Source organism: Myxocyprinus asiaticus, chromosome 34 (assembly GCF_019703515.2).
Source record: "Myxocyprinus asiaticus isolate MX2 ecotype Aquarium Trade chromosome 34, UBuf_Myxa_2, whole genome shotgun sequence".
Classification (NCBI taxonomy): Eukaryota; Metazoa; Chordata; class Actinopteri; order Cypriniformes; family Catostomidae; genus Myxocyprinus; species Myxocyprinus asiaticus.
In genome coordinates, this window is record NC_059377.1 from 9,984,139 (window position 1) to 10,045,086 (window position 60,948).

The window sequence follows — 60,948 nt, forward strand, 5'->3', positions numbered from 1 at the left end:
GTAGCCATACAATCTCCATCTCGCTGGACGAATTGAGATTACTCTGTGTTCAACCGAACACTCTAACGGATCCAAAGGAGACCGCCGAGCAATTCGCATCTTCATCCGTTGGCCTACAGAAGTGAAGAGATTAAAGATTTCTCTTCCATCTTCAATCAAGTCGACATTTCTGAGTTCTCCGCCAGCCCGCCGAGAATCAACAGCCGTACCGGCCGCCGACAATCAACAGCCGTACCGCCCGCCGACAGCGCGAGGAAACGACCTCTCGTCATCACACGAGCCTCAAGGAACCGGGTCAAAGTTAAAGGACGGAGGAAAACACATTCTACCTGTGTCCTCATGCGATTCAAGTAAGAGGTTTACGTCTGGGCAGAGATAGAATATTATAGTGTGATATTCTTGTGTTTCAAGGTTTTTGCTTGTACAGTTTATGGACCGCCATGTCCGCTCATTATTAATACTCAGGGTATTAATTATCACGAATTTGTTTTGCTGTATTGTGGTCCAACCAAATTGGACTGTTGTGCATTTTCGCCATCGCGGGTGAGACAGCAACTGAGTTCATCCATTAAAGAGTCAAATAACAAGGGACTTTTACGAGCCCCGCTCGTAAAACCGCATCTCTGAGTGATGAACACGGCTGCTTTATCTCCAGCTATCGCGAAATCAGCTTTCGGGCTGTCACTTCTCTCTCTCTCTCTCTCTCTCTCTCTCTCTCACTAACCACACTGACACACACACACACACTGTCACACACACACCTTATGTGTAATAGGATTATTTTGATTTCCATATCTAATCATATCACTGTTTAGTTTGTAGTTGTAAGTCAGAAGTTTATTGACTGCATTGTATTAATTATTAATTGATATTACTGCATAAATAAACTGTTATATTTCAAAGAGAAGTGTTTTGGTTTGTTTTGCATACGCCTGTGTCATGCTGACGGGATGTCAGTGCTCGGATTCAAACCTTCATTGTTTAATTCCCGAAAATCGATATTCTTCGGATGTCGATTTTCCTAAGAAAACAATCTAATATTGAGACTGTTTTAATATTCGGTTATTAGTCCCTGATTTCAGGGTGGTGCCCCATCAATGTTAATCCTTATTAATATTCTATTGATTTTTGATAATTGATAATTATCTTTGATTGAATTTGAATGATCAATAAGCTAGTGTTAATTGTAATTAATGTTTCATCGATGTTAACAATTAACGATTATCTTTGATAAGTTGTTGATTTTAAAGGATTAAAAAAGCTAACATTGATTCTCATCAATGTTCTATTGATTTTAATAATTAATAATTATCTTTGATAATTATTAATTATTGCTAATAACCAAACTTGCTCCTAAACGTAGCACACTACATTTACTGGAGTCCCATATGAGGTTTTAATGAGTTAGATCCAATTAATTAATTTAAATATTGATTAATAACTACAGAAATAATTACCAATTATTTCTGAGAGTAACACTGATCTAAACAACCAGTAAAGCCCTACAAGTCATTTGTGATTAAAGCACTGAATCCAGCAGAAACTTCAGCATTATCTTCATATGTTGAAGTGCTTATGACAGACGTCACTGCTTCAGCTCATAGTGATTGGCTGCCACCTGTGCATTTCTCACCTTTTTTGAAGGCATCAACCACTTTTCACACTCGCTTCGCTTCCCTGTCGATCCCACAATCCACTCCATAGGACTGAAATGAAAACACTCACTCAGCTTCAATCATAACGCACTAGTGGAAACTTACTGTAAATGTGACCGTGCATTATTTCAGATATTTGCCTTTTTTCCATTTTAATCCTGTCATGTTTTAAATTAGGCCAATGTGCATGGACCAAGCCATCACACAGTCCAGAAAAGCTATTCTTAGTATTAGCATTAAGATTGCTCATCTGAAAATAGGCCCACAAACTGCATGGAAAGTATCTTTGACATCTAAAGTCTCCTCATTATTGAGCCTAGAGACTGCAATGACAAGATGTCAGTAAAAAAATATTTATATTTTGATCTGTTCCCACCCAATACCAATTGAATCGCTTCAGAAGATATGGATTAAACCACTGGAGTCTTTATGGATTACTTTTATGCACTTTATGTGCTTTTTGGAGCTTCAAAATTTTGGTCACCATTCACTTGCATTGTATGGATCTACAGAGCTGAAATATTTATCTAAAAATCTTTGTTTGTGTTCTGCAAGAAGAAAGAAAATCATACACATCTGTGATGTAAATTAGATAATTTTCATTTTTGGGTGAACTATTCCTTTAAATGAGGAAGACTCTTTATGATAAGATAAACCTCCACAGATCAAAATGCACATTCTGTGTGGTTACTTTGACAGAAGTAACATTCTGGTGAAGATAAAAAAAAAAGTCAGCGCTTATTGTGTGAAAAATTGTTGTGACATGCAAACTTATTCAGCACAGTACACAGTATTAAGGAAGCTTTTGATCTGTGACTTTTATTGCTGAATAATAATTCAAACTGAGGAAATTTGGAAGACGACACATCTTTCAATCCCACTCATTATAAATGACCATCAACAAAAACATCAGATGAATGCTAAACTCAGCTATATATCTGTGGGAATAATTTATTAAATTCTGGCCTGTTGCCTTGTGTTGCCTCTGACCATTTCCAATCATGCATACAAGGAGTTAACCTTATACAAATTCCAATAAATATGAACTGGTCTTACATCTGAAGGAACTCAGAAGAGAACTTGAACACTTTGGAATTATCACACAAATTCACCAGTTTATCTTGATAATTTACATTGAAGATCCAAACATTTGTATTCTTTCCTCTGACTCTGCAAGACAAGACTATATAAATTATAGTACACTTAAAGACAGTTGTGAAACTGTGGTTGATGACTCTGTTTCACACATACAGGGACTTTAGAATGCAGAATGAAAAAAAAAGTTGTAACATGCAGTTATTTAGCATGGAAAGATACAGTAGTAAAATCACAAGATTTAAAATATAACATCTCAAGACTTGATATTCTATAGTAGTTTGAACTTTATGTAGATAAGGACCTCATTCAGTACAAAAAGGCAGATAGTGTTCGTGTTTCAACATCAGCTGTTTAAAAGTGCCATTATTGATTCTAAATAACAGATTTAAAACATAAAGATTATAACATTTTATAAAAATAAAAAAAATCAAACAGTGACAGATGTGAAATTTATTACACAATAATTCTGGGTAATAATTTTTTTTTTTTTTTTTTGGGCTAAAAAAAAAAAAAAAATAATAGAAAGCAGAGTTACAAAAATATATTAAAAAAAACCGCTTAGTTTTTTTTCCTGAAGTGTGATACACATGATTTGGACTAATATGGCAACAGTGTAGTTTAGACCAGTAGTGTTAAATGCTACACTAGTGTTGTGAAACAGAAAAATACACAGGTCATATAAACTTTACAGAGCAATACACAGGTTAAAACTATCATGTTAAATGTACTTGTGTGAGAAACTCCAGCTGCAAATGAAAAGAAAGTGCACTCCAGTTCACTTCTTTGTATATAAAGTAGTTAATATAGGGACAACAGAGTGCACAGTCTGTTTCCAGAAGTAAAAATCCCATTCATTTTCTCCGTAGGGGAATTGATTTTTAACGATAATTTGTAGAGCTTTAAAGACCTACCTAGTGGATGTTAATCAATGGTATATGCTTCTGCTGAATCCAACAGTCAGTTATTTCGATTTTATTTTTAAAAAGTGTGTTTAATAGCAGAATTCCTGGTGAAGAACTACACTACTTAGCCTGGTCTCATGAAATTTACGTGACAATGGCAAAATTGGCTGAAGTTTCCCAGTGAAATGTCAAGCGGGGGGTGCCAAAAGCGAGTGAAATGATGTTGTAATCAGATGAGGTTTTTAAGATGAATATTTAAAATTAGCATTCTCACGACGACATTGCGCATGGTCGTAATGTGTAGTGCTGTGCTTTGCGCACTCATGAAAATAGAGCCCTATATATAATATAATGTAAAATATGATGTATAACTTAAACATAATGTAATTATTATTGATATATTATTATAATTAAATTGAATATTACATTTTACCATGCAGTAGAAATATATTTCTGTTGCAATTTCATTTTTACACATCTAGTTAATTGAGCTTTTATTTTGGTAGACAACTGAATGAAGCCCTTTCTGACAACAGCTTCACACCTCCATATAAGCAGTTAGCTATATGGCCTAATGTGACTATTAAACTGCAAAAGGCTGCAATTTAATTACATAAATATACAGTATAGTCTTGATATCCTGTGTGCTTCACAATAAATAAGTGCTCTGCTTTCTGTTATCTACCTCACACGGAGAACACGTGATGCTCTGTTTTCAGCGTTTGAGCAGCCGGCTTCACAAAATCACTTTGAAGTGTGCATCACATGCAGACTATATATTTATTTAATTAAATCTCAGCCCTTTGTGGTTTAATAATCACACTAGCACATACCACAACTTAAATTTCATGAATTGTGCATTTATACATTTATTTTATCACAAATATGACAAATTATGTGATATTCTGTGTTTTATAGTTAATTCTGTTTTCAAGACTGGATATCGTGATTCTGTGTTCATAGGATCATAGGATCCTAGTCGGTTGTTTGGTTGTTTGCTCTGGTTTGTTTTTTTGTCATTTTGTGGTAGTGTTCCAGCCTGCAATTGAGTCCTTTTCATCCCAAAACCATGGCCTTACAATTCGGCGAGTTTAGATTAAATTGGCATGGGAATATTTCTAAGGGAAGCTCCAGCTTGGAGGTCGACTTTCTTCGACTGTGGTCCTGGATGCTCATAGCTGTTCCCCCAGCTTTACTCATGTCACCAGAGGCCACAATGTTGACAGCTCTTCCCTTTAGAGTTCCCCGGTAAACATGCCTGATACACACTACAATCAGTTCCTGTTTGACACATCCTTGTACACATCAGCGAGGGCAGACTGTCTAGTGTTACATTCAAATCGGCCTTTATTTTCCACAGTAGTGAAGAATCAGCCAGCAAATAGTTCTGTGTATAGCATTTTAGGCATCTCCTCAAGTCATGCACAAATGACATATTAACTGCATTGTGATTATCTAGTTGCCTACCGTCCCACGGCTAGACTCCTGACAGGCTCTATAGCCCACATACTTTTCAAGAAAGTGATCAGATGATGCTTAAACATTTGGTGCCACTTACAGGCCTGCGTCCAATCTCTGTATTCCTCTGTACTAAAAACTCCCTCCTACATAGTGTCACTAAAATTACGACACATCTTACAGTACACAGCAGTGGGGTTTTTTCTTTCTGTACTCTAGTAAAGTAAACTGTTTTACTTTCTGAGCAAAAACAGGCACAGTGCAACAAATAAAACAGAACACAGATGTTTCAAGATATGTTTTTAAAGGTTGAATTTCCTTGTAAATTGAAACTGCGTCTAAAAAAATTCATCATTACTGCAGAATGTAACAATTTAACTATTACTACCAAACAATGTCAGCAGACACGGGGAGAGCGGTTGTCTACAGGTGCAAGCCCACACTAAAGCCCGGGAGATTTCACCTATAACTGTGCCTGTGAAAAGACACACACACACACACACACACACACACACACACACAAAACACACACACTCGCATACACACACACACACACAAACATGTTGGTGCAGCTATCATTATGAGGTCTCTCCATAGACATAATGCTTTTGTATACTGTACGAACTATAGATTCTTTCCCCTAATCCTACCCCTAAACCTAACCCTCACAAAAAACTTTCAATAAAACATTGTTTAGTATGTTTTTTAAGTGATTTGAATTATGGGGACACTAGAAATGTCCTCATAAACCACATTTATAGCATAATACCCTTGTAATTACCAGTTTGTAACCTAAAAAGAAGTCCTCATAAACCACTTAAACCTGCCCACACACACAGACACACACACAGAAAGAAAATACTAAATACTGTATTTATCCAATCAGCAAGCAGTGGGAGGGATTTCACCATATTAAAGTTATTAAGCAATTAAATATATTGAGGTTACCAAGCAATAAAATATATAAACATACTTTACATTTAAAATTCAAAACTCGGGAGACAAAGAAGAATTAATCATTCAGCCAAAATCAAAAATATAGAGCAACACATTACTCCCAAAGACACTCAAATTGAAACGTTCTGGCAGGCTGGCTGAAGACCGGTTGAGACGAAGATGTATGAGAACCCAAGTGCAGTTTCTTGACAAAGTGTATCCAAAAAACGTGAAAGAAACAAAACAGAACCTAAACATGAACCAAACAGGAATAGACTATGACTTGACTTGACTGAACTTGACTAATGAAAACAATGACTGTGACACAACATTACAGGATAATACAATCACAATACTTGACAAAGGCCAAAGGCAAACATGAGGGCTTAAATACATAGACTAGGGTTACCAAGTTAACAAAACCACCACCAATGACAAGACTGAACTAATAACATAGGGACCAATGACAGAACTGAACTGATAAACAAGATAACAAGACTAATAAACATGAACCAATGAAAAGACAATACTAATAAACCAAGAACCAATAAGAACAAGACACATAAAACATGAGGGAAACAGGAAACCACATGACTGAGACACATGACCAGACAAGTAAACTAATTTCAAAATAAAAGACATGAAGTCAAAAACATTCAAAACATGAACAAAACACACATAAACGTGACACAAATATTTAACCCCAAAAAATAAGAAAAAACAAAGAGAATTACAAATGTCATAATTAACCCTTTCGCACATACGATCAAACCAGTGTGATTACAATACATAGGTTGGGCTCAGATGGGTACAATCAAACTGGTGTGATCTGCATTCGTACTACTGTTAACCAGTAAAAGAGGGACTGAAGCGGTTATCATCATGAGCCAGCTGCTCAAATAGTCTTTTCAACATCACAATATCTTTATGTTTATATGTTACAAACATTCAAACAATCACTAAATAAAATTTTGAAGCCATTACTGTCGGAGCAAACTGTTTTGATGCAGCGATGCGCCATGTATTCTGATGACAAACAAAGAATATACCAATCCACTTGAGCATGCTTCTATGCTTCTATCACGAACTCCAAATCCCATGTTGCATTGCATGTAAACAATATGGTGGCATGCATAGCTGGCAAGCACATTCGTGATCACATTTTATTTATCATAATCAATCATTATAAAAATCTAAAAGCCATATTATATGTTTGATAATATATAATTTGATCTTCAGTGCACCTGCTGTGATATAATATGTACTTCAGTGCATCTGCTGTGAAGTGTAAGGTAAGATGTTTTTTTTAATTACAGCATGCATTAAAGAACTCACGCTGGGCATCCGTCAGTACAGGAGAAACTAGACGCTAGATACAGACTTCCTTCAACCACTCATAATATGCCTTATAAAGTATATGGATCATCTGAAAACGTACCCTCATTCACTGGATCACTACAACATTCCTTCATTTGTTAATACAGAGATTAATTTCCTCATACTCTTAAAGGGGAAATATCCTCACTACAATCCACCCCCCACATTGTATCACTGCCCTGATGATAAATAAAAGGCAAAAGAACTAATGGATATCTAATCTCAGGGCCTAAAGTTGGTCAAAGTCATACTACTAGAGCCAGGGACTCAGGAGACAACAGGCTCATTTTCCCTTCTCCTCACCCCAACAGGTAAATGATGGATGTTCAAATGTCCTCCTGCCATCTCCCTGGTACTCTTTCAGGGCATGACCAGGCTGGGACCAGGTCTGTCACCACCGAGATCGCTCTGAGGGCTTCCATTGTGGACAGCAGCTCTGACAGCTACTGGTTCCACTATTGGTGGTGACAGAAAAGAGTTGTCAGCAGATCTAGGGTCTGATTCAGGTGCAGATCTAAGATAAGTACAGTGGACATGTTTAACATTACCTGGATCAGTTCCATCTTCCTTGGGGGCCTTAACCACATTATAAACAGTTGATCATCACACCTCTTGAATCTTTGCCATCCCTCAAATGTCATTAGTTCTAAGATATACTAGCTCTCCTTCTCTAAAGGGCTCGCTTGTCGAACATGACACTCTTTCCAGAGAAGGGCAGAAGCCTGTAGCCATTCTTTGGCTCCATCAAATACTGTTTGCAAATGCTGGCAATGCTCCTGCACCCAATCACTAAAAGACCCAGCTACTGGTTCCTTAAGTCTTCCAAGGAGGATATCAAAAGGCAGGTGGGGCTCCTGACCAAACATTAAGAAATAAGGCAACTCCCCTGTGGACTAATGAATGGTGGTATTATAAGAGAAGCCACTCTCTAACTAATGTCCCAGCCACTATATGGGCCTGTTGATCTCTAGTAGGAACAGTCTGGGTGAAATTCAAGATAACATCAGTCATAATAAGCACCTGCTCCCTGACATCTCTGGAGCAGTCAAGAAGAGTGAAGTCTATGGCCAAAATCTGGTCTGGTTTAGAAGCCAGTAGATGCCCCATTGGAGGATGACTTACAGGCTGCATAGGTTTTGACAACATGCATCGCTGACAGTGCTGACACCACTGCTTTATATACTCATACATCCCTGGCCAATAGCACCTCTGCTGCACCAACTCTGTTGTCTCTCGGTGCCTTAATGCCCGTGACCATCATGCAAGTGTTGCAATACTTCTACCCTCAGGACTTCAGGCAGGAGTAACTGATGTTCCTGCTCTCCACATCTGGCCAGAGGATACAGCGATGCAGAAGTCCCTCAACTCAACCAAATGGTCCCACTGGCATGCCAAGTATATAGCCGATCAGGACCCCTTTTTTGATGCCAAAACTGGAAAAAGGTGCCAATCACAGGGTTCTGCTGCTGAAGAATGGCAAGATAATTAGCAGAATATGCAGGTAATACCTAAGTACCTATCTGAGTTACCTGGACAGGCCTTTGTGGGGATGGGGGCATGGTCGTGTGTCTGTCTGCAGGAGAGGGAGAGCGGTAAGCCTCGTCACCTGGGTTGTAATTATCTCTAACACCTGTCTCGTTATAGTGATGGTGGAGGGAGACTTAAAGGCCTTGCCTGTGCTGCTTCATTGCCTCCTGTCTCCTCCATTCCCCAAAGAACTTGTTACAGTCTTAAACCAGGATGTTGTTGCAAACTTTCAGGAAAGGGGGGTCCCAGAAAAAACAGCTTCTAGCCCTGGAGACTCATCAAGAGTATGATGTTGCCTGGAAAGTGAGTTAGCATTAAAAAAAATTAGTCCAGAACAGTAACGAATACTGAAATCAAAAGCAGCCAGTTGGGCTGCCCATCTTTGCTTGGTGGCCCCAAATTTTGAAGTCTACAAATAACTGAGTGGGTTGTTATCAGTCCAAAAACATCAATTCCACAACAGATACTAACATAACTGTTCTGTCATTGCCCTTTTTAAGGCCAAAACTCACGCTTCATAGAGCTATAGTTGGACACACAGTATTTCTTTCTGAGTATGAAATAAAGCTGCTGGCATAAGTGACTGGTTTTACTCTCCCTCCTTGCTCTTGTGAGACTACTGCTCCCAAATCACTATGACTGACATCAATCTCCAAAGTAAATGGGAGAGAAAAGTTTGCATATGCCAGCACTGGCTCTGTGGTCAGACAAACTTTAAAGCTGTTAAAACTCTCTTCACATTCTTCAGTCCAGGATGCTCCTGTCAGTTGTTGGGCTTCATGTATTCAGATAGAAGACAAAGGCAGGCCTAACACAGTCGTAAAAACCTAACTCAGGCCCCCACATACCAGGTCATAAATTATACTGATAAAAATTGCGCCAAAATCAAACAAAGGGAATCCAAAACAGACTACAAATCCCATGAAGCCTTGCTCACTAAAGGATCGAACTCTCGACTCCTATTGGATGAGGCACACAACAGAATGTTCCTCAAACCATGACATCATCAGGAGTAGAAATACCTCTGAAATGCGTCCGGGATTTGCTTCCAGCAACTTTGTTTGCAGTGTGTAGACGCAGCTCATCGCTGCTCTCAGGTGCAACCTCATGGCACAAGGTAGTAACGTCCGACTTGAAACTGTGGCCATACAATCTCCATCTCGCTGGATGAGTTGAGATTACTCTGTGTTCAACCGAACACTCTAACAGATCCGAAGGAGACCGCTCAGCAATCCGCATCTTCATCCGTTTGCCTGCAGAAGTGAAGAGATTAAAGATTTCTCTTCCATCTTCAATCAAATCGACATTTCCGATTTCTCCGCCAGCCCGCCGAGAAGCAGTCAGCCGTACGCCCACCGACAGAGGGAGGAAACGGCCTCCCGTCATAACCCGAGCCTCAAGGAACTGGGTCGGAGTTAAAGGATGGATGAACACACAGGCTACGCCCTCATACGATTCAAGTAATAGGTTTACGTCTGGGCAGAGATAGAATATTATAGTGTGTTATTCTTGTGTTTCAAGGTTTTTTTGCTTGTAGTTTACGGACTGCCATGTCCGCTCATTATTAATACTCAGGGTATTAATTATCACGAATGAGATTTGTTGTATTGTGGTCCAACCACACTGGTCTGTTGTGCATTTTCGCCATCACGGGTGAGACCGGCAAACTGAGTTTATCCATTAAAGAGTCAAAGAACGCGGGACTGTTTACGAGCCGTCCACCGCGTTTCTGAATGATAAACTAACAGCTGCTTTCTCTCCCACGATCGCGAAATCGGCTTTAGGGCCGTCACTTTATTCTCTCTCTCTCTCGTACTAACCACACACACACACACACGTGCGACCCCTCACAAACACACACACCCTCATGTGTTATAGGATTATTTTGATTTCCATTTCTAATCATATCACTGTTTAGTTTGTAGTTGTAAGTCGGAAGTTTATTGACTGCATTGTACTAATTATTAATTGATATTACTGCATACATAAACTTTGTTTATATTACAAAGAGAAGTGTTTTGGTTTGTTTTGCATACGCCTGTGTCATGCTGACAGGATGTCAGTGCTCGGATTCAAGCCTTCATTCATATTCTTTGGATGTCAATTTTCCTAAGAAAACATTCTAATATTGAGACTGTTATACTATCTGGTTATTAGTCCCTGATTCCAGGGTGGTGCCCCGTCAATGTTAATCCTTATTAATATTCTATTGATTTTTGATAATTGATAATTATCTTTGATGATTGTTGAATTTGAATGATCAATAAGCTAGTGTTCATTTTAATTAATGTTTCATCGATGTTAACAATTAACGATTATCTTTGATAATTGTTGATTTAAAGGATTAGAAAAGCTAACATTGATTCTCATCAATGTTCTATTGATTTTAATAATAATTGTCTTTGATAATTATTAATTATTGCTAATAACCAAACCCACTCCTAAACGTAGCACACTACATTTACTGGAGCCCCATATGTGGTTTTAATGAGTTAGATTCAATTAATTAATTTAAAAATTAATTAATAACTAAAGAAATAATTATTAATTATTTCTGATAGTAACACTGATCTAAACAACCAGTTAAGCCCTACACAGTTTTTCAGATGCCTTCCAGAAATGAATATCACTCTGGTCTGCAATGCAACATGATGATGCAAAGAGGCTGACAGTTTGGAGAATCCTTCCACAAAGTGTCTATATTAGATTGCGGACCCCAAAAAAGATCTCAGCTCAGATGCGGTTGTCAGATGGGCCCAAGTGGATACAGAGGCAATTTTCTCTGGCTAGTTGGAAACACATCCTTGGAAATAGCATGACCCATTTCACTTATATTTCACTTTGGAAGAAGCAACACTTTCATGCCTTCCTTTTGCAGACAAAAAAGCACAGACTCCAAGAGGTCAAGATGCTGACCGACAGTGGATGAGAGACTATGACATCGTCAGTGTACAATAACATAGATTGGTGAGCACCAGATACTCACTCAATCAGTCTCTGGAATGTATTTGGCACATTGCAGAGGCCAAAAGGCACGCAATTAAATTAAAATAGGCCACATGGGGTGCAGAAAGCAGTCTTACTCCTATCCTTGTTGGCTACTGGAACCTGATTATACCCATGGGCCAAGTCTAGGGTGGAAAACCACTGAGCTCTAGACCGAGCATTCAGCGATTCTTCAATGTGTGATAAAGGGAAGGTATTGCAGTGTGTTCTGCTGTTTAACTGCTGGTAGTCCATGCACATAAGTAGGCTGCCATCCTTTTTCTTGACAAGTACTAAGGAAGAGGCATAGGGTCTGCAACTCTCTTGAATCACCTTGACTTCTAACAATGGATTTATTGGGCCTTAACAGTGTCATAGTCAGAGGGGGGAGTACGTCTGTATCTTTGTTAGATTGGCGCTCGTCATCAACTAATGGGATTTCATGAGCTATAAGGTTGATACACCCTTAATCCCCCTTATGATATTACAAATGCGTATTTGTATAACAAATCCTTCAACTTTAGCTGTTTCGACTCAGACAGGACCTGCAAATCCATTAACTGGATAAGTTCCTGCATTCAGTCTAACTGGTGTGTTAATGTTCACTAATGGGATCCTAAAAACTTTCACCACATCTGGGTAAAGGATCACACCTGTGGGCAAAAAAACCTGCACTCTGTAGAGGGCCAAAAAATGCAGTGTTCAATGAAGAAAATACCTGCTTCCTTATAAACTTAACAGATTCAAAGGGTACAGGGTCTGAATATCTACCCCTAACCTTAACTAGCCCACTGATACAGAAGACCGTATCTGGGCTTGATGGTACAACTGAAGAGCTTGCAGTAAAACAACAGGGGCTTGTGTTACCTAAAGGGAAGACTGAAAAAACAAGGGCCGTATTGCCCAAACAACTCAGTATAATATTCCATTATTATGTTCATGCCCAACACCACAGGCAACTGAGTTGCAGGCATAGACACTGGAGGGCCCTGTACTATTGTAAGATTCCTCACTTAGAGATGACTTTACCTACCACCTGAACATCAAGCTTAAAATAGCTAACATAGGGAATGTCCAGGCCATTTGGGGCCTTAACTGTAACCACTGACATCCATGAGAATACTCTGTAAAATTCTGAAAAAATGTATCAGCAGTTGTTGAAACCATTGACCGAGTATCTAGAAAACACTTCATTTGCACCCCTCCCATGTTAACAGTAAGTGAAGGACATGCACCTAATAAATGTGGGACTATTTGTCTAATTACAGAACTTTTAAACCTTGAGCCAGTAATATGCCCCTTTGCCCTGTGGCTCCACAAAACAGTGGGTGCTAATTTCCCGCCTGCTAATTAGAAGAAGAAGGATTCAGTCCAGAAAGGGCTGGGGATGCTGACCCTGAGGAACAACACGTTCATTCTCACAACTACTTCCAAAGTGACCTGGTTGCTGGCACCACCTACATATAATTAGACTGTTAAAAGACATTGGACAGTGCCTAGAGGTCCCTTGTAGAGACATGTGATGTTTAGAAAGTTGATTAAGCTTCTGCTGTTGTTTAACCATAATTTCTCTAAACTCAGCCAATTCAGAAACATGGGTGGATGGGCACAGTCCACACCCAGGAACTTTAGAGGTCTGCAGGGCAAAAATAGATGGGACTGAATAACTCCTAGCCCTATCATTTTTAGGCCTACCTTCCTGCTACCAACAAATAACTTCGGCCCTTTCACCCAATAAGGTAGAACTAGGTTTGGCTCGAACCTCCTGCTTTAAAGCTCTGCAAAGATTAGAATTATTAACATATTCAACAAATTGATCTCTAAGTAACACAGCAGAATTAGGCAACCCATTAGGCCACTTCTTGATAACTTTTTCCATTAAACTGAACAAAGCATGCGAATACTCCTGAGTAGACTCTTCCTCTTACTGCTTTCAAGAAAAGAGATCTTCCTGTAAAGCCACATAAGATTGGGAACAACCATATAGTGCTGGGAGCACAGTAGGAGTAGGCCTATCAGGAAGAACAGAATTATTAGAATCAAAAGTCACCACTGGGGGTCCTGCTACCTCTCTCCATTTATTATCCACCCTCAGTTGCACCACCAAGACTCCCAGTTCCTACAGTTCATTCTCCATCTCTGTGGAAATAAACACAATTGTCCTTTATACCAGTCACTACTTGCAGGAAGGATTCTGCACTTTCCTTCTGCGAAGTTCCGTCCAAAAATAATTCCGGTCAGCTGAATGCCAACTGCTGTTTCCCCCCTTCTTTGCCCTTGCAAACAAAGAGATTTATTTAACATAAAAACAAAAACAAAGAAAAAACAACAACAACCCAACTGCTCAAAAACACAGAGAACACATTTCTGTTTTACACCACTCTGCTGACTATGCCAGATTGTATCGGGAGGGGTGGGGGGACTGTAAGAGTCATTAGAGCTTCCTTAAGCTCAAAAACTAATAGCCTGACCACACCACCCTGGGAATCTCACCCAGGGAATATTATTAAATACTCTCAGTTAAGTTAAATACAGATTAGTTTACAATATATAAAGAGGGGCAGAGATGTACTTTTCAGGAACAAATACACATTCAATTTTTTATTCATGTTTATCAACACATACACGTATGATAAAAACTAACTTTAATGGAGAATGAATTATCAAATATACAGCTTTATTTATTTATTTTAAATACCACTGGTTGCCCACTGAAGCTAAGCATGGTTGAGCCTGGTCAGTACCTGGATGGGAGACCTCCTGGGGAAAACTAAGGTTGCTGCTGGAAGAGGTATTAGGGAGGCCAGCAGGGGGTGCTCACCCTGCGGTCTGTGTGGGTCCTAATGCCCCAGTATAGTGACGGGAACACTATACTGTAAAAAGGCACCATCCTTTGGTTGAGACATTAAACCGAGGTCCTGACTCTCTGTGGTCATTAAAAATCCTAGAACACTTCTCGTAAAGAGTAGGGGTGTAACCCTGTTGTCCTGGCTAAATTCCTCCCATTGGCCCTTCTCAATCATGGCCTCCTAATAATCCCCATCCACTAATTAGCTCTATAACTCTTCTCTCTCCTCTCCACCAATAGCTGGTGTGTGGTGAGCGTACTGGTGCACAATGGCTGCTGTCACATCATCCAGGTGGATGCTGCACACTGGTGGTGGTTGAGGAGAGTCCCCTGGTCACTGTGTAAAGCGCTTTGAGTGTAGTGTCAGAAATGCGCTAAATAAATGTAACGTTCATTCATTCATTCGATTAACATATTACTAGACAACAATTTCAGTGGACACACGCACACACTCCAAGAAAACACACGTGCAGCATACAGTAAGCTTGTTTATCCAAGCAGCATACAGTGCAAGAGGAGGGAATCCAAGATATCAAAGAGCCAACACTCGTAATCGAGTCTCACATTGAATAGTTACATTGTATTGCGTATAATGCAGCTAAGCAAACCAAGACAATGAGCCCTGTGATGCTTGGGTAAATAACTAACATGACGTCTGAGGAAGACTTTGGAAGATTTTGTTCCCTATCTGTCACTCACTCGACGTTGTGTCGATGTAGTGACACTAGGGGTCACTCTTGGGAGCCTGAGACACCTCTGGTCTTTGATAAAAGGCCAATGAAAATTGGCAAGTGGTATTTGCATACCACTCCCCCAGACATACTGGTATAAAAGGAGCTGGTATGCAACCACTCATTCAGATTTTCTCTTCGGAGCCGAACGGTCATGCTCACTGAGCTGAATTCCCACGACTGTTCATTCACCTCTGCTGGATCTGATGGCGTATTTCAGCGGCTTCTCCCCCCTCTGCACTGGTGCACTGCAGAGAATGCTCCTGGGCGCTTTGGCAGAAATAAAAGAGTATATTTCTCTAAAAGAGTATATTTCTCTAAAAGAGTATATATATCTCTAAAAAAGCGGCACACATGGAACGTCTTTTTAAAGATGCGTCTTTTTAAAGATGCCTTTCCATTTGTGTGTTATTCCTGGTTGCGCTCGTTATCTCTCGCCTTCTGACGGTCACGATCGCTGTCTTTCATGTCTGGGCACTGCTCATGCAGAGACAGCGTTCGTGGATGGGTCATGTACTTATTGCGAGAAAATGTCCATGGCAACGATGCGGTCGCGGCTTACCTTCGTAAGAAAGCAAGCTACCCCAGAGGCTCCCCGCCTCGGTCCTTCTACCCATGGGTATGAGGCCAGCGTGGCTAGCACTGGTGGCGATTTGGGGAACCCAATGGGACCACCTCCACCGGGTATCTCCCCGCAGACCTCCCATTCCTCAGCATGCTCGTCTGCCCTGATCGGGCTTCCGGATGAATCTGCCGGCTCATCTCACGGCAAGTTCGACCTCTTATTCGGAGCCCGCGAAGGTGATGAGTTCTGGAGCGCAGCATCGGAGAGCGGGCTCGTCCAGTCGGACGTGGAAGCCTCAGCTGGGCTCCTCCCTTCAGGTGCGGTTGCCCAGTCACAGGCTGATGCGGAGATGGCGACATGCTTTTCCAGGCAGCCACGAGCGTCGGGCTAGATTGGAACCCTCCGCTCTCTGCTGAACCCTCGCGGCTCGATGATTGGTTCCTGGGCTCGTGGCGCCACTCACAGCTACGCCCCGCAACGTTCCTTTCTTCCCGGAAGTGCATGAAGAGCTGACAAGGTCGTGGGAGGCACTTTTTACTGCCCGGTCCCGATCTTTCAGCTTTCCTGCCCTCACTACCCTCGATGGTGGGGCGGCCAAGGGCTATTCGGCAATTCCCCCAGTGGATAAGGCGCTCGCGGTGCACCTATGCTCACAGAGCGCCGCCACCTGGCGCAGGCGCCCAAAGCTCCCATCCAAGACCTGTAGGTTTACGTCGTCTCTGATGGCCAATGCCTATGGTGCTGCTGGACAAGCTGCCTCCACCCTGCATGCCATAGCTCTCCTGCAAGTCCACTAAGCCAAGGCACTAAAGGAACTGCACAAGGGTAGTTCTGCCCCGGGATTGATGCAGGAGCTATGCACGGTGCGGTCTCTCGGGTGGGCGATGTCCACCTGGGTGGTCCAGGAGCACCACCTTTGGCTCAACCTGGTTGAGATGAGAGAGGCCGACAAGGCACGGTTCCTTGCTGCCCCCATTTCCCAAGCTGGCCAGTCTGGCAACACCGAGGACTTTGCCCAGCAGTTCTCAGCGGTGAAGCAGCAGACGTAGATTGTCCAGCTCATCCTGCCCCAGCGTGGCTCAAGATCCCGCACCCCGTCTGCTCGTCGCCAAGGGCGTCCCCCTGCGGTGACTGCACAGGCTCCACCGCAGCCCGCCCCTGCGGTCCGGCCCCGGCATGGAGCCCACCGCAGGATGCAGACGCCACCTGTCTCGCGGCCGCTAGGAACCCGCAAAAGGTTTCAAAGCACCCCTGAGACGGGCGACTCAGGGACGACGAAACCCACTGCTCTGGAGCTGGTAAGCAGACCACTCCATCCCCCGGTGGAGGGCCGGGAGGAGAATCTTTTGTTACCTTTTCATTTAATTGCGCTGCATGCCCAAGAGTCTACAGTACCCAAGAGTTCAGCAAGAGCAGTTTCCTTGTTCCCTGTGTCACATACCCGGTGTGCATGGCCGTCATCACGACCACTGTCCACCACTCCATTTTGGCAGGTTTGGCGCTCCAGCGGCGGTCTCCCCGACCCTGAGCGCCCAGCTGTGGTACAAATCTGCCCCCGATGTGACAGTCTCCACGGGTCACGAGGACAGGCCTCTTCCTCCCCCATCCCAGGCTGTTCCGGGGTGGTTACAAGGAGCCAGGTAAGTACTTCGATGTTCCTGAACTCAGCACGGCCATGACATGGTGTGGCACCTCAGGCTCTGCCCCACCGCGAGGCCCCACCCGCCGGTATGTCTGATGAGACTGTCCCTCCGTCCGAGATGAAGAAGGGGTTTTACAGCCCCTACTTCGTTGTACTGAAAAAAGATGGTGGGTTGCGGCCAATCTTGGATCTGCGAGTACTGAACCGGGCTTTACACAGACTCCCATTCAAGATGCTGACGCAAAGACGCACTCTAGAAAGCGTCCGGCATCAAGATTGGTTCGCAGCGGTAGACCTGAAGGACGCGTACTCCCACATCTCGATTCTACTTCAACACAGACCCTTCCTGCGGTTTGCGTCCGAGAGTCAGGCGTATCAGTACAAGGTCCTCCCTTTCGGTCTGTCCTTGTCCCCTCGTGTCTTCATGAAGGTCGCAGAGGCAGCCCTTGCCCCGCTAAGGGAAGTGGGCATTCACATCCTCATCTCGACGATTGGCTAATCCTAGCTCAGTCTTGGGATGTGTTGTGTGCACATAGGGACCTGGTGCTCTCACACCTCAGCCGACTAGGGCTCCAGGTCAGCTGGGAAAAGAGCAAGCTCCGCCCGGATCAGAGCATCTCTTTTCTCAGTTTGGAGTTGGACTCAGTCTTGTTGATGGCACGCCTTATGAACGAGCGCACACAGTCGGTGCTGACCTGTTTGAAGGCGTTCAAACAGAAAACAGCGGTTCCACTGAAACTCTTTCAGAGAATCCTGGGGCATACGGCATCCTCAGCAGTGGCCACTCCACTCGGGTTGATGCATATGAGACCACTTCAGCACTGGCTTCAGACTCGAGTCCCAAGATGCAAACTGCGTCTTGCTTGGGCAGAGGCCCCTCTGCCCCAGTCTACATGCTTGTAGTAACTCCTACCCCGTAGGGTAGGACTTACCATGGGACTTCTCCACATGGCATACTTCCGACATAGCTCGGCAAGACCATGTGACATATTTCCACTTAAATACCCCCCCCCTCTCTCTGGGCGAGGTGTGGTCTCCTTGGGAGGGACAAACCCTCCTCATAAAGCATAAAACCTGAATGAGCGGTTGCATATCAGCTCCTTTTATACCTGTATGTCCGGGGGAGTGGTATGCAAATATCACTCGCCAATTTTCATTGGCCTTTTATCAAAGACCAGAGGTGTCTCTGGCTCCCAAGAGTGACCCCTAGTGTCACTACATCGACACAACGTCTCGTTTCCTCCATCATTTTCCGGTTTACATTTTGCATCATAGTAGAGCGTCAAATAAGTCAGCTACAGCGAGACCCACTCAAAAACAACATGAAAAACTTTACAGTCACTTGCATTTCTTACTTTCTTTACGTGTTGATTTTGGTGCAGATCAGATGTACGATATAAGTTGCATTTATGGTGCCATCTGTCAGAAGGCAGAAGATGACGCAATTTGCTCCTGGATTGTTCTAACTATACAAGCTCTGCTGTGCTTCACTTTCACCCTTATAATTTCTGTGTAAAGCTTAAAAATAACATTCAGATATAGGCAGTACATAAAGTATAATTTGTAATGTATACATCATTCATGGAACTAATGCTAGCTTGCTAACCTTGGCCATAGTATGCATCTGTTACCCTTTTTTATTTTATTTTATGATGGAAAGGTCTATACCATTTGTTGAGCTGAAAATGTCAGCAAGAGGGTCAGCCATTGGAGAATGCTTGTATTCATTACTCTGAGGGCCCTCTAGACTGGGAGCATGTTTCACTTCATAGTAAAAAAAAAAGATGGTGCCATATTTAAAGATACAGGTGTCAGTCACAACTCTACTTATAAGGTCAAAAGAGCAAGTACCAAGGAGATCGTTATTCCAGTAGCTGTCTGCATCATACACTTTGAACTTTAGTTTATTGGCAATGGTGATCTTAATAGGACCAAATGCAAATGTTTCAGGCCAGCGTGGATTATCATTATAATCTTTAATCTCAGTGCGCTTGATTTGACTGCCAAATGTGACCATCTGTTTGAGGATATCTCCATATAAAGACCATTGGCCCTGATATTGTAGACTTTTAGGGTGGCAAGACCTTATAATTTGACTACAATCACAAGCACATCGGTCTCTTGCACTGCATTTTCTGCCAATCTTGTAAGAGAACTTTTATAAGGGCTTTTTCAATAATGTATTCTTCAACAGCTTTTTTAAATCCTTTCCTGGCATGGTTTGTATCACTGAGCAAAGAAATGGAGGGGTTTGCGAGAGTAGCGCACAATTTTTAAGTTAATTTGGGTGTAACGCACCAGAAAATAGAAGATCTTCTTCATTTATGTTCCCTCCGATAACCTCTGACCAACGTTAATTGAACAAGGTGCTAAACTACATCTGTGCCAATCTTTTATTCTTTTTCTTTTTTTTTGACAAAATTCTGCTTTTGCCTTTAAAGTAACCAAGGTGTAAGAACCAGATGCTTAATTAAACAGGCCATATAAACCCCTATTAAAAGATTTATTCAAAATGAAATGAAACTGCTTTTTCCCTGAGCCACTGAGCCAGTCCTGCCTATTTGTGAGTTCAGCCCATCATTATATAGAGAAGCTGGGCTGTCAGGCAGGACAAAAATACATTGATTGAAAGCCCAATATCCAATAGGCAAACACAGGTAGATCCAATGCAAATAGCACTCATGAAGCTCCCATAGACTCCCAGAGTATCACAGCGTCCATGTGATCCAATCAACATTGATCTTTTGCGCAATTGATTTGGATGGTACAGGTATCTGCCATAAACTACTGCTGAAGCGGAAAAACATGGATAATACGATACTGATATATGATATTTGACACTTTTATTCGTTAAAATATTGAAATGCACAAAGAGTTATGTAATTTAAATAGATTATACAGTATATTACATACAGTATATTAAAGTTGTCATTGCTGCATTTTTTATGACATTTTTGGGGAAGCCCTGCTTCCCTTGTAGTCTTAAAAAAATATTCCATGCTCAATACAAGTTAAGCTCAATCGACATCATTTGTGGCATAATGTTGATTACTAAAAACATTTATTTTGACTCGTCCCTCCTTTTCTTGAAAAGTACAAATCTAGGTTTCAGCGAGGCACTCACACAAGAAGTGAATGTGGCCAATCCGTGAACGTTAAAATACTCACTGTTTTAAAAGTATAGCCACAAAACGTAAACAAGTTTATAGTTATCCAATATCCAATTTTACAACTTTGTTGCCATGATGACGTAACACTCTAAATCTGAAAAACCTAAAATGACTGTAAAAATGACGATTTAAACAATTAATTAAGTGTTTTTATACAATTATAGCTTCACATTTCTGCTTTTAAACCCTCCAAACCTGGCCCCATTCACTTTCATTGTAAGTGCTTCATTGTAAAGGCGGGGTCACACATACCTTTATATGGCAAAATTCTGCTGGCAAAATACAGTCATCTCAATGGAAATGAGTGCAATGGACTTCCGGTGGCAAAGAATTTCATGTTTAGTAAAACTTTGAAGTTTGGAAAACTTTGACAGGCGAATTCACCTTGTTGTCCAATAGGAAGTTTCTTTGTTTGGCAGTGACAACTGTGTGCGCGGTGTTTCATACACAGCCACACAAAATATAAAAAATGGACAAGGATATCATTTTAGCAGAAAGTTTCTTTTAAACGTCACACTCAAGTATAAAGTGCAGCATTAAAAAGAGGCATTTTGGCACTGGCTGTGTTCGGAATTGTATACTACCTATACTACTCATACTACTTCTGCCATATCAGTCAATGGAAGAAATAGTAAGAATAGTATGGTAGTATGTAATTCTGAACACGGCCAATTAGTTTTTTGTTGGTTTGACACGTGTTTCGCCATGCAAAGGTAACCGTACAATTCCACTGGTATGGAAAAAATCTGCTCAGTGCCGCTCACCAAGCAAGAGAACTGCTGCTTTAGGGAGTGTTACAGGCTGTGTTCGCTATGGCATACTTCCCATTCAACTTTTACTGCTTCTGCTACATCAGTCTATGGTAGAAATAGTAAGAGCAGTATGTAGTATGCCATTTCAAACTCAGACTATGATTGTTTTCAGTTCACAGTCAACATAATCCTCATATATGCACGATTACAGTCAGAAAGATGGAAACTTTATTTCCGAATGCCCAAAGTATAAAGACCGTTGATTTGTTGTACTTGTCCATCCAGCCTCAGTATTGTCACAATGAATGCATGCAGTCTTCATTTGTCATGTCTGTTTGAAGTCACTTTTGATCACCCAGCCACAGTATTGTCACAATGAATGCATGCAATAATCATTTGAAGTCATTTGTGATTAAAGCACTGAATCCAGCAGAAACTTCAGCATTATCTTCATATGTTGAAGTGCTTATGACAGACGTCACTGCTTCAGCTCATAGTGATTGGCTGCCACCTGTGCATTTCTCACCTTTTTTGAAGGCATCAACCACTTTTCACACTCGCTTCGCTTCCCTGTCGATCCCACAATCCACTCCATAGGACTGAAATGAAAACACTCACTCAGCTTCAATCATAACGCACTAGTGGAAACTTACTGTAAATGTGACCGTGCATTATTTCAGATATTTGCCTTTTTTCCATTTTAATCCTGTCATGTTTTAAATTAGGCCAATGTGCATGGACCAAGTCATCACGCAGTCCAGAAAAGCTATTCTTAGTATTAGCATTAAGATTGCTCATCTGAAAATAGGCCCACAAACTGCATGGAAAGTATCTTTGACATCTAAAGTCTCCTCATTATTGAGCCTAGAGACTGCAATGTTTTGATCTGTTCCCACCCAATACCAATTGAATCGCTTCAGAAGATATGGATTAAACCACTGGAGTCTTTATGGATTACTTTTATGCACTTTATGTGCTTTTTGGAGCTTCAAAATTTTGGTCACCATTCACTTGCATTGTATGGATCTACAGAGCTGAAATATTTATCTAAAAACCTTTGTTTGTGTTCTGCAGAAGAAAGAAAATCATACACATCTGTGATGTAAATTAGATAATTTTCATTTTTGGGTGAACTATTCCTTTAAATGAGGAAGACTCTTTATGATAAGATAAACCTCCACAGATCAAAATGCACATTCTGTGTGGTTACTTTGACAGAAGTAACATTCTGGTGAAGATAAAAAAAAAAGTCAGCGCTTATTGTGTGAAAAATTGTTGTGACATGCAAACTTATTCAGCACAGTACACAGTATTAAGGAAGCTTTTGATCTGTGACTTTTATTGCTGAATAATAATTCAAACTGAGGAAATTTGGAAGACGACACATCTTTCAATCCCACTCATTATAAATGACCATCAACAAAAACATCAGATGAATGCTAAACTCAGCTATATATCTGTGGGAATAATTTATTAAATTCTGGCCTGTTGCCTTGTGTTGCCTCTGACCATTTCCAATCATGCATACAAGGAGTTAACCTTATACAAATTCCAATAAATATGAACTGGTCTTACATCTGAAGGAACTCAGAAGAGAACTTGAACACTTTGGAATTATCACACAAATTCACCAGTTTATCTTGATAATTTACATTGAAGATCCAAACATTTGTATTCTTTCCTCTGACTCTGCAAGACAAGACTATATAAATTATAGTACACTTAAAGACAGTTGTGAAACTGTGGTTGATGACTCTGTTTCACACATACAGGGACTTTAGAATGCAGAATGAAAAAATAAGTTGTAACATGCAGTTATTTAGCATGGAAAGATACAGTAGTAAAATCACAAGATTTAAAATATAACATCTCAAGACTTGATATTCTATAGTAGTTTGAACTTTATGTTGATAAGGACCTCATTCAGTACAAAAAGGCAGATAGTGTTCATGTTTCAACATCAGCTGTTTAAAAGTGCCATTATTGATTCTAAATAACAGATTTAAAACATAAAGATTATAACATTTTATAAAAATAAAAAAAAATCAAACAGTGACAGATGTGAAATTTATTACACAATAATTCTGGATAATAATTATTATTCTTATTTTATTTTTTTTGGCAAAAAAAAGAAAAAAAAAGAAAAGAGAGCAGAGTTACAAAAATATTTAAAAGAAAACGCTTAGTTTTTTTCTGAAGTGTGATACACATGCTTTAGACTAATATGGCAACAGTGTAGTTTAGACCAGTAGTGTTAAATGCTACACTAGTGTTGTGAAACAGAAAAATACACAGGTCATATAAACTTTACAGAGCAATACACAGGTTAAAACTATCATGTTAAATGTACTTGTGTGAGAAACTCCAGCTGCAAATGAAAAGAAAGTGCACTCCAATTCACTTCTTTGTATATAAAGTAGTTAATATAGGGACAACAGAGTGCACAGTCTGTTTCCAGAAGTAAAAATCCCATTCATTTTCTCCGTAGGGGAATTGATTTTTAACGATAATTTGTAGAGCTTTAAAGACCTACCTAGTGGATGTTAATCAATGGTCTATGCTTCTGCTGAATCCAACAGTCAGTTATTTCGATTTTATTTTTAGAAAGTGTGTTTAATAGCAGAATTCCTGGTGAAGAACTACACTACTTAGCCTGGTCTCATGAAATTACGTGACAATGGCAAAATTGGCTGAAGTTTCCCAGTGAAATTTCAAGCAGGGGGTGCCAAAAGCGAGTGAAATGATGTTGTAATCAGACGAGGTTTTTAAGATGAATATTAGGTAGATGTTTTAATGAGTAAAACGTACCCTCCAACCCAAAACCTTAGCCTAAACCTAAACAATAGTGCTCAAAAAGATAAATGAGAGGTGAACAAAACAGACATCCTTACCCTAAACCAACACCTAAACCTAACCGATAGTGTTTTAAAAGCAAATGCAACATTAAAAGCACATTTAATGAATCAAACACGTAATTTTGTGTCGCCTCTATAGCATTTTTGCTTCACTTTCATTTTGAGCAGGGTTTAAGGCTTGTTCTCCAAGTCCAAAGTCAGAGCTACCGCGGAAGTTAATCAAATTGGAATAAGTGTGTAAATGTAGGTGGGTCTGTAATACAAGTGTTAAAGTGTATCATTTTCAAATGATGCGTTAGAATAAAGTGGTTTGATATAATAACATAGCAGTGTTTATGTAACAGAGTGAAAAATAAGTGTTTATAAAGTCATAAAAAGCCATAGTACCCGTTGAAAGTGAATAAAACATGTGGTTGTTGTAGCGCCTCTAGTGTTCATTTCACCAGGAAACTGCAACAAAATGTAGAAAGCGGCAATTCAGGTCAGAGCTGGTTGGTTTTCATGGCTTAGAACTCTTTTATTAAGGATTTATGAAATCCCTATGGAAGAAATAAATGGGGAAAAAAAAACTTTCCAGAACCAAGAAGGCTGGAAAAATGGTCAGGCACTGCTGCGCTCAATAGGTTCATGACCAGATAACTTGTGTGTACATAAGATTTACTTGATATTTAAATGACACCGATGGAAGAGAGATGATTGCTGTAATGCTCAATACACTGTAAAAACAGCTAATTTACAGAAAAAATAATGGACAAGGTGTATTTATTTTGGCAACATTTTTTTATTGGAATTACCAGGGAAGTTTTTGTAAAAAGATGATGGATTGTGGTTTGGGGTAAATGCAGAGATGCAGAGAGACCAGGTCTTGTTGGCAGCTGTGGTTGAAGCCAACAGCTCATTGTAAAAGGCAGGTGCATTTGGACAACTTCTCATTGCTCAGCAGACCATGTTGGGCAGTGGCCAAATTCTGGATCAAGCTCCAGAAGTTTTTGAAGCTGATGCCTTCCCCTTCTTTCACCCCCATTTGCTTCAGCACTTCTCCAATACTATCAGTCTAGAGCACAAAAGAGTGGAACCATTTATATTTACATTTAGTCAATTTGTAGATATTTTTATCCAAAGCGAACATTTGCACTTTGTCGCCCTCATGTGGCACATTGTAGATATTTGTAAGTATTGTTCCATGAAAGGTTTCCCTTTCAAGTCAGTCATTTCAATGCAGAGTCATTGCTTACTCTAGGGGATATCTCTGCAGGTGTAATACATTTTTGAAACTTAAATCTAAAAATGAAAAGTTCTCTCATTGCTTTAAGAATGTCTCAGCAATTTCAAATAAAAGAAATGTTAACAACACATTCATACTTTTAATTTGAGAACAATTTGTATTGTGGATAATCATATACAAGAGCTATACAGTTATGAATTCTGTGCTAAAGTATTCCCTCTAAATGATAAAGTCTAGCAACTGATTTTAAGTCTAAAAAACGTCATGGTTACTTGTGTAACCTCTGTTCCCTGATGGAAGAAACGAGACGTTGTGTCGATGTAGTGACACTAGGGGTCACTCCTGGGAGCCCGAGACACCTCTGGTCTTTGATAAAAGGCCAATGAAAATTGGCGAGTGGTATTTGCTTGCCACTCCCCCGGACATACGGGTATAAAAGGAGCTGGTATGCAACCGCTCATTCAGGTTTTATGCTGAGGAGCCGATATAAGGTCCAGCCATTTCAGCGGGTAGTTCAGTGTTGTGGCAGGAGGGACACAACATCTCGTTCCCTCCATCAGGGAATGAAGGTTACACAAGTAACCATGACGTTCCCTATCTGTCACTCACTCGACGTTGTGTCGATGTAGTGACACTAAGCGTCCCTATACGAAACGCCACAACTGGCTGAACTGTGTTACGTGAACTGGCGGTGTGTGGTGGGCAGACTACTGTGTGCCTCATAGCCAGCACACCAGGTCGACACGTAACCTCCCCCAACATAGTTATGAGTGTCGAATGGACCTTTTTGGGGACAAGTCGACTACCCAAAAGATAGAGACAGGCTTAAGCCTCTTTTCCCCTTCTTTTTTTCCACTCCCTAAAAAAGAAGGGGGATTATCTGACTGGGCCGCCAGGTCTGGTCGGGGGGGTGTCCCTCCCAAGGGGAAGACACAGCGGAGACCACACCTCGCCCAAAGAGAGGGGGGGATATTTAAGTGGAAGAATAGGTCACATGGTCTTTCCAACCATGTGGAGAGTCTTCAAGGTAGATCCTGCCCAATGGGGGAGGGGTTACTACAAACATGGAGACTGGGGCAGAGGGGCTCTGCCCAAGGAAGACGCAGTTTTCCAACAGGGAAACGAATTAGCGGAAGATATATAATCGCATGGGGTTAGCCTTACAGGGAACCGCCACATGCGGAGCACCTACCCAAGAACAGGACTCTTAATTAGCATGTGTACTGGGCCGGCAGTGAGTCTCTCCGAAAACTCGACTGCCACAGGGCTCGGAGGAAGTCAACCAGGGAACAAAGTTTGTGAACACTACAGGAGGGAACACGTCTTCAGCTCCAAGGGAGGTGGAAGGCGCTATGTGCAAGCGATACACCTGGCCAGCTATCCCGGGCTTATTCGCTTGTGTTGTGTGCCACTACCTGGGACGAAACCGGTTCCACCCGGAGGTTGTAGAACCTTGCAAAGGTGTTGGGTGTTGCCCAGCCCACTGCTCTGCAAATGTCTGTAAGAGAGGCACCTCTGGCCAGGGCCCAGGAAGTCGCTACACCTCTGGTAGAATGGGCTCGTAGCCCTACCGGGGGCGGCATGTTCTGGGTGAGATATGCCATAGTTATGGTGTCAATGAGCCAGTGGGTGATCCTCTGCTTGGAGACAGTGCTACCTTTCCGCTGTGCACCAAGCAGACAAAGAGCTGCTCAGAGATTCTAAAGCTCTGCGTGCGATCCAAATATATTCATAAAGCGCGCACCGGACACAGCAACGACAGGGCTGGGTCTGCCTCCTCCTTGGGCAGCACTTGCAGGTTCACCACCTGGTCCCTAAAAGGGGTGGTGGGAACCTTGGGCACATAGCCCGGTCGGGTCTCAGGATCACGTGAGAGTAACCCGGACCGAACTCCAGGCACATTTCGCTGACAGAGAATGCTTGCAGGTCACCTACCCTCTTGATGGAAGTGAGCGCAGTCAGGAGGGCAGTCTTCAAGGAGAGTGCCTTAAGCTCGGCTGACTGCAAAGGCTCAAAGGGGGCTCTCTGTAGACCCTGAAGAACTACGGAGAGATCCCATGAGGGAACGAGTATTCAGCCTCCTGGTGCCTCTTAGGAACCTGATGATCAGGATCGTGCTTCCCTAAGGACTTACTGTCGACTGCATCATGGTGTGCTGCTATGGCGGCAACGTACACCTTCAAGGTGGAAGGGGACAGCCTCCCTTCCAACCTCTCCTGCAGGAAGGAAAGCACTGATCCGACTGCGCATCTCTGGGGGTCTTTGTGTCGGGAAGAACACCACTTAGTGAACAGATGGCACTTAAAGGCATACAGGCCTCGTAGAGGGGGCCGTAGCCTGAGTGATCGTGTCTACCACCGCGGGTGATAGACCACTTAGGTCTTCTACGTCCCGTCCAGGGGCCAGACATGGAGATTCCAGAGGTCTAGGCGCGGGTGCCAGAGGGTGCCCCGTCCCTGAGAAAGAAGGTCCTTCCTCAGGGGAATTCGCCAGGGGGGAGCTGTCACGAGGAGCGTGAGGTCTGAGAACCACGTCTGGGTGGGCCAGTAGGCTGCTACCAGGACGACCTGCTCCTCATCCTCCCTGACCTTGCACAGGGTCTGTGCAAGCAGGCTTACTGGGGAAAACGCATATTTGCGTAGACCAGGGGGCCAGCTGTGTGCCAGCGCGTCTATGCCGAGGGGAGCCTTGGTGAGGGCGTACCAGAGCGGGCAGTGGGAGGATTCTTGGGAGGTGAACAGGTCCACCTGTGCCCATCCGAATCGACTCCAAATCAGCTGGACCACCTGAGGGTGGAGTCTCCACTCTCCCCTGAGGGTAACCTGCCATGACAGTGTGTCCGCTGTAGTGTTGAGGTTCCCCGGGATGTGAGTGGCTTGCAGCAACTTGAAGTGCTGCTGACTCCAGAGGAGGAGATGGCAGGTGAGTTGTGACATACAACGAGAGTGCAGAGCGCCTTGGCGGTTGACATATGCTACCGTTGCCATGCTGTCTGTCCAAACTAACACATGCTTGCCCTGGACCAATGGCCGGAACCTCCACAGGGTGAGCAGAATTGCCAACAACTCGAGGCAGTTGATGTGCCAATGCAGTCGCAGTCCCGTCCAGAGGCTGGCGGCTGCGTGCCCATTGCAAACAGCGCCCCAGCCCATTTTGGAGGCATGTGTCGTGACCACGACGTGCATGGAGACCAGTTCTAGAGGAACACCTGCTCGTAGAAATGAGAGGTCGGACCAAGGGCTGAAAAGATGGTGACAGACCGACATGATGGCCACGCAATGTGTCCCGTGGCGCCATGCCCATCTCGGGACTCGAGTCTGGAGCCAGTGCTAAAGCGGCCTCATATGCATCAACCCGAGTGGGGTGGCCACCACCGAGGATGCCATATGCCCCAGGAGCCTCTGAAAAAGTTTCAGTGGAACCGATGTTCCCTGTTTGAACGCCTTCAAACAGGCCAGCACCGACGGGTGTGCTCGTTTGTAAGGCGCGCCATCAAGGAGACTGAGTCCAACTCCAATCCGAGAAAAGAGATGCTCTGAACCGGGAGGAGCTTGCTCTTTTCCCAGTTGACCCAAAGCCTTAGTCGGCTGAGGTGTGAGAGCACCAGGTTCCTGTGTGTGCACAACATGTCTCAAGAGTGAGCTAGGATTAGCCAGTCATCGAGATAGTTGAGAATGCGAATGCCCACCTCCCTTAACGGGGCAAGGGCAGCCTCTGCGACCTTCGTAAAGATGTAAGGAGACAGGCATAGGTGTACCGCGAGCACCTTATCCACCAGGGGAATCGCCGTATAACCCTTGGCCACCCCAAAATCGAGGGAAGTGAGAGCGGAGGAACTGCGGAGTCGGGGCCGGGCAGTAAAAGGTGCCTCCCACGACTTCGTCGGCTCCTCATGCACTGAATGGCACTGGAGCAGGGCGCGGCTGCTTTGAGTGGCGCCGCAAGCCCAAAAACCAATCATCAAGCCGCGAGGGTTCAGGGGAGAGTGGAGGGTTCCACTCTAACCCGACGCTCGCGGCCGCCTGGGAAAGCACGTCCATCATTTCGGCATCAGCCTGTGACTGGCCGATCGTCCCCGAAGGGGGAAGCCCAGCTGAGGCTTCTGCATCCGACTGGACAAGCCCACTCTCCGATGCTGCGCTCGAGAGCTCATCATCTTCGCGGGCTCCGAACAAGAAGCCAGACTCGCCGTGAGACGAGCCGGCGAATTCATCCGGAAGTCCGACTGGGGCAGACGAGCATGCTGGGGAATGGGAGGTCCGTGGGGGGATACCCGGTGGAGACGATCCCATTCCCACGACCCCCAGTGCTAGCCGCGCTGGCCTCATACCGTAGGTAGAAGGACCGAGGAGGGGAGCCGCTGGGGTGGCTTGCTTTCTTATGAAAGCAAGCCGCGACCGCAATGTTGCCATGGTCATGTTCTCGCAGTGAGAACATGAACCATTCACAAACGCTGCCTCCGTGTGGGTCGCACCCAGACATGAAAGACAGCGATCATGACCATCCGAAGTTGAGAGATAATGACCGCAACCAGGAATAACACACAATCGGAAAGGCATCTTTGAAAAGATGCGTCTTTAAAAAGACGTTCCGTGTGTGCCGCTCTTTTAGAGAAATATATACTCTTTTAGAGGGGAAAAAAGCTCTTTCAGAAAATATACTCTCTAGTTTTTCTGCCGAAGCGCCCAGGGGCGTTCTCTGCAGTGCACCAGTGCAGAGGAGGGAGAAGCTGCTGAAATGCGCCGTCAGATCAAGCAGAGGTGAATGAAGAGTAGTATTCAGCTCAATGAGCATGACCGTTCGGATCCGAAGAGAAAATCTGAATGAGTGGTTGCATACCATCTCCTTTTATATCCGTATGTCCAGGGGAGTGGCATGCAAATACCACTAACCAATTTTCATTGGCCTTTTATCAAAGACCAGAGGTGTCTCGGGCTCCCAAGAGTGACCCCTAGTGTCACTACATTGACACCAACGTCGAGTGAGTGACAGATAGGGAAAGAACATGCGCAATATTAACGATCATTAACGAACATGTTAGCATTAAAATAAAGGTTCAGTGAAGCACTATTCATGTTACTGTACATGTCATGTTAGCATTGTCCTTAATATTTACTTCATTCAACTACTGTTGAATGAATAAAAAAATCTGTCTTGTCAAGCTGTAGAAGCCTGCCATAACATGATCTGGTAACTGAAGAGCTGCGTCAGCCTGACCGAGAACAAATCAACCGCAACCACCATTTTGTGCCGTCAATGGAGCCACACCCAGTGTCCTTTTCTGGTATAACCTGCGTTCAAACTGATCTGTGTAACCAGACCACACCTCTGTTTAAGGGCACAAACTGAAACATTCTCCATGAAACCAACCAATCCATTGCACTATACTTCAACAAGCATTCACCGCAAATGACTGTTAGCAGTTTTGAGTCATTCTTGTCTGCTGGAATGAATGGCAAAATGGAGTTTTACCTTGACCAAATTTGGCAGCTGGGAGGAGAGGAGTTTCTTAAACTCATCTGCCTTCAGCGTAGGCTGACTGTCAGAAGAAGCAGAATGGAATTTTGTGACCAAGGTGTTAATGGCATTCTCCAGGTCGGACAGCTACAGAATTAAGTGAGAGAGACAAAGAATAAAAGAAAGAAAATAGTATATGTGAAGATTTATTACACAGTTGAGACCAAATTGTCTGGGACAGAGGTACTATGTTCTTCAAAGCAATTCATAGCGACTAGAAAATAAGTAGACAAAAATGGCATTTCAAATCAGCAAATACTTCCTTTTAAAGATGGCAAATTACATGATTATTTAAAAAGATAACACTACAAGCAAAGTTGTTCCCTCATTTGACTGGCTTCTATTGTTACAACTGTCTCATAAATAAAGGCACAAAGTCTTGATCTCTGAGCTTCTTTGCTCAATCTCAGTAAAAATTATAACTGACTTAGACAGGTAGTGAAAGAAAACATATCTATTTCAATAACACAATCAATTTGAACATAAGCAAACACATAAGATATCTTCTTATCAATATTTGGAAATTATTATATAGGCTTCGGTCTGTTGATATCTGTTTCCAGTGGTCATTTCCAAGCAAGCATACAAAATTAATGGGTCAAAGATGTGATGCAAATGTTTTTGATCAGATGTAATACATTTATTTATTGATTAAATATCAATATTTTTATATTTTCTTTAAAAAGGCACATTTTGTTCAGGTGTAACTCTGAGAAACCATCTTGATATTCTTCATAAATTAATGATATTTCTAAAATAAAAAATAAAAATAAAAAATATATATATATATATGTATATATATATATATATATATATATATATATATATATATATATATATATAAGAAGAAGAAGAAGAAGAAGAAGAAGAAAAATATGAACCTTGAAAACTTAAAACTTTTTTGAAATTAACAATATCAGTATTTTTGGATTTTATTAAAAGGCACATTTTATTTAGGTCATATAGAGTAACCATGAGAAAACTTTATATTCTTGACTTAAAAATTCAACATTTGTAAACATTTTGGAGATTAACTTGCATACACTCTCATTTATTCAAGGTACGATGAAAGTATTTTAATACCTTGTACCTCATGGTTACACCACATGATATTTTTAGTCATTAAATAAATGTTTTGTTGGTTTTTTGTAGAAAATGCTATAAATGTTTTTCAAAAAGTATGAAACTGACATGGACACAAAGATTACATTTATACAAACTTGACATATTTGTTTTAATCAAGATTTTTTAAATATTTCACATTTTTATCTTCTCATACAATCTTATTGGCATGCACATGCATGTTCTTACACTGATTATGCTGAATAAGCTGACAAAGTGTGTGGTCATGTAAATGCATCAACAGCTTTCCTATATCAATGTAAGTTTCAGTCTCTTCGATAAGGTGTTGGGTGTGTGTGTGGCCGAACTCTCACACAAGTGTCTGCTCTCGTCTTGTTTGTTGATTGGCATGAGTGTATATCGCCTCATTGTCTTGGCGATGTGCGCTCATGCCAATCGGATGTTTTGCCTGCTTGCTTCTCGGTCTTACGTTATACCCTGCCTCCTTGTTTGCCCATTATTAGTTTATTAGTCACACCTGCCCTGTCTTGTTAACCTGTTGATTTCTCTCCCTATTTTAGTCTTCTCATGTGTGCTGTCGAGTGCAGATCGTCTTGTTTCTTGTGATGTGTATCTTGTTTTCTAGTCGGTCATGTATGTCCTTTATAGTGTTCCTGTTGATCCTGATCCCCAATATGGTTCCTGGTCCAGCCGTTCCTATTTTCCTCTGCCCCGGTCTGGATTCACCTGTTTCCCCAATGGGGTAGTTTTAGTTCCCCTTCATGGGATTTTGTTTATTTTATTAATAAAGTATTTTGGGGGGGGGGACTTGGGTAGCTCAGAGAGTATTGATGCTTACTACCACCCCTGGTGGTCGCGATTAGTGGTTCTCGCTCTCAATGGGGCTCGTGGTAAGTTGTGCGTGGATCGCGGAGAGTAGCATGAGCCTCCCGTGCTGTAAGTCTCCGCGGTGTCATGCACAGCGAGCCAGATAAGATCCATGGAATGACTGTCTCAGAAGTGCCACCCGGATTGAGGTGAGTAACCGCGCCACCACGAGGACCTGCTAAGTAGTGGGAATTGGGCATTCCAAATTGGGAGAAAAAGGGATCAAATAAAAAAATTATAAATAATAAATAAGTAAATAATTTAAAAAAATTAAGTATTTTTGGTTTTGGACTCAGCATTTGGGTCCTCATCCCTGCTACACCACCATGACACTTAAAACACTCAGACTGGAATAACATGTTTGTTGTATGTTGATCATTTCACTCAAAATATCTAAAGCGTGTTTTTTTCTCTCTTTCTGCAAAACTATACAAAGCAGAGCACAATCAATGGACTCAACTCCTTGCTTGCTTTCTCTCACACAATTATTAGGTATACCTGAAATACCTGCATGTCAGGTCATAACTGCCAGCCCTCTGCACTTTATTTACCTAAGCTGAGTGCTTATAAGGGCAACCATTTCCCTGTTTTGTTAAGATGAAAGTAGGTTGGGATGCTACTTAAAACACATTAACTGTATGTTGTCAAGCGTATTTGTAAAACACACACGCACACAAAAAAACTTTTGGATGCAGCAGGCCAACGTTTATCACTTTGACACTGACACTTTCTAACCTTAACTGCAAACAATTTAAAAAATCTGATGGGATAGTTGACCATGGCCATAACCAGCTATGAAGTCACCAGTTATACCCGTATGTCCGGGGAAGTGGCATGCAAATTCCACTCGCCAGTGTTTGGGGCTCCCAAGAGCAACCCCTAGTGTCACAACATCGACACAACCTCTCGTTCCCTCCATCAGGGAACAGAGGTTATGACAGTAACCAAGACGTTTAGACAGTTGGCTAGATGACCATGACGAAAAATCGGGACACAGTAAGTGTCCTAAGTGAAATCCTATTTGAAAACTTGCTCTCTCCTTGCACAGTTACATTCTCTCTTCCCTCTCGGGCCACAAGGGCGCCCACTATATACTGTACGTCTAATTGAGTAATAACAGCCTCCTGAGTCTTTTAGTATTAAATATATATATATATATATATATATATATAATTTGCTTTGGGCTTAGGGCTTGGGGGCCCTAAGTGTCTGCTTATAGGCTACCACTTAAAGCTAGAAACGGCCTTGGTATAAAGTATGCCAAATATGCAAACTGGCCATGATCAGGGTTGGGGAGTAACGGAATACATGTAACGGGATCACGTATTTAAAATACAAAATATAAGTAACTATATTCCACTACAGTTACAATTTAAATCATTGGTATTTAGAATACAGTTACATTCAAAAAGTATTTTGATTACCGAAGAGATTACTTTGCATTTTATTGTCATTTGTTTCATTTAATATTTAGTCCTTTCAGATGGAAAACATTTATACATATAAATGATGCAATCAAAAGTGCATTTGAACAGCGGTGAAACACTTTCTTATGATGTGTTACATTCATACAAGCAGACAAAAAAGTAAGTTTAAAGTAAGTCTGGAGCAGAAGAAATAGAAATAAACCTTGTGTAAATTGTCAGCTTTATGCTAAGCTAAAATGCTATTTCTAGCCATTTTACATGCACGTTACCAGGAACAATCATATTTTTTTATTAAGAAAATTCACGTTAGATCATAATTTCTTTTTTCTAGTAAGACCTTTGATATTAGGGCAAAAATCTTATTCTTGATAATCATTTTTGTATTGTTTTCCTGTAAAAATATCTAAAAATCCTTAAAACAAGATCAATTTGATTTATCTTGTTTTAGAAACAACACTGCATAAGATATTTAGGTTTTTCATAGAATGTATTTTTAACATGTGTATTTTGTCTTACTGTACTGGCAGAGTTTTTATAGTCAGAACAAGTGAAAAAATCTACCAGTGCTGAAGAAGTAATCCAAAGTATTTAGAATACGTCACTGACCTTAAATGACTTAAATGACAAACGTCTTAAATGCCTCTGTCGAAGAGCAGTAACTCAAAGAATCTGATTGAATCCCCTTGATTTCCAGTTCTACACAGTGGCTGTGGCTCAAATCTAGCACGCTGCCTAACTAGACCGCACTTCTGGACATCAAGCACGTTCAGAAGGGTGAGCAAAGGGAACGTAGGCAGCTCACTATATGTTTTGACATACAGACATACAGTGTCGTTTGCATTGACAAAATTGCATATGCTTCATTGCAGTGAATTTCTCGATTCATATGGCCTAAATTAAAATAGCAGTGCCGGAACTGTAAATAACTTTGTTAGTCGTTACACAGTCAGTGGCACTTACTTTTTGAAAACACATTAAAAAACGAAAAGAAAAGAAAATGAAGGTCAATGTCAAGTAAAAACTTTATGAAGTACAATAGCCTTTATAAAACAAATTTTAGTCTCTTTGAAAACAACATATACTATACCTTAGTTTGAGAAATTGTTGGCAAATTTTAAATGCGACGCTTCAGCAGAACAATCCGAAGCGCAGCTTAAGTAAAACACTCCTAAATTCATATCTGTATAAATCCTGATATAAATGTACATCATCAATTGTGGACATATAGTAGCATATAATGTGAACCACATACCTTTGTCGCCATTTTACTTTTTTTTTCTCTCTCTCTCTCTCTTGAAAAACTTTCCTCTTCCCGTCGTGAAGTAATTGTTACTTTACTCTCTCAGCATACCATCACATCTTGGCTGACATCCTGAATCCTCCCCCTCAGCGAGAGAAACACACACACTCACACACACACCAAATCCACCTTCCGTGTCAGTGACTGCTATGGGAAAAATTATCCTGTAACTCGACGCTTTCAGACAGTAAACCTAACGGGGCGGAGACGATCTAGTTTCATACAGCTTTAGCCTACACTCCACACTCTTTTTCCAGGTTTCCACATAACACATTTTTGTTGATGGATAAAACTTTTGGAAAAGCAGAGACTTATTGCTCCTTTGAGATCACATCTGGAAGTTGAAAATGGTTTTCAGTGGGCTTGTCTTTGCATTGGGCTTGTTCCTTTACTTTCCTTAATGTCTTTGTTTTTAAGAAGTTAGTATGCGAAAAGCAGGTATATATTTTCCGCAATAAAAGTATACAGTATTCTTTTTACAGTGAAACTGTATTCACTGGTCAACTGTGCATTTTTGGGCATGCTGTTCTTTCCAGGAAGCTTTCAAAAGTAGGCTACAGGAGGAGTCCCATTGAGAAAGGTGTGTCCATGTGGGGATCAAAATTCACTGACTTTGGCTGTCTGCCTGTTCTTGTTTTCTTAACTGTTCTAGAACTGCACAGGCAAGAGCATGCTCAATATTTTAGGTGGGTGCACTGAGAGTATGAGACATGACACACCTTTGACAGCATTACTGGAGTGTATGCAACACACAGCGTGTATAAACACACAAATTTACATATAAATAATTGCCATTCTTTTTGTGCATGGGGTACAATGGAGCTAAAGGCCCCCTGGGGTAAAAGGCACTTTTGATTTTATTTTCTCCCAAAACACTAAACAGCGACAAAAACAGCCACAGTACTTTCCTTAACACCCGTTTGTCACTGTACACTGCAAAATTGTCCTGATCCATGAGATCATTGTGTGCAATGTCTAAAGTTTTATTTTGAGGTAATTTGATCTAATATTAAAGCATTTTTTAAAATGTTGCAAATTTATGTAGCTATTGAAAATCCCTGAAATGATCACATTTAATTTGAGACAAAATACTAATTTGTAATTTTCAGTTTTGTTCAAGGTCATTAAATCAAACGTTTTTTAAATAACTGTCCAATAAGTGAAAGTGGTATTTGGGGTAAAAAGCACCCCCTGTTGCAGGGGCTAAAGGCCCCCATTAAACACATTGGGGCGAATCGATCTGATCAGGAAAATGTTCAAAATGGGCTCACAATGACTGATCCAATCACAATGGATTTTAATTTGTTTGTAGAATACTTGAGATGTTATGAAATGCCAAATATGATTGAAATTAACCGAAAATGGTTAATCCTTTTCTGAAGTGGTTATTTTAAATAAGCATCATCTTAATTTGTTACTCAATAAAACATCTTGCTGTCTAAAATTTATTTGGCTAAGTTGACAAATTTTGCACTATAACTATTGTCCCTGTATTTACACAATATCACTATAACCCCCCTGGGGGCCTTTTAACCCAAATGTGGTGTAAAAGGCTTCCTCACAACTTAAAAAAAAAAAACATTTAATAATAATTTTAATCAAAACAACCTTCTGTTATTATTTATTTTCACAACAAATGATGTTGCTCCATCAATATTCAATAAAAAATCATAAATAAATAAATCTTAATATACTTTGTGACCAGAAAAAAAGTACATTTTCCAAAAGATGTGCCTTTAGCTCTGTTCCTTTTCATAAATGTTTTTTGATACCTAGTTGTAGCTGAGTTACACAATAGCATAACACAATAATCAAATGGATGATTATTCCAGTCTGGGTGTTCAAAGATATTTCTTTACATATGCACACACACACACACACACACACACACATGTTGGGTTTTCATGTTTTATGAGGACTCTCCATAGACATAATGGTCTTTATACTGTACAAACTATAGATTCTATCCCCTAACCCTAACTCTGCCCCTAAACCTAACCCTCACAGAAAACTTTCTGCATTTTTACATTTTCAAAAAACATAATTTAGTATGATATATAAGCTGTTTTCCTAATGGGGACTGACTGATTGTCCCCACAATGTCAAACATTTCAGGTTTTACTATCCTTGTGGGGACATTTGGACACACACACACACACACGTTGGGTTTTCATGTTTTATGAGGACTCTCCTTAGACATAATGGTTTTTATACTGTACAAACTTTATATTCTATCCCCTAACCCTAACTCTACCCCTAAACCTAACCCTCACAGAAAACATTCTGCATTTTTACATTTTCAAAAAACATAATTTAGTATGATATATAAGCTGTTTTCCTAATGGGGACCGAATGACTGTCCACACAAAATCAAAAATTTTAGGTTTAACTATCCTTGTGGGGACATTTGGTCCCCACAACGTAGGGAATACCTGGACACACACACACACACACACACACACACGTTGGGTTTTCATGTTTTATGAGGACTCTCCATAGACATAATGGTTTTTGTACTGTACAAACTTTATATTCTATCCCCTAACCCTAACTCTGCCCCTAAACCTAACCCTCACAGAAAACTTTCAGCATTTTTACATTTTCAAAAAACATCATTTAGTATGATATATAAGCTGTTTTCCTAATGGGACTGATTGTCCCCACAACATCAAAAATTTCAGGTTTTACTATCCATGTGGGGACATTTGGTCTCCACAACATAGAGAATACCTGGACACACACACACACACACACACACACACAGACAAATATTCAGACACAAAGGCCCTTTGTGTCTGTCTCATCAAGTGTTTAAGTCACTCAGCTGCCTTACGTTTTGATTCTGGTTTGCTACTGTACTTTAAATATCCAGTTAAGTCCACTTAAAAGGCTTCATAGTTTGGTCCCAACGCCGACGCTGCTTATCACAATGTAAACTAATGTGAACGTTAGTGCATTTTTCCCTTAGAAATCCTATATTTACTATGCATTATTACATTGACAAACAATGGGTTAATCCAAAAGCTAAAATTTTATATGGAGTTAGGATGAAATTGAGGTGCACTTCGAACTGTTCTGAAACCAGTGCAGACAGACAGCACACTGGAGGTTAAGTCATTCACTAAATAGGGAACAAGGGAGCATCCTATAGCTCTCCATGCATCTATAATCCGACCAAAAGTTCAGTTTCAGGCTGCAGATGATGTTTGGACCACTCAACATGTTTAGCTGACATGGGACTATGGTAATCAGTACATAGATTCAGAATTTATATAATATATATTATTTTATTTGAACATGGTTGGCAGTTATTGGATGATGTTGGCCTTCAGAATTAATTATGCTCATTTCTGATCTAATGTCTGTAACATCTCAAAAACATGAATAAACAACACTCCTGGAAACATAATAAACAATTTCACTTTCTATAGCTTGGTATTATTTAAAATTTCATAACTTAGTCCCGCTGTCCACATATGTGGACATACATTTTTAGGAAAACTATTTGCTCTAGAAAATATGCATATATACTGTACATATTTACATTTTTGGGGTTTAATGCGACCTGAGCATGTTTTCGTGAGATTCACCCGAATAGCATACTATTAAAATAAATTGTGTGTTTCTTACATCGGAAGTTAGTTTTGACTCAGTGCATTGCTGCATTTCTCACATACCACAGTTTTTATGTTGGCAAACTGCCTGTTTCACCTGCACTCCACTTAAAATCTAATGTACTCATGAAGAGAACAAATGTGCTTTGTACCTGCAGACTCATGTTCACACTTGTATGTTTGTGATGCATAGATTACACACACATGCTCCCACAGTAAATCCAAAGTGAAGCATCAACTGTGTATTTTACTCATGAGTGTTTCATCATACCATTTTTTTGGCTGATGCCACACCCACTAGCGACATGGCTTTAAGAAATGATAGGGTGCAGCAGGCAAACCTGAAGCATTGGTGAGACATGAAACAGGACTGTTTTCCAATGTCACAATATCTGTACTGTTCAAACCTGTGCTAAAATCCTCATCTGTCCTTGCTTGCTCATATCTACTGGCATCACAGTTGTTGTAACTCTCCCTCTGTCAGTTTCAGCTCAGTCTTCCTTTGATTACAATAAAATACAATGGTAGCATTATTATAATGCATGTACACTAAAACCCCCATTGTTTACAAACATTACAGCGCATTTGCCGTAAGTGGTGGCAGAAAGCGGGCAAACTGTTGTGTTAGATTTGACAGATTAGACAGCTAGCACTAGCAAGCTCCTCAAAATATATAACTAAAACATGATATAGAATAAAATTAGCCTTCAGGTTCAAAGCTAGCTTGGTATGAGTACACTATTGCTAGTAAAACAGCTAGTTATAATAATCGATTAAACAAAAGTACAACACAAAGCCATAAATACAGAAATATTCTTAGCTATGCTATTATTATAATGATATGAGTAAATAACATACCTATTATAATATGTTTGCTGAAAAGCCGAGAGTTGGCAATGATCTCCTCAGTCCAGTCAGCTGTAAAATATATTTTAAGGCTATCGGATTGCATGCTTTTTTTAAGTAAACGAACTTATTTGGCACAAATAAACAAATAAACTTAACGATAACTAGTTACAAGTAAACTTAACTCAACTATTATTAAAGTATCATTGATTTTATTTAATTTAATTATGCCTGGGATTTTGGTTAGCCATATGGCACATTCGGTTCTCCTCTGTACTTCTTAATGCACATAAATCTGCACTTTTGTAACAAACAATTGAGTAAAGAAGAAATTTGACAGGCTCCAACTTCACCAGAGGTAACACTAATCACCCTAATGGTGACAAAAATCATAACTACTGTATAAACCTGCTACAACAAAACAACAAAAATAGGCATATGAATTCAAACTATACAGTATACATTTTTAACTACAAATTATTATTTTTCTACATAAGTTCCCTTGTTTTGACAAAACATACATCATTTTTTCAATCGCAAAGGCTTATGGGTATTCCACACAGCCACAATTTTGTTTTTGATCATTTTGAGTTAGTAGTACTCGAAGCCAGCGGGTCCAAAGGGAGGCGCTATATCCTGAAAAAAGTTTACACTTTAATCGTTAAAGTCCCTGTATACATAAGTCAGGCACATGAGGTATCATTTGAAAGTTTATAATCTGAACTTTTTAGAGATAACAATCACTTCTGCATTTATATTGCATAAAATAACAAAATTAAGGCCTTAAAACATTCAGGTCAGAAATTAGTGCCCTCTAGAGGTAATGGGGAAAAAATATTTATGTGAAATTAAAAGTCTTTCATATAACACCTAAATGCGCAAGTCATATATCAAATGAAAGCTCTCATTTTCAGGAATGCGATTGTACAGTTAATTTTAAAGTTTATTATGTCCTAACACCACAGTTCGAAATATTTTTAAATGAATCACAAAGTGAAATATGATTTCTGTTAGTCATCAAGTTCAAATGTCTCTTTTTTTACTGCTGTAAGCCCCATGTAGCCAAAAACTTTATATCTGCATTTACCTTAGGCAGTTTTCTAAAAAGAAATTAGCCATTTTTTACCTGTCTGTAAGCTTGCTTGGCGTAATAATCCAATGTTATATCTTAGATGTCCAGAACAAAATATGCCATCTAGCACAAAAAGCTTGCTTAACAAATCATCAGAAAAATATGTTTCCGACTACTGATGATAAAATGTTATATATCATTGCAAAGGGGAGGATCTCAGCTTGTGACACTTAGATTGAGCTTCTAGTCCACTCAGAGGCCAAAAAAACAATGATGGTGATGCATGAACTGAAAATTAGATTGAATGTCTATGGACGAGTACATCTGTGAGGGCTAAAATGCGTTAGAGTGCCACCTACATTTCAGATCTGTATATTGTGATGGAATGTGATAGAGGAAAAAAAAATTCTAGTGCTTGCTGCCATGTAGTGAAATAAAATGAGACTTAGAGTGAAATAAAAAGTGCCACAGAGGGAACAGAACCAGAATTACATGTTTACAAAGTTAGTACCAACATGTTTTTTTTTTTTTTTTTTTTTTCAAAAATACTTTCTGTTTTTAATAAGATTATAAACACATGCAATATTATTTTTTAATAATTGGAGTCTTTTTTATTTGGTGGGTTTTCTGAAAAATGAGACCAATTTTTGGTAATTAGTCCATAGTATTTGTGAATGGTGAGCTTTTAAATTTGACTGTGAAAAATTGGGGGCAGCAGTTTAAATGTTTTTATTAATCACAACTTTAGGATTAAAAGAGAGTACGGTAACTTAATTAAAACTAGTAAAGATAGTAAAAAATTAAGCTTAAGTTGAGTAAACTATTTTTACAATATGAGATAACTATTAGTATTTACAGTGTTGACGGAATCCAATAAACATGAAGCCCTCGGATTTTGTCATTGTGATTTTGACAGCCAAACAGAGAAGCACGATATTTCATTTAGCTTAACCAGACAATTTAAAAGTAACGGCTAACTTTTTGAGTACTGTTGAGTCAGCTAGTTTGGTTTACTGTTCGCGCCGGTCTTTTTGCCACCACTTCTGACTGTGACGTAGGCGGAGACGTTGCCATATTATTGGTCTGAAGTGCACAACAGTGCCTGCCCACTTTTTCAGCCATCTTGGTTTCATGAGTATTTTTCTCATTCATTTGTTCCATTGGGATTTCATAAAACACTTCATAAAAGAGTTCTAAGCCATAAGCCAAACCAAAATTATTTATTTGAAGCATTAAAAAAAAAAAAAAAAAAGAAATGGTACAAGACTGTGTACTTAACGTCTTTAGTGAGGGAATGAACAAAAATTCCATAAAGCATTGCGAATGAAGCAATCAAATTAAAAATAATGGAAAAATATCAAACAATTGATTTAAAGTTGTTGATTGTAAGTATGGAAACAATATATTTTAATTTTGTTGTAAATATTTAGGTATATATTAATATATAAGTAGTTTAAGAGTGTAGGGGGACTGACTCGATTGCGTCATCCACAGTATGACATGGAAGTGAGAGGTCGCTGCTGAGCTCTTTAGGTGCGTTTTGCTGGCTGTGATTCTCAGAGCCATGTCATGGGCAGTGTAGTTCTTCATTAGAAATTCCACTATTAAACATGTTTTTTAGATTGCTAAGTTATTGTTAAAAATCAGTTCCCTTATGGAAAATCTGAATGGGATTTCTACATCTGGAACCAGACTGTTGTGCTCCACTGACCCAGATCTCACAAAGAATATCAGTTTTTCACAGAAATGATGAGGGTAAAGTAGCATAAAACTGCTGATTGGCCTCAAGGGGTCACTGTTTCCATGCTGTTGATTTAGTGCTGATAAAAAAAACTATTCATGAGCTTTACTAGCTCTACTATTTTTTTTTTTTTTTTTTAGCCTCAAAAATGTAAAAAATTTCAAACAAAATTCTCTAGAGAAAACCTGACCACATAATGTTTGATAGGGCATGCAGGAATGATCATAAGGAGAAAACACAAGAAAACAAGCAAACAAACCAGGAATACAAAAAAGAAAATGCATAAGAAGACCATTAACTTAAACATGTAATACTGAAAAATAATCTTTATTAATTGTGAATGTGTAAGTTTAACAAGGGGGCAAGTTTTTTCACTAAACAGTCGAAAAAGTCAAGTTCCTACATTCAGTCGCATTGTTTTTGGCACTGATAAGGCTAACTGCATTTTAAATGCTGACAGCAGAGGTACCATGGTACTTTTGAGAGTCCATGTGTTTTCTGTGGTTACTGACTAGCTACTTCAAAAAGACCCTAGATTGCTAAAAGGAAGACTAGGTTTCTGCTGAGGGAGACATAGGAAGGCATTGTCTATGTTCAGACTTTAAAGATGAGCGTCTGCCTGCTGATGATCTTGTTATCTCACGCTGTGGGTAAAGGTAAAAAGGGTCATTTTGAAATTGTTTTTTTTTTTTTTCTAATTAAATATTCTAGTCCCTAATAATTGAATAAAACCAGCACTACTGTATGATCCTATGCTAAAAAGGATCACGTTTAATTAAAGGTACTAATGTGTTTCCATATTTACCATTACCATTAAGATTGTTCTACTAGAATATTGATGGACTATAATTCTGTATTTACAAATGTTTTTCCATTTTTGCAGTTACAAATATGAATATGATTATTCACTGCAATAAACAGTTGATAAGGAGCCACAATAGGAAAGAATTCACAAGTATTTGCACAATAACATAAAAATGAATTTTTCTCATGTAGGGACAATGCCATTCATAGTGACTCAGTGGCCAACAGTGGCTGAGGTGATGGCTGGAGAAGATGTCATTTTAAAGTGTAACATTGTGGAGTTGTACTCGCCGTGTTCCACAGTGGTTTGGCTGAGACTCATTCCTGAGAATGCAACTATCAGTCTCACAGACAGAGTTCAAATTGATCTGCATCACTCGTCCACCAAATGGACCAATATTTGCACTGCAGTTATCACCAGTTCAACAGTGCAGGACTCTGGTATGTATTACTGTGCAACTGTGCGGGGCCGCTTTGCTCATTTTGGCAATGGATCAAGAGTCATTGTGAAAGGTGAGAATAAAAAAGAATAGATGTGCAATTTCTCTATATTTTGAATTAATACATTATTTTGTTTCTAGAAATGTGCATAAACAGAAGTCACAAGTTCAGTTGGATGAAATCTGTCATTTGTAGCTAGGTCAACTTAGGATACTGCAGGAGCCAGGGGGTTTCAAAGTGCTTTTTCTTTCCTAAAAAATAAATAAATAAAAAAAGAAGGAAAAAGAAAGCATCGTAAGCCTAAGTAGATCGTAGAATCGATCTTACAATTCATCTTAGTTCTGTGTCCCGTTTCCCAAAGCCATCGTAACTTAAGTAGTACTTGAAATTACCCGTAGATCTATGAGTGCTCTGGTTTAGCCTAATCGAAAAGCCCTAAGAATGCAGGACTCAGTCTGTCGTAAGGCGACAGACTTCTTCAGTCACCTGCAGGGCAATCCCGAAATGATCCGTTATACAATTTCAATACCTATAGCTACACTTTATGCTGAGACTTTAAATCAGGATGCATGTTTATATATTTTTATTTTAACCGACAAGGCTAATAATAATAATAATAATAAATAAATGCATAAAATAGATAGTCTATATAAATGAATGAATAGATTAATGAATTAGTAAACAAATACAATTAATTGTGTGGAGGAGTTGGTAACAACAATGTGGTGGCATGATTGTTGCAGACAACTGTATATATTTCAATTAGAGAGAGAGAGAGAAAGAAAAAAAGGCAATGACTTGCCGTGCATAAGAATCGTCCATATATTGGCTCATCATCCTTGTCTCTTCTTCTTCTCTGACACCAAAGGGCACGCTCGCCTGCATCACGTGTTGTGTAGCACCACACAGGGCCGGGCCGGGCTGTGAGGGCACACGCCCGGCCCTGAATCGGGCTAATGAGCCGGGAGGGGGATAAAGACGAGCCGGAGGCGGCAGTTCGAGAGAGAGAGAGAGAGAGAGAGAGAGCCACATGCAGCCACTGTGTGTGCACGTCTATGTGTTTTATGTTGTTTTAAGTTGAGTTTATGTCATTAAAGTTTATAGTGACTGTTCTGCCGGTTCCTGCCTCCTCCTTGCCCATCCCTTAACCGTTACATATGTAGTTAATTTGGTTAAATATTTAAGAAAATATCTTTTAATATTTCCAGCAAGGTAAATTAAAAATGTTTACAAAGCTATGCACAATGAGGAGCAGCACTATATGGTCACATTTCAGCACTTCACATACAGACAGTGACTCTCTTCAGTAGCACTTAAAGCGCGTCCCCACGTGTTCATGTTAAGTGCAGGTTTGGGAAACGCATGTAAAAAATAACAGAAGTTCATAAAGTCACTCTTAGAAAATGCTCATAACCGCTAAGATCAATTCTTATTACGAAACAAGGTCATATTTAACCCCAAATCAATATGAAAAAAATAAATAAAAATTATATTTTGCGCAAAGACAATGAAGCCTACATTTAGGACCATTAAGACTTTACATTGTAAATTTTTTTCAGGACACTTTTTACCCCCCAATACTTATCACGGCAACACGTCCGGACGTTTTACTTTTACTCTTCCCATTGTTTTTTGTTGACCCTTTTTTTTCTTGACAAATCTTGCAGTATATCTTCAAACAGACTGAATTTCTATGATCTTTAGTATTTCTTTCTATAATCCAAATGTTTTCCCTAATCTATTTTCAGAACACACTGTGTTTCCTTTTATCGAGATTCTTTCACCACTGATCCAGAGCAGTCATTTAGTTCCACTTCAGTGTGTTGTGACCAGGGTCGAGTCTTCTCAAGTGCACATGTTCTGGGTTATAGAAGGGAGGAAAGAGAAAGCACAGTCCATGTGGATACACAGGCATGACGGTGCCATACCGCTCACCAGGAGCCAAATCCTGCTAACTGCTGAGGAGTGGGAAAGGGAGGTACGGTGTGATTGCATGGTGGAGTTTGCAGGACAGCGTTACATCAAGACACTTCAGCGACATGGTGAAGTACAACATTAAAATATAATAGGTTTTGCTCTTGTTTTTTGATGATTTTCTAAAGTTCATCTTTCGTAGCCCCTGTTAAATATCCCTAAATTTGCTATGTCATATTTTCTCTCTCTGCAGATACATCAAACTTGTGTCATGCTGTAAAATACATATATATATCTCTCTGCTTCATTTTTGGTCTCTTGCTTGTGATAATAGTGGCTGCCTACAAACAGAGCTGAAAAACTCATCCGATGTATTGTGCATGAAAAAACTAGTTTCAAAAATCTGTCATCTATATTTAGCTTTGATCAATAACTTGGCTTTTTTTGGTAATTCACTTTGTATTGCTGTACATAGGAGAAAAGATGAGAGCACTTAAGTGTATTTACTGATATTTTTAGACATTCTATATTTGAAATGTTAATTAATATAAAAGACTTCTATTTGTTTGCAAACAGTGATTATTCCACATTAACATTTTGCATTTGCAAGAAACTGAATCAAAAGGTCACCAATTACCTGCTTGCTTATATTCAAATAAAATATATCCAAATGCATTGTTTGATACACTTCTTTATTTAACCCTTAAATGCATGGTGGGAATTTCACCAAACACTCTTACATATTCAGGTCTTTAGAGACCCGGCATGTAAATCTTTAAAAAATGGATCTACAAGATGCCCAGATAGTGTAAAAATTACAAAATTATAGAATAAAATATATTTTGATATATTTAATGTTTAATCTTTCATATATAAAAGAGGTAAAGCAACAAATCAGGACAAATCTAGAACATTACTTTCACACTGAAATGAGATGCAACTGGCTGTAAAACACATATTGAACTACACATAAGATACACATAATTTTTCTCAGGCCCTTATTGAGTCTAAATCGATGCACAACATACATCATTTTAGTTGTACACTTAAATGACAATATCCATATCATACTGTTCATGTGTTGTAATTGCAATAGTTTACTTCCACATTGCTTCTTCATCAGATAGCAATGTCGAACGTAAATCAAGTTAATCACTGAAACAACAGCACCACCTTGAGTAAGAAATAGCATTTATCAAATTTGTACACACATTTGGGATACAATGAATTCACCATTGTTGCACAGAAAATCAACATGATATAGTATTTACTTGTGTGAAAATAGTACTTAATGTTCATGTAATAAACAAAGAAATACAGTTGTGGCCAAAACTATTGGCACCCTTGGTAAATATGAGCAAAGAAGGCTGTGAAAAATGTGTCTTTATTGTTTATCCTTTTGATCTTTCATTCAAAATATTCACAAAAATATTTTTTTTCCATCCTCTAATGGATATCAAACAATTGCAAACACAGCACAAGTTTTATCAAAAAACTCAAATTTTCTCAAATATATGTGTGACACAATTATTGGCACCCATCCTGGAAGATTCAACCACAGCCCAATTTAAACTTTCTGGCTAAGGTTTTGTCAGGTTTTGATTTTTTTATCTGTTGGTATTTGATAGAGTCCATGATGCCATGTATCCGAACAAGATGTCCTTGACCTCTGGCATAAAAAAAGCAACATTAAAGATCCACCACCATATTTAACCGTGGGCATGGGATACTTTTCCATATGGCTACCTCTCTATGTGCGCTAAACCCATCTCTGGTGTTTACTGCCAAAAAGCTCTATTTTTGTTTCATCTGACCATAGAACCCGGTCCCATTTGAAGTTCCAGTAATGTCTCGCAAACTGAAGCCTCTTGAGTTTGTTGTTGGATAAGAGAAGAGGCTTTTTTCTCGAAACTCTCCTAAACAACTTGTTGTGATGTAGGTGACATCTGATTGTAGTTTTGGAGACTTTCTGAACCCAAGACCCAAATAATTTCTGAAATTCCCCAGCTGTGATCCTTGGAGAATTTTTGGCCATTCTAACCATCCTCCTCACTGTGCTTGGAGACACGCGTCCTCTTCCAGGCCGATTCTTAACATCTCCAGTTGATTGGAACTTCTTAATTATTGCCCTGATGGTGGAAATGGGTATTTTCAATGCTTTAGTTATTTTCTTATAGCCACTTCCCATTTTCTGAAACTCAACAACCTTTTGCCGCACATCATATCTATATTCTTTGGTCTTACCCATTCTGATGGATGACTAAGGAAATTTTGCCTGTGTGTTACCTCATATTTATATCCATGTGAAAAAGGAAGTCATGGCTGAACAATTTCATGTTCCTTGTCACCCAGGTGTATTAAAAATGTAAAATATGAATGGGAATATACTTCAGACATATTTTACTCATTATTATTTCTAGGGGTGCCAATAATTGTGTCAAACATGTTTTGGAGAAAAATATTTATTTAATTATGAGATTTTTCCCCACTTTCAATTAGTTTACTTCAATTAAAGGTTATATTTTTGTGAATATTTTGAATGAAAGATCAAAAGGATAAACAATAAAAACACTTTTACTATACCTAGGGTATTTAATAACCTTATAGGTACAGATGAGGTACAGGGTGTGGAATAAGGTCCCGGGTCACTAAAATCCCAAGGTATATGTTTAAGGATTAAACTGTATTAGTGCACTCTAAGAATGTCAAATACTATTGTCAAATAATATATGAAAAACTATTCATTTATTTGAAAATCAGTTACAATCAATTACCTTGTCCAGTTAGATAATGTGATAATGTTTCTTATGAGACAGTCTGTTATTTGTGGCAGATTCACAGACAGGATGTGAGGTTTTTGTGTTATTGTTTCAGTGTCCTCTTTTCTGTGTGGTTGCATACACCAAAATGGTGCTGTGGACCTTACCTTATATTGGTTAATGTCCATACACTGCTTTGTCAGTGGAAAATTTAAACCCCCGATGTCTTCGGTGGAAGAGCAGAACTGCTGATTTTGAGAAAATGAATTAGGACAGAGGCATTTGCACCTGCTTTGTGCTTTTGTAGAACAGATTCATGTGTTTAGTAATATTAAAATATCTTATGATGTTAAATACATGAGAATTATCATATTGTCATGTATGTTTTAGCTTCATTCATCTTTTCCCAGAATTTGTTCTGTTCTCATGTAAAATATTTCTTTCAGGTCTATCTCATGGTGCCCCTTTGAAAATGGCCATACTGCACATTTACTCCGAAAAGTATTTGGACACTTAATACATTCTTAAAGATATGATTGGCATTAGAAGAAATATAAAATGATCTAAAATATTAAATGATTCTTCAATATATGAAACCGTTAATAATGAAATATATACTCTATCATGAACCAAATTTTATACCAGCGGCTGAGGTGGATCAGAACAGGCATAATCAGGACAGACAGGAAACGGTGGGTGATTCATAACACACAGCACATTTCTCTGAGTTGTTTTGGCCTGTGAAGTCTGCAGACAGTATGTATGTACTCTTTTGGCTTGTCCTGCACTGTGTAATATCTCCAGAAGGTAAGCTTTAGTTTCTCATTGACATGATGTATTGTAGATGGAACAACAACATGGCATCATGACAACTGTACTGATTTATTTCATTCTGTATAAAATTTAAATAGCAGCTTGAATCTTTAGGCAGATTCACACTGATTGGGCTTCATTTCAACTACTGGACACAAACAACTGTTTTTAATCAATTAAAGGCTATATAAAAATAATGTTTAGATGATAAAATGGTGACACTTTGCAATAAGGTTCCATTTGTTAACAGTTAGTTAGTTAGTTAGTTAATGCATTAGATATCATGAACTAACAATGAACAATATATATTTTTGCACCATTTATGAATCTTTGTTAATGTTTGTTATAGTGAATTAAAATACAATTCTTCATTGTTAGTTCATGTTAGTTCAAAGTGCTTTAACTAATATTAACTTATACAACTTTTGATTTTAAAAATGTGTTACTATATGTTGAAATTAACATTAACCAAGAATAATAAATGCTGTAAAAGTATTCTTCATTGTTAGTTCATGTTAACTAATGTTAACAAATGGAACCTTATTGTAAAGTGTTACCACTGGAATTTAAAAGACAATCTCAATTTAATCCTCAATGGTGCACGCCCCTGGCCAGTAATGTAACAGAAATGAGATTGCTTTATTTTTCAAATGATCATTTTTTGGTCTAAATTCCTTCACAGTGATGGCTGGTACAGTTTATCAGTTTCCCCCATCAGTGCAAGTGAGATCGGGTGACACGGTGACCATGCACTGCCAGCTGAATGAGGTACAGTCATTTTGTCACACACTGGCCTGGGTGAGAGTTCACCCAGAGAGTGGAATAATATTCATTCTGCAGGACTCAGCCATCCCAATTCAGATCACAGATCAGGCGACGAGCACGGTATGTCAGGCTTCTATCTATAATGCAGTGGTACAAGACTCTGGGACATATTACTGCATCGCTACAGACCGTGAGCAAATGTACATCGGGAATGGCACAACTGTAACAGTACAAGGTATTATACTGTAACTTACACCAGTTTCTGCAGTGATGTACTACTATAATGTACTATAGATATTTTATGATGATGAGTCCTATTTTCACCTCATGTTTTTAATATACGGGACACTATACAGGAGACTGGGGCAAGTAAGATGTAACACCAGCTATTTTTCAGTTACTATAAGGTTTTGAGTGAAAAGTCCAATTTCATTAACACTTGTTTTCTCTAGCAGTGGTGTTGTATGTTTGTTTGAAACATCAAGCTCAAAACATTGGGATAACTTTTGTGAATCCTATCCTCCAAACTAAAATTCCAATCATTTTTGTGATATCTTTTGGGTAAACATGTGAATTAAAATACAATCACACTGGCACACATTATGGCAAGGTCCAACTATATACTGAAGGTTTAGCTAAATGGTTGAACTTTGTTCTCAGTAGAAGGGTCTTTTTCATAAATGTCAGGCCAGGACAGATTTTTATTGGGGCAAGCTGTCACACACATTGAATGTACAATATGTTTATTTTATGCACCTTTTACTTTTTGTTGTTGTTCGTGGTTCATAGTGTTTTACTGTTTAACTTGAACTGTTTAAAAGTTTAACCCCTTTTGGGGCAAGTTGTCACAAAAGCTCAACATTTGCTTAACGTGTTAAAATGTATCTTTTTTCCTGGTCAATTTCGGTGGAAATGTTGAAATCTTTTATTATTATTATTATTATCATTATTATTTTTATTATTATTATTGCAAAGCCTTTAGCTCTTAATTGCATACCTTGGGTCTTTAGTGACCCGGAACCTCATTCCACCCCCTTTACCTCATCCATTTTTTTGGAGTTATGCCCCCACCTCCTCAATATTCCTCAAACTTTCTTTCATGAATAGTGTGGGATGGGATATCTATTGCTGTGTTTATTACATAACAAATGAGTGCTATTTATAAAAATGGCTACTGTCTCATGTCGATTTCCTGCTCAACAATGGTGAATTATCAGCATGTACACATACAGTACTGTACAGCACACATTATACCTGCTATTTGTTACTCAAGATAGCAATGCTGTTGATTGACTTGATTTACATTTGTCTGCTAATTGATGAAAAAGCAATGTGGAAGTAAACTATAGGAAGAACAAGACATGAACAGTATGATTTGGCTGTTGTCATTTAGGTATACTTCTGTAATTCTGTAAATTGTAGTCTATTTAGACTCAATAAGTGCCTGAGAAAATACATCTATGTAGATTATGTGTTATGTATAGCTCTATATGTGTTTGACAGCCAGTTACATCTCATAAAATTTCAGTGTGAAAGTAATGAATCCCGTTCTATCATTTGTTGCATCATCTCTTTGATAAGTGAAAAATACAACAGCAAACTGTCTTGAAAATGCTTTGAAAACTTTACAGTATCTGGACATTTTGGATTGTGATAGATATGCGTGTGTAATAATGATTGGCAAAACACCCATGAATTTAAGGGTTAATGTAAATTATAAGAAATAAGCCTTAGTTAGGCTTATTATAAAAAAATAAGCCTAACATACAAATATTCACTGGAGTAAAAACTGAACTAGCCCTGATGTAACCTATAATCCCTATGCTGTTTTGTCTCAAATTTATAAGAAGAGTTATGAGTGTTTCTTTCTTTTTTTTTTTTTTCTTTTTTTTGCCAAATTAAAAAACGCATTTATGTTTGCTGTTCTTCTTTGCAGCTGTCAGCACAGTGTCTGAACCATCTATTGAAGTCATGGCATTTGCCAGCAGCAACAAACACGACTCCACAATCACTCTTCAGTGTACGATTCGGGGATTTGCTCCTTCACAGGTCTATGTGTACTGGCTCATAGGTAGCAAAAAGGAGAGTGGACAAACAGGATTTTTCTGGGAGGAAAACAGAGAAAACTCCTCTGTGATAACTCACATTCATTTTGCAGTATCAGATGAGGAGTGGAGGAGAGTAGGAGAGAGTACCTGTGTTGTAAAATTTGCTGGATACATGTTCAACAAAACTCTACATTATTATGGTAAATTACTTTCCAAAGTCTATACTCATCACACTATCAAATGAAATGTTCCATTATCTTTCAAAAATTAGGTTCAATGTGATATCTCAGCAGATCTTATTCTAAAATCAGAATGTTGAAATTATGCTTAGCACTACTGTACATTTTTTTGTTTTTACAAAAAAAAGTTTTTATTTTGCTTTTCTCAGAGCTCTTCTATTTTATTTTTCCCTCAGATATCCAGGACACTTGTTATACTGTCGTGAAAACAACAAGAATTTGGGGACTTGTAACATCTCTCCTTTTTTTCATGACCTCACTTATATTAGCTGAATGCTAGTAACCCACAGACTTTTATTCTTTGACCATTTGACCTGAAAACATGCTGTAGATAAGCTACTTACAGTATATCTTTACTTGGGACAACAAAAAGCTGTGATCAAGCTGTGAAATTCTTATAATACTTTAATTAATGGGGTTCATGAACGACTAGTAAGTAATTTACAAATGCATTATAAGTTACTGATATGCCATTTTTACCTCACATGTTATAAATGCTTAAGAACACTTTTTCAACACTTGTAACCTATGAAAATTGACCTTAATGTAAAGTGAACCCATACACTAACTCTATTAGGAACACTATGTTCCTAATAAAGTGCCCGACGTGGTCTTCTGCTGTTGTAGCCCATCCACCTCAAGGTTCGACATGTGCATTTTGAGATGTTATTCTGCTTACTACAACTGTACAGAGTGGTTAACTGAGTTACTGTAGCCTTTTTTTTTTTTTTTCAGCTCAAATCAGTCTGGCCATTCTCTGTTGACCTCTCTCTTCAACAAGGCATTTCCATTTGCAGAACTGCCCCTCACTGGATGTTTTTTTGTTTTTGGCACCATTCTGAGTAAACTCTAGAGACTGTTGTGTGTGAAAATCCCAGGAGATCAGCAGTTACAGAAATACTCAAACCAGCCCATCTAGCACCAACAATCATGCCACACTCCAAATCACTGAGACTAAGACTAGACAAGTTAGGACACCACTCGAAGTAGCACAGTTCTTTTGACATCAATGTGAAAAGGAAAGTGACAACACAAGTGAGTCTAGAGATTACAGTAATGAATATAAACACAAAGCGGATGTAACAAAATTACATAATCCTGCCTTTTAATTTGACTATAATAATCTATTTTTGCTGTATTGTCACAAAAATCATGAATTAGGGCATTTTTATATAAGTATGTTTAAATGCTCACTATTTGGCAAGTAATGCATGAAAGTTGCCCTTTTTATTCTTGCTGTTATAACTGTATATCGATTCATAATGCATTTATAAAGGACTTATTAGTCATTAATAAGATGCTTTATCGGTGGTCTTCGGGCGCTACATTAAGCAACTCCTGAGGAATTGCATTATCTAACTGACTTGGACTTTAACTTGTGACAACTTTCCATGAAATGCTGGCTGTGTTTTTTTACAAATTGCTTAATGTCACACAGATAAATAAATAAGTCATTAATAAACAGCTTTATAAACCCCTCAAAAGGTGACATTAATGTAAACTGTTACCGAAATTCCTACTCCACGGAGACAAATAATCTGCAAACAGTCCAAGGTTTATTATCACAGTTATTACAAATCCTAAGTAACAAAAACAGGCAAATTCTAAAACCCCAAAATGTGGGAAGTGCAAAGACTACTACTACTGTACTACTACTACTACTACAAGAAATGAGCCCTCATGTGGTGAACTCGAAGAACTGACAAAAAATGGTTGAGATAGTGTTGAGATGCCACACACTTGTTCCATACTGAATACAAATGCTAAGTACAAGTACATCTATGTGCTAGCCTTTATTCACAAAAGTTTCAGTATACCTTATAATTGAACAAAAACAACCTGAACAATAAAGCAATCATATACTGTAATTAAATGGCACACGTCACAGCTAATAGGTCAAACATCTCAACACAGATAAAGATTGAAGACTGATAAGTCTGCAATTCTGTTCCCATTTTCCACCATACTACATCCACAATACTGATAAATCCATCCATGTCTTCAGTCTTCTGTGCTATGGCTTTTTGAATTACTTCAGATGCAGATGACATTCTGAAGTGTAGACTTCTTTAAATCTTTAAATAATAAATGTTGAATAAAGTAATTTTTAATGTCGATGGAATCACTTTCTTTATTATGCGAAACACAAAAGGAGATATTTTGAACAATTTCGTGATTGTGGATTTCCATGCAATAGCAGTTTACAGTGATTCATTTCAAAGCTTATAAAAGGACCAAAAAGTATCATAAAGGATGTCCATGTGACTCGTGCATCCTATTCCAAGTCTTCTGAAGGAATACAATAGGTTTGGTGAGAAATAAATAGAAATGTTTCATAAATAAGTCATTTTTCAGTGAAAATCTTTTGCACATTCATGAGTCCTCTGAGATATTCTTTTCACAGCGGCACGCGTGAAAATCAAATAAAAAATACTGTTTCAGTAGCATTCAGCTATTATAAACACGTACTAGAAGCATTTCAAGGAATGAATATCGAAAGCTAATGAAATTTTAGGTTTTCGTGAATACTGAATATTACACCAGTGAGACCTGAAAACCTGCTTTTGTTAAGCAAAAACATTTCTTATATGGGACCAAGCGTAGGCATAATCAAAAAATAATATTGATCATTTATGTAATATATTTTAGATCCAAGCATAGGAACAATTCTTATAATAGTTTATTGTTTGGTGTCTGATTCCTTCTAGTGCAAAAACAGCCTGACAAGAAATGACTGACAGTTACAAAACATGCTCATCACAGTTCATCACTATTCAAATTATTGCTGACAAACACAATTGGACTTTGGCAAACATGTCCCAATACCGTCCACACCAAGATATGCCTGGGACTTTATCACTGTCACACATGTTGGTTACTGTGCAATCTAAACACAAATTTTCTTACACTTTCAGAAACGTTAAGGTTTTACAAATTCAATGTAAACATCAAACTGAATAATTAACAATAAAAATAAATCACAATTATCTGTATAATTATAGATCTGTCTCTGTATTATTATTAGACTCTAATGTGTTGCTTACCACTGCAGACAAACTTTCAGTCAGTGTGCTTTGTTTACCTGTTAAAGTGTAAATAAAATATGTTGAGTGAGTTCTATAATAAAAGGAGAGAGTTATACAGTTTAATTATTTATTAGAGTTAAAACAAGTTATTACATATACTGGCAGATTTAGTGCACAGGCTATACGCACAGACAGTTACGGTGGAATTGTCATATTACAATAGTTCAGAAAATCTTTCCAAGTATGCCTGAAACAAAAATGCTTTATAGTTTAGTACTGTTGCTTCTGATTTCAATAATGAATTATAGAATCATGGGGCTGTTTTGGGGGTAAATTTGGGGCATATGTTGAAATACTGACCCTTTAGATGATTTTGGCATGTGCAACTCTGAAAAATGAAATGGAGAAAATTAACTGTATGATTGCATAGATTGCAAAAAAAAAAAAAAAAAAAAAAAAAAAAAAAAAAAAGCACTCCACAATGTCACATCCCATCTAGACAATTTCAGGGCGTTTTCACCAGTTTAAGATTTCAGTGTGTCTGTTATTGTCTATTCCTTCCATTTGGAAATTTTTGAGAATTAACCACTTTTACATCACATTACCTCCTGAAAAACAGGCATATTATAAATATTAACTAAGCTATTTGTAAAAAAAAAAAAAAAAAAAAAGGATAGGACACTGCAGTAAAACATGTACACATGCAAAGCTTATTCTGTGTAATGTCTAATTCCTATTGTCAGGCTTTTTCAAGTATTTAGAATTTGCTCACCTTGGTATAAACAAACAGAAATGGCCACAATCAAGAATACTGCTCCACAGCACCATACAGAAGCCAGATTCATTTTTAATTAGATCCTGAAATATTTCCACATGATCAGAGTTTAAACTAATAAGAATGGGGAATGCTACTTCAGAATTGAAAAGAAGAATAGGCCTAACATGCAACATTTTCCCATTTATTTCTCAGAAACTTGTGCCATTCACATATCCTCTCGGACAAGACTTTTGGAGAAGTTCTCGCCATTATATTTAACAATGCACTGAATTTCATCATCTCTAGTCCACTCTTCAGCAGGAACAGAAAGATGAGCACGTGTGAATTCTGTGGCTAAATCAGTGGCGTTTGTCCAGGCTAACTCGGTCCATTCTGTGTGCTCTTTCTGACCAATCATCCAGAACACCCGGACCTGAGATGGGACAACTCCGGTCACAACACACTGCAGTGGGATGGGTGATATGTAAGTTTCTTGTGGTGAGTATAGGATGGATAGCTCTGGTGGGATAGATATTTGATCTATAAACCGAGGAAAATTCACAAAAGAGTAACAGAGTTACTTCATCGAGTGAAAATTTTATACATTTTGGTATATAACCCTAACCATGAGAAAAAGTATTGATAAAATGCCACTTCAAATTTACCTGTAACGATCACATTGGTTCCATTGCCATTGTTGCCATTGTTGGCTAATGCAATAGTATAAGCCCGAATCTTTCAGAGTTGCCTCTTTATAGTTAAAATGCAAGTTTTATCATTGGGTCAAGGTTTACTCTTAGACTTGCTAAACCTTGAAGGCATGATTTCACCTGTCTTGAGATCAGGGTTGGAAGGGTTACTTTTGAAATGTATTCCACTACAGATTACAGAATACATACTGTAAAATGTAATTTGTAACGTATTGTGTTAGATTACACAAGGTCAGTAACGTATTCTAAATACTTTGGATTACTTCTTCAGCACTGGTAGATTTTTTCACTTGTTCTGACTATAAAAACTCTGCCAGTACAGTAAGACAAAATACACATGTTAAAAATACATTCTCTGAAAAACCAAAACATCTTATGCAGTGTTGTTTCTAAAACAAGATAAATCAAATTGATCTTGTTTTAAGGATTATTAGATATTTTTTACAGGAAAACAATACAAAAATTAATATCAAGAATATGGTTTGTGCTCTAATATCAAAGGTCTTATTAGAAAAAAAGAAATTATGATCCAACGTGAATTTTCTTAATAAAAAAATATGATCGTTCCTGGTAACATGCATGTAAAATGGCTAGAAATAGCATTTTAGCTTAGCGTAAAGCTGACAATTTACACAAGGTTTATTTCTATTTCTTCTGCTCCAAACTTACTTCAAACGTACTTTTCTGTCTGCTCGTATGAATGTAACACATCATAAGAATGTGTTGAGATTCACCTTGTACAAAGTAGCTGTGTTATAGCAGTACATAACTGTCTGGTCAAATACACATCTTAATTCATTGGGGTCACCAACTGAGATGGATGTGAACCCCGGTGACTGAGTCATGATGAACGAGAGTGTAGCTGTAGTCAAGAGAATAAACATGTTTTAAAACAAAGAACAAATCTACATATACTAAAAATGGTATTGAGATATTGTTCATTAAAAGACACGTTTTATTACTTATATGGACTACTTTTTTTACATTTTTGTAGCCTATATAGTAAGTCTGATGATTAAATATCAACTTAAAATGAGTTGAGTGAGAAGAGTTTCATAAGAGTATCTTAACTGAAAACAAAGGCAAAAGACTTACTGTGTAAAGCAGGAATGCAAAAACATAACAGCATCCAAAAGCACTGCAAGGTACCCATCTCTGCTTCAAATAGTCTGATGCACCACTTTTGGGGTTTTTAAAGAAATAATAATAATCTTAATGTCAAAAGATAACCAGTGCTTGAGTGCTTGATAACCAGTGCTTGACTGAAAATGGCCAGCAAGGAAAGAAATAAATCTCTTGCAGCTTTGAAGTGGGTGGACCTTCTTTGCTTAGAGAAACATAAAGTAGCACTTATAAACTGCTTACATATAATTTGGTGTTTCTGGTTAAATTGTTCATGGTTTTATATTGTCTTAATATGACCACTCTTCTATCTGCAAATTGACTGTTCGATGCTTTTTTACGTTCACATTACAGTGTCTTGACCTTGGAAAAACCCTTTCAGTGACCATCACAATATTACCATCACTAATAGAAAAGACTAAAGACTTGAGACTTGATTTAAACTTGGTCTTAAAAGAGACTTGACTTGGACTCTGAGTCATAGGTTTGTAAATACTGTATCTCTGCTCTTAATAGTTTCGTTCACGTGTTCTTTTGCCCATATAAACTTATTTGGCTTGCTGTCCACGGCGGAGGGGCTCGAGGAAGCAGCTTCAACTCGAGCTCTAAATTTTAATTGGGACTATTAATAGGAGATGATTACATGTGGCAAGATGCCTAGGGTAAAGGTGGAGTTGGGGTGGTGGAGGGATGCTGGAAACAGCTGAGACCAAAGAGAGGTAAGCAGCTGCTTATATACTCTGGCTGTTAATTAAAAGATTAGATGGACTCGTTCCTCCCGAACTTACATTTAGCAACTTCTTTTAGTGTGGCTTTCTCTGTGTTGCACATGCAGATAGGTCAATGCAAACTGAGCAGGTGTTCAGTTTTGTTGGTTAACTCTGTTTGACAATCTGCTGTGGATGCAGAAGCTTGTTTTGGTCTAACCACACGGGAGTGAGTTGAAAAGAGCAGCATGGTGAGAAAATAAGGCCAATGCTCAATGCCCACACCTTCGCTTACAAACCGACATCAATTCTCCACCCTGTGCTTACAATTCAGAAAGAGGCGCAGTTTCGTATTTACGGGGGTGTATGCATTGCAATATCAACATTGGCGCCCTGAGTGTTTCACTAAAATCAAGTGGTTTGAACCGAGTTTAATTCAGATTGGAAATACACACAATGTGTAATTAGAAATACATTATTAAATACATAGGATTAAGTTTTCTTAATAGCATGTATTCTTTTGTAAATATTTAATTTTAACACTGAAATTGGAGGGGGGTTTTTGTGTGTGTGTGTGTCCGTTGATTTGATGTCCACCCCATTATGACATGATGCTTTGACCTCTAATTGGAGATCTTCGTTATAAAATTATGTCACACTTTGAAGGCGTCATCAGCCATTCAGCAAAATAATGTTGGAGTTATTTGAAGTGTGTAACTTTTCTGCTTTATTTCTGTTTTTCTTTATTTGGTATGATAGTCATACAGTATGTGGTCAAGCATAACTTGTCCACCATGTTATGGAAAGAAAGGGGAAATTAGAGTAATTTTAAAATTGTATGTATTTATGTTAACAGAAATAAAATCATGACTAAAAGTTGACAAATATTTTAGCTGGATACCTTTCACAGACCATGTAGCAGCTAATTTTACCCACTGACCCTATTACTTTCTACCCTGACCAGCTAACATAACCAAATGGACCTCTGAATTGTTAAGTCATTTAGCTTGACTTGTATGATTTATAAAATCTTTAACATGTTCATTTAATGATGGAACACAAAGATACCTATAAAAGTATATTTCATTTTTTAAAAGTCGAAAAGTCACTGAATTGTAAGAACGACCCCAATATTGCATACTACAAAGGAGGATCTGAACTGCAGCCAATGCGATATTCACAATTTTGCAATTCATCAACAATTCATCAGTTGTCATTAGCATAGTTTCCATTATATTCAAATATGTATTTAAACATATGTGCTCTCTAATTTTATGAACAACATACCATAGCACCCTTAAAATGATTCTTTAGGTTCTGTAGGAATGACAAAGGAGACATTTTGTTACTTCACTCGCAAAAGGTAATGTCAGTGGAGTTGTTGCAAATGGACATTGAAAGCAGGTGTGCCGTTGTGTTTCAGGAGACTCTCATCTCTAACATCCTGTTATGTCTCTGTATGCACCACTTTCGGTTTAACTGCACAGCACTCAAAAGGAAAGTTGAAAGGCTGCAGCAAGATGGCCATATGCTTTCTCGTTGGCATGCACTGTGGTTTTTCAACCCTTCACAAAATAGGTATATGCATATGTACACAATCTCAAATTGAAATTATGTCTTATGTCATATTTTTTTAAGTGTTACATACAG

The 60,948-nt window shown here is 39.0% G+C and overlaps 3 protein-coding genes and 1 long non-coding RNA gene across 7 annotated transcripts; 2 read left to right on the forward strand and 2 right to left on the reverse strand.

The window, feature by feature from the left end:
• Positions 1 to 22,958: 22,958 nt before the first annotated feature.
• LOC127424876 (protein S100-A13-like) lies at positions 22,959 to 36,061 on the reverse strand. The gene is made up of 3 exons (XM_051670388.1): positions 35,873 to 36,061; positions 31,199 to 31,330; positions 22,959 to 25,555 (listed from the first exon to the last, which is right to left on the reverse strand). Exons 1-3 carry the CDS (start codon positions 35,882 to 35,884, stop codon positions 25,397 to 25,399), a joined length of 303 nt encoding a protein of 100 aa, XP_051526348.1. The 5' UTR covers positions 35,885 to 36,061; the 3' UTR covers positions 22,959 to 25,396.
• Positions 36,062 to 43,731: 7,670 nt separating this feature from the next.
• Positions 43,732 to 47,003, forward strand: LOC127425268 (uncharacterized). Of its 2 annotated transcripts, none has more exons than XM_051671016.1 (4): positions 43,732 to 43,849; positions 44,190 to 44,510; positions 46,187 to 46,485; positions 46,606 to 47,003. In XM_051671016.1, exons 1-4 carry the CDS (start codon positions 43,801 to 43,803, stop codon positions 46,630 to 46,632), a joined length of 696 nt encoding a protein of 231 aa, XP_051526976.1. In that variant the 5' UTR covers positions 43,732 to 43,800; the 3' UTR covers positions 46,633 to 47,003. The 2 variants fall into 2 exon arrangements, with proteins under 2 accessions (XP_051526976.1, XP_051526975.1); XM_051671015.1 differs by having other exon boundaries at positions 46,187 to 46,480.
• A 2,849-nt stretch (positions 47,004 to 49,852) lies between these two features.
• Positions 49,853 to 56,323, forward strand: LOC127425371 (Ig heavy chain Mem5). 2 transcript variants are annotated; one of them, XR_007894609.1, is made up of 5 exons: positions 49,853 to 49,918; positions 50,607 to 50,924; positions 52,626 to 52,937; positions 53,153 to 53,618; positions 53,712 to 56,323. XR_007894609.1 is itself a non-coding variant. In XM_051671301.1 (4 exons), exons 1-4 carry the CDS (start codon positions 49,870 to 49,872, stop codon positions 53,254 to 53,256), a joined length of 783 nt encoding a protein of 260 aa, XP_051527261.1. In that variant the 5' UTR covers positions 49,853 to 49,869; the 3' UTR covers positions 53,257 to 56,323. The 2 variants fall into 2 exon arrangements, 1 of the variants encoding a protein (XP_051527261.1); XM_051671301.1 differs by having other exon boundaries at positions 53,153 to 56,323.
• A 331-nt stretch (positions 56,324 to 56,654) lies between these two features.
• LOC127425372 (uncharacterized) lies at positions 56,655 to 58,736 on the reverse strand. Of its 2 annotated transcripts, XR_007894611.1 has the most exons (3): positions 58,565 to 58,736; positions 57,425 to 58,331; positions 56,655 to 57,299 (listed from the first exon to the last, which is right to left on the reverse strand). It is a non-coding gene; the product is annotated as an uncharacterized LOC127425372 (long non-coding RNA). The 2 variants fall into 2 exon arrangements; XR_007894610.1 differs by having other exon boundaries at positions 56,655 to 58,331.
• Positions 58,737 to 60,948: the final 2,212 nt, after the last annotated feature.

Excerpts from the sequence above, each read along its gene's own strand:
- LOC127425268 (XM_051671015.1), top strand. The coding sequence starts at position 43,801 with ATGAGCGTCTGCCTGCTGATGATCTTGTTATCTCACGCTGTGGGTAAA. Across the intron at positions 44,511-46,186 it reads ATCAAGAGTCATTGTGAAAG|AACACACTGTGTTTCCTTTT; the intron begins GTGAGAATAAAA and ends ATCTATTTTCAG. Across the intron at positions 46,481-46,605 it reads CAAGACACTTCAGCGACATG|ATACATCAAACTTGTGTCAT; the intron begins GTGAAGTACAAC and ends CTCTCTCTGCAG.
- LOC127425371 (XM_051671301.1), top strand. The coding sequence starts at position 49,870 with ATGTATGTACTCTTTTGGCTTGTCCTGCACTGTGTAATATCTCCAGAA. Across the intron at positions 50,925-52,625 it reads CACAACTGTAACAGTACAAG|CTGTCAGCACAGTGTCTGAA; the intron begins GTATTATACTGT and ends TCTTCTTTGCAG. Across the intron at positions 52,938-53,152 it reads CAAAACTCTACATTATTATG|ATATCCAGGACACTTGTTAT; the intron begins GTAAATTACTTT and ends TTTTTCCCTCAG.
- LOC127424876 (XM_051670388.1), bottom strand. Across the intron at positions 25,556-31,198 it reads AGCTGCCAAATTTGGTCAAG|ACTGATAGTATTGGAGAAGT; the intron begins GTAAAACTCCAT and ends TTTGTGCTCTAG.